At 38.2% G+C, this 63,965-nt stretch overlaps 1 protein-coding gene across 1 annotated transcript; it reads right to left on the bottom strand.

Moving 5' to 3' along the window:
* Positions 1–3,762: 3,762 nt before the first annotated feature.
* On the bottom strand, positions 3,763–32,654 carry CENPF (centromere protein F). The gene is made up of 15 exons (XM_070948980.1): positions 32,493–32,654; positions 30,872–31,068; positions 28,775–28,884; positions 28,536–28,627; positions 27,554–27,851; positions 25,385–25,587; positions 23,463–23,579; positions 20,611–20,733; positions 17,542–17,677; positions 13,301–16,335; positions 9,292–11,403; positions 8,028–8,190; positions 7,315–7,644; positions 5,637–5,806; positions 3,763–3,965 (listed from the first exon to the last, which is right to left on the bottom strand). Exons 1-15 carry the CDS (start codon positions 32,652–32,654, stop codon positions 3,792–3,794), a joined length of 7,422 nt encoding a protein of 2,473 aa, XP_070805081.1. The 3' UTR covers positions 3,763–3,791.
* Positions 32,655–63,965: the final 31,311 nt, after the last annotated feature.

Below are 63,965 nucleotides of genomic sequence, written 5' to 3'. Positions count from 1 at the left end.
AGCTCGTGCAGGAAAGGCAAAAGAAGAGCAAGCTAATCTTAGCTATTTTTAAAAGGACTATATTTAAAACCTCAGGGTGCTGGGATATAATTGGTCACATAAATCAGTGCAACTGTTAAAATAAATGAAACCACCCTGATTAAAAGCAAACAAGTTCTAGTTCCAAGTTGTAGGCAATTCATGCCCTTTTGCAACAGCTTATTTTCTTGCTTTCTAACTGTTCAAGCAGCTTCTTTTCACTAATGAGGATGTTGGAGAAAATTCTGAGATGTATTTATATACTGTGTGTGTACATACATATACCCCTTTCCCATTGACATTGACTATCCATTTTACGGTATTTTAAAGCTTCTACTTAAGTTGTGATATTAGATTTGGTATAACAGAGTAATAAATATCTTTCTTCATCCATATTTTTCTTCTTACCATGTCTGCAAATTTCTAGCCAAGGCTAATAGTTAATAAGAACAAATAGAGAGCTTGCACGGAGTAGTATTTACCTTAACTGAAAATAAGCTACAGCAGGAACATAGTGTAACAGCTTTCATCGGATTGCATCTAATATGTACATCATACAGGACTGCAAACATAAAATCAATAGCTGTTCAGTCTAAGCACACCTGGAGATGTCTCTTCTCTTGTATTGGCACGGTCCCCAAGGAAGTTTAGATGCAGAGTTACCCTCCATAGAGATACTGTAAACACAGACTGAGCAGGCTAGCCCAAGGTCATGTATTAATAGCCTTATTGTGCAGATGCAGTGGCATCTGCAGCAGGATCAATGCATGTACTACAGGGACAGGCTTTCAACTCTGCACTGCTGCAACTGGAATTGTGACTCCCCCCACCCAATCCTCTGCTGTTATAGGGATTGGATAGTGTGAGCAATTTAGAGAAAACATACCCTCTTCAGCTCCGCTCAATTTGCTGAGAAAGAGTAAAGTATTTCATTAAAATCAAGGGAAAAGTATCGTGGCTTAATGTTAGAAAGTATTATTTATTTATTGCAATATTTATTCACTTGTATACCTGTTCAGTCTAAAAAGATATTAAGCATCATACACAAACGCCAGAAACAATGCCAGTGCAGCATAAACAGTAATACATTTTACAATTATAAACATTTAACACAGGTTAAGAAAATCTTAAATTTGGTACCGTAACATAATCAGGTTTGTCTCTCTGTTATAAAATGAACATTTTTACAGATGTCTCGGGTCTGGCCAAATTTAATCTTACTCTACTTTTCATATTCTTTAAATAGCCTCCAATCAAGAGGCACTTTTATGCTTGTGGAGCACCACCCCGCCATAGATTTCCCCAAAAGATTTTGAAAGTGCATAAAAATGGAAGAATTTCTTTTTGAGACTTTAGAGATTATAGAATATAATTCCATATTCCAGGTTATTAATTTGTCCCAACATTCAAATATAGGTACATTCATGGGTATATACTTGCACTAGGGCAGGGGTGTCAAACTCAAGGCCTGCAGGCCAGATCTGGCCCATGGGGTGTTTAGATCTGGCCTGTGGGGCCACTCTAGAAACAGTGAAGGACCAGTCTGTGGTACCTCTGCCAGTGAAAATGGAGCTCGGGAGGGTTGGATGCGGCCCTCCCAGGCTCTGTTTTCAGCCATGACAGCCTCTTGCAGCTCTCTGCCAGTGAAAATGGAACTCAGTGGGGGTTACATGCTCCGTTTTCGCTGGTAGAGGGCTGCAGGAGGCCATTGTGGCTGAAACAAAAGCCCAGGGGGGCAGCGTGTGCCCCTGCAGAGCTGTTTGCGCTGGCAGAGGGCTAGCAAAACAAACTAAAAGCAAAACTGCCCCACCCCCCCAACATAACCCTGATGCAACCCTCAATGAAATCGAGTTTGACACCCCTACACTAGAATAAATTCTTATAAAAAATTCAATACGCATGACAGAAGTTTCAGCAAGTGTAGAGAGGATGGTTAAGATGATAGAATTGGTCAACAGTTAAAACATTTGTAACATCTTGCATAAACATTATAAGAACAGGACAACAAACAATTCTGAAAGTTTCCTACAAGTTTCTTGCTTCTCCTTGTCCAAATATCATCTGATCTGTGATTTATAAAATCTGCCAGAAGATGTCACTCTTGTGACATTTCCCTTACAGTATTTTACTTCCTTTATGCAGAAATCTATGCATAACTGAAAGCAAAATATTCAGCAACGTGTATATTTATTAATATACACAGCAACTTATTAATTTGTAAGGTATAATTAAGCAATTTAAGAGTGAGATGACTGAAGCACTCATAAAAGCTAACTAATCTGCACTAGTTTAACAAATCTGCACATTTAAAACACTTGTCAGTATAATTACTGACAGAAAATTTGTTAAATTTATATTCAGCTCTTTTGTTGATCCAGGTAGAAACTCCACTGGAGTTTTAGCCATTGAATGCAATTGTATTGCAAGGTACAAGGAGAAGCAAACTGTGTATCTGAATTCTCAGCATCTTGTTACTGACAAGCCAGAAATAAGCTTCAGAAGTTACACTTGGATTTTTTTTAAAAAAAATCCTCTAGCGATTCCTAGCATTTGCTCACTGAAGCAATTTATTATATTTTCTAATGACTTCTGCTACCAGTAGCAAATGTACTAGTTCAATAATATCTGCAAAGATAGGACTAGTTAGATCCAGGCAGCAAACATCCAGATATCAGATAGCAACCAGGAGTCAGGTTTCTGTTTTCTGCCAGTTAATGGTTATCTGGGTTTCTCCATCCCAGATCTAGAATCACTGTAAATTAATCCAAATAACCAAGCTTTACATTTAGAGCAATTAAAGATAAGATTTTATTTGATGTTGGGTCTGTAATATGGCAACCCCATGTGGCAATATCCTGAACTGCATAGAGTATATCACAGCTTGGTTATTGCCATGTTTCTAACTGGCTCATCTGGGATGGGATAAGATTCAAAGAAGGTGTTTGCAACTTTCTCATAGGATTTGTGTTTATTTTTCTTAAATGTCTACATTTGAATACTGCTTTGACTGATGGTGATGTGCTATCATACTGGTATTGACTTGTATCTCTATTTGGATTTTGGTTGATCTGTCTCAACTTGGTTTTTCCGACAGGTCCACTTTAGATGATAATAAAAAGATACATAAACTCCTGTTTCAAATATGATTTACTACATAGGCTTGGAGAGTGAGAACTGCTTGGTTTTAAAGGTTGTTTGCCTGGTGGGGAGTAGTGGGATGACATTTATTCGGGCTCTATAAGCAGCAAGCTATTATTTGTTTGTTCTCTTATCTCCCTAGTTATTTATAACCTTCTGTTAACACTTTTGTTTTCTTGAATACAAACAGAAAAAACTAATCCTGCAAATACCATTCAAATAAAATGCCCCAAACTAAATAGTAAAACAATGCAAAGCACTAAAATAAAGAAATGGAATGAGAAAAAAAACCCCTACAATAATTGACATGTCTTTCTAAAGTACAAGAATGAGAGCTACAGGTTAAACCAGTTTTTAAGTGAGTCTGTTTAAACAGGTTTGATAATTTATTAGAGTTTTTATCCCACTTTGTATTTTTGGTCAACTCAAGGTGACATAATGCTCCTCATCTTCTTTTTTTTTTCCACAACCCTGTGAGTTTGGTTACCACGATGTAAAAAACATGTTGAGACATCAGTCATATAGGATTCTCCCATTGCATAGGATATGGACTTAAGCTTATGAGGACAATTTTTAGCATTCTGAATCATTCTTTGCTGCTGGGATTTCAAGTCTAAAATCAACCCAGTCCTGATTCATTGTACATGGCAGGCTTTGTCCAAATCATTTTCTTCTCTACTTGGAAAGTATCTTATATCAAGATGGTTGGCAGATCGTTCAGCAATCACTTGAGATGACAGGTTGGAGATGGAAAGGGGGGATCTGGGAATAAAACCCTCACCCGAACTATCAACTTGATCATGGTTCATCTGAAACATACACGAGAAACAAGTTATTTCAGCTATGCAAGGAAGATGTATATGAATTTTATTTCAAATGAAAGTAGCAGAAAAATTAATCCTATTGGCCTGTTGATTTTTCTCTTTATGTGAATCCTGTTATCTCTTAAATATCTCTTATGGTTATTAAGGAACATAAGCTCCTTCAGTTTTTAAGCAGATGTTTAGCAGAAGTCTACTTCCAGAGGAGGTGAATCAATTAAGTTATTTTTCTTTGGTGTTAATATATTTTTAAACAGAATAGGCTCTAACAGATATTCGTAAATTTGGAAAAATTGGGATGGCAAAATTAATTGGAAAATGCCACATGTTGCAGGAGTCTCGATTTAGAACATGATCTTGCCTCCTGAGACACTGTTGATCCATTAACATTACTCTCAAAGTATGTATACAAATCTGTCCAAGATCTGGGTTCCATACATGAGTTCAAAGAGATGTTTAGGATTCCATCCTTGAGAGAAATCAGGGGAATATGGGCCCAAAGACAATCCATCTCTCTTACAGTTTCAATGTTAGGGAATACCTTGCTTTCATTGATTTGTTTGGCATCTTCCTTATTGCCTTTTTTCTGTCAAGAAGTTTCCAATTTATTGGACTTTGGGGAAATGAATTGTTTAGACTGAGTGTTGATTTCTGGTTTGAAATTTGGTCTGATGATGAAGCTGGACTGTTGTTTTTATTTTTTGTATATGAATTGTTGGGCATCATGTTTTCATATACTGTTGTGTTTGTTTACCCTAGTGGGATTTTACTGAACTTATTTTTAGACATTGTAAACATCCTGAAGTCATGGAAAATGGAGGATACAGAAATATATGTTGGTATGAAACCAGTAAGTTAATCAAACCCACTCAAGAATCATGCATTCAAAAACTGTTTGCACAGGGAGTTTCAAACCTAGCAAATAAGATTTTGTATAATTAATAACCAATTTTGTTGTATACATGATGTACAATGAAAATAAAAGCTATACTACTATGCTACTAAGATGTGCTGAAAAACTGCTTTCATACATATGTTGCCTAACATTACTAGCATTTTTACTTTTTTTTTTTTTTTAGAACAGTTCCATTTTTCCAGTTTCATATAGGATTTTAGTTTTCCTACTTAGATTTAAAAATTTTCCAAACCAGCAAGTTTAGAATCTATTCAAAATATAGTGCATTCCAGACCCACCCACCCACGGCTTTTGAAGTCCTATATATCTGGTCGGCATCATATTGGAAGTTTACATTTATTGAGTAGGCAGCAATTTGATAAGCAGTTGTGAAACAGATATCTACTTCAGGCACTCAGTTCATTATTGTTTATCCTTTAATTTGATAAATGAATTATAATTTTTCTGGGTATTGTGCATTCAAGAAGAAAAAGCAATATGAGAACATCCCATGTATGGCTTAAAGATGTGCCATCACAGGCATACATAGGAAGAATATTTTTTAAGATTTTATCATGGAGTGGGATCAAGAAAATACTATGAAAGATCTCTGCTGCTTTTATTCATTTTTTTTGACTTCATCCTAAATAAGTTTACAGTTCGTTGATAAGGCACTCTTAGGAGCACTTGGAAATATTAACTAATATTAATGTTGAATTTCTTTTATTTGACACATTCAAGCTGATGTTTAATATGCTGCTTACCTTTTGTAGTCTGCTGCCCTCTGCTGTTGTTTTAAGATTCTCTGTCTTCATCATCTCTGTTATTTGTGAGTTATCAATAGATGTTGGTGATTTCAAGCTAGGACTGAAAAGACAGGGATCCATTCTTGGCTCTATGGATGCTTGATGAGAAATGCAAGGACAACCGTATTCTGGAAGGATATCAAAAACACTTGAGAAAATTCCTTATACATTTATGTTTAGTAGGCTTAGTAATAAAAGGAAAACAGAAAATCAGTGTCAGTAGATCGTCATGCCAATTCTGAGAGACCACAACATCCAGTGACCATGCATAACAATACGAGGGATTTCTATTTCTAGAATTTGATTGTTGCTTGAAAAACAAATTTAATTTAATTTCATTCTATCTTAACTTCTGTGGGTGTGCATAAGTGCACTGGTGTGCCTATTGTCCCTGTTACATTTTGATTTTCTTATTTTCTTTGTTTGAATTTGTAACTTTTATTTGATGAATATAAATAAATAAATAAATAAATAAATAAATAAATAAATGCATACATACATACATACATACATACTTCCCACATGAGTACAAGATACTTGAAAAAATTATTTCCTTTGGTCATCCCCAAGCTGGAAGCTTCTGGACCTACCTGGGTACTATTAGAATGTAGAAGACTGCCCTAGCTATATCAAGGCTGCAGTCTATCCATATTCATCTGAGTACACTCCAGTGAGTTAGTGGGTCTCAACATTTCAAGCATGTTGTCTTTTGAATTGTGTTTAACTTACATTTCCCTTCCTTGCTGAAGAAAGGGGGAAACTCTATCATGCAACTGAAGTTGTGTTAAGTGATATAAGTTATTATTATTCCTCAATTCTCCTTTTGTCCCTGGCTGCTGCTAAATACACTAATAAATAAATAACCCACCCTCAGTTTGCTACTCCCATGTGCACATCAATCCAACCACTGTATGATCATCATTATAAAACAGATGACAAAATGGTTTAGTTCAGTGCTCAGGGAAAGAGCCAGGTTTTTAAGGGTTTGTGGAAGGTCAGAATGGTCAGGGCCATCTAAAACTATGTTCCACAGAGCAAATGCGGTAACAGAAAAGATGGCATTTTCATAGAAGAAATCCAAAGCATTCTCACTCTCCTAGAGCTCACAGACGGAAGAAGAACAACTGACCTCATAAGTAACCTGGCTCTTTATAAAGAGTAAGGAAGATGATCCTGATGGAGATATGTAAGTTTCATCACTAAAGTGACCAGGAGTGAAGCATATTTTAATTCCACAACAGAGAGAAAATGTGCAGAAGAAGCTCAGGCACACACCTCCCTAATTTACATGGGCATATGAAGGGAAGAGGAGGTATAGTATTATAGTCACTTTCAATAAAAATGTAGCCTTCCTGTGGACTTGGGTTTCCTGGTTTGGTCTACCTGGTGAGCCTGACAGCCTTTTTCATGAAGAGCTTTATAATGATAAGCAGCTCCTTCAATTGCTTGATGAAGTACTAAGTGCTCAGACAGTGCTGTAAAGCACTATGAAATGCTATATAAGTCTAAGTGCTGCATCTCCCACTATTTACATTAATTAAAAAACAATGAGAAAAAAATAGTGACATTCTAAATCATTAATAATTATAGAAGATAACTATTAAAAATACTTAAGTTTTTCCAAGTTGATTCTCACCATTGATTCTGTTTTCTTCACACCTTTCTCCCTTCTTAATGATCTTAGGCAAATCTGCTCTTTCTGCAAGAAGCCTTTTGATTTCCGCTGGGTTTTGAGAACTTTGGAGAGAGGAACTGGTGTCATTTAATAACTGCTTGAGACGAGTGTTTAAAAGGGAGACCTGTGTCTTTAGCATCTCGTTTTCTTCTTCTAACTTATCATGCTTGATTACCAGTACACAATATTTTTCCAAGTTGTGATTTGCCTCTTTGGTTTTCTCCTCAACTGATTCTTTCAATTCTTCCAGCTCCAACCTGATTTCTTCTGCACCAACATCCCCCTGAAAATCTATGTAAAACAAGAGGGGTCATTATTAGAAATTACTACATTTACTAAAATAAACCTCACACTCTTACAGTATATATGTGTTTTTAGAATAGTTGTTCAAATAGGACATGGAGGACAGCAAAAATGTAACTATGCATTTACACATGCTATTTTCCTGTTTACTCCCAAAGAAGTGTGAGAAGCCTTCCCTTTTGTTACCACCATGTAGTTTAGCAGAGACAGGAATAAAAGATACTTTGAACAGATATGTATAGACAAAAACTGTGCTGGCTCAACATAATCCATTTAAATTCCAGCACAACAAACATTTTTTCTTCGCCTTCTATTGACATCTGTAGCTACTGATGGAAAAAATCTGTTTTCTTTCAAAACATGATACATACGTGGAGCTATCCTCTTCATCTGAGATTCAAGTTCATGAATTTGCTTCTCCATTACCGCTTTTTCCTGCTTTAGCATTTTATAGGCGTCCAAATACAATTGAATTGAATGACAAAAAGAATCATACTCTTCTTGGAGTTGAAGCATTTGTTTTAGGCTGTTTGTCTGCGTAATTAAAACAACATATATGTAATTATTACAACAGAAACTTTATATAACTAAAACAAAGTGCATCAGATATTTATTCAGTTCTGAATTTAGTTGTTTCTAATATGTCTTCTTCTGATTCAAAATATCAGAATAACAGAGTTGGAAGGGACCTTGGAGGTCTTCTAGTCCAACCCCCTGCCTAGACAGGAAACCCTACACTTCAGACAAACCTGATTAAACCTTAGTGGTCTTTGAACTTAAATTATCTCAAGCATTACCTGTTTCCACCCCGGCCAGCTGATTTTCCATTTGATTTTACTGCCAGCCCCTTCATTTCATTTGCAATTTCATCTCAGATGTAAGGCTTTCTCTGTGATAGCAAGAGATTTTTGAAATGCCCTCCAAAAAATAAGCCAGACGCTTAATTTGTTTTCTTTTTTACGCTGAATGAAAATGTTTTTATTTTTGTCAAGGTTTTACTTTGTATATTCATCTTGTAACTATAATCTGTTACCTTTAATCACATAAGGTAAATATCATCATCATTATCTAGGCTGCCACTTTAAAACAACTTAAGGTGGTGTACAAAACTAAAAAAAATTACAAGAATCAAAACACATACAAGAATGTATCTTTTCTTTTATGTATACTGAGAGCGTATGCACCAAGACAAATTCCTTGTGTGTCCAATCACACTTGGCCAATAAAGAATTCTATTCTATTCTATTCTATTCTATTCTATTCTATTCTATTCTATTCTATTCTATTCTATTCTATTCTATTCTATTCTATTCTATTCAGCACAATATAATTATATCCTCTAGATGGGTTGGATTCTGGTTTGAGAATTTCAAGCCACTGTAGCTCATCCAATTCATGCTGAGAGCATCAGGGTGGGAAACATCGCTGTATAACAAGTGGACCATATATTGACAGGTGCTACAATTTTTGGCAGTTATCTAGAATCAAGCCCCAATGAACACAGCAAGAACTGCGTTTCTAAACTGTGTTTAGTAACTGTTACAAAATTTTCCTCAGTATAGAGATCCTGATTTTATACAGACATTTTTACCCTCCAGGACATTCTACCCATGTTGTATACAAATTGTACAATACCTTTTCAAAGAAGATGTTTTTTTCACATGGTGTGACTTCTAGATTTGCTTTGATATGTTTGAAAGACATCTGTAGGTCATCTTGGATAGCTTGCAAAGATTCATTTTTGACTAACGGCTCAAAAACAGAAACATTTTCATTCAGTGTTTGTTTAAAGGTTTGTAATTCCTGAATGAAAGCTCCCAACGACTGCTGTATTTTAGAGCTACTGGACTGTGCTTCTTCCAGATAACCAACCAACTGTATATTGTCATGTTTGAGGGAAGTAATTTCACAAATGAGACCCTGTTCTTTTGACTTTAAAGTTTCTTTCTCACTATAAAGGAGTTTATTTTCTTCACAGAACTTTTTTAGCTGTGATTCCATTAAACTTAGTGCATTTTCACATTCACCTCTAATTTGAGCCTTCTCTTTTTCATTCTCTTTCAGTTGATTTACTAATGTAAAATTAGTAACTTCTAAACTAGTTACTTCGTCTTGTTTTTCTTTCAAGTTTTTCTCTAGAGTTTCTTTCTCTGACCTAAAGACTTTGGCTTCATCTTCTAAATGTTGTTGGCTCACACACATCCTTTCTATCTTAGCTTTCATTATTTCAGTTTCTGCTTTAGCTGTCTCCATTCTAAGAATTACATCTTCCAAATTCTCCTCTGACATATATAATTCTCTTTCCAGATACTCAATTTTGTCTGTGAGAGTGTCAGCTTTTCGATTGCTTTCTTTCAACTTTTCAGCCAGATGATGCCTGCTCCTTTCATCAGATTCTATTTTTATTTTCAGTTTCTCAATGCCCTGTCGCAAATGATCTGCTTCTTCCTGTGCAGAATTTAGCCGTGCTGCAAGTTCCCCTTTTTCTGCTAGTGAACCTTCCAAGGACTTGGATATCTTGGCATTTTTGGCTTCAGATATGTTTAGCTTGCTGTGTAAGATTTCATATTTTCTAAGGCTCACTTCTCTTGCCTCAGTCACATATTTGATTTGAATTTCTGCTGCCTTTTTTTCCAATATGAGATCCCTCATAACTCTGTCCAGATTCTGGAACTGCACCATAGAGTAAACATTTTCAAGTGATAATTGATCCTCTGCAGCCTTAACAGCTGGAAGCAATTTTGCTTGGGTTTTATCTTCAGCTTCCAATACTTTGATAAATTCAATAGAATCCATCTGATTTGAGTCAAGCTCTTTTATATTCTTCATTTTGTTGTACACCTGATCCAATGCTTCTTTATACCTTAACAAAGTAGTCAGATCCTGACTAGATTGATTTCTCTCTGCAGGGATAATCTTTAGCTGCTCCTGAAGGCCAAAAATATTTTTTATGTTGATTTGTTTTTCTTGCTCTAACCGCTTGCTTTTTGATAGAAGCTTTTCAGTATCTGTCTCCATGGACAAGGTGTAAGCTTCACAATTTGTTTTCTCAGATTTTACCCTGCTCAGTTCAGTTTCAGCTTCAAAAAGCTTCTCATTATTGTCTGCTTTGATCATTTGCAATTCTTTTAAAGTATGTGTTGTATCAGGCAATCTGCTTTTGTACATTTCTCGTTCAGATTTTACCTTATTAAGTTCTAGCTCAAAAATCATAAGATTAAAATATAATTGCGGTGTATCAAAAGTTACAGTTTGGAGCACCTCACTCAAGTCTTTCTTTTCTTGTTCAAGAACCACAGCTTCACAAGCTACCTCCTTTTCAGTCAACTCTGTATTCTTTGAATTTAAATCTGAATGCAGATACTGAACTGCCATGTTAATTATTTTATTGCTTTCCTCACGCGAAAGCTTAGAATTGTTATCATCATCAGCTTTCTTTATTGATAACCAATGCATTTCAATGGCCTTCTGGTTTTCCGTGGAGTTTACCAACCTTGTGTATGTGCTGAGATTTGAAGGAAAACATGATGATTCAAGAGGACATCTTGGAGAATGTATGAATCGGTAATTTGCTTTGAGGTATTTTTCTCTAGTTGTTATATCTGCTACATATGCAGAACTTTTTTGTCTTCTGTTTGCTTCATAGGTTTTTACTGCTTGATCATTTATAGCTTTAAGTCCAAGGTTTTCCCCAAGAAAGTTATCCATTTTCAAATAGCATAAGGTTGGTGGATTAGCAGAAATTGGCTAAAGGGAAATTTAAAAAAAAAAGTTATTTTCATCAAATGAAAGCTAGTTGATAAATAAATAACAAACTATTGAACTTATGTCGACCTTGGGAATGTCCTTCCCATATTTTCATCATCACCATCTGCCCATCAGTCACTCATACCCTAATCACCTTGTGACTGGCTACTACAACACCTTTTACATGGGGCTGCCCTTCAAGATCAGAAGTTTCAACAGTTCAGCCTGCAGAGATCAATCATTGATGGGCATGTTTTGGTATTTCCATGAGGCTCCTCAGCTTTGTCAGCTGCACTGGTTACCAGTTTGCTTCCAGGAACAATTCAATGTGCTGCTTATGACCTATAAAGCCCAATGTGGTATAGGCCCTGGTTACTTAAGGGATTTTCTATCTTCCATAATATTTTATCGACCTTGAAAAGATGGAAGGCTAAGTCAACCATGAGCCGGTGAGACTCGAACTGCTGGCCTGCAGTACTGCATTCTAATTATTGTGCCACCGTTAACTACTATTAATATGATCAGTCATACATACAGCCAAATGTTTACACTGGATTTGGCACTTTTATCCACTTAACAAGTCTTTCCCAAGGACCTGAGATAGGTAAATGACAACATCTGCCTAATCAAGGTCCTTGGGAAGGACTTGATAGATTGATAAAAATGCCAAATCCAGTCTGAACATCTGGTTGGCTGTGCAACAAACCATCCTAAAGCAGGAATGCGAAACTTGTTCTTTACCCTAAGAAATAATTTCTTGGGCCCAATGTTGGTGGCATCATTTTTTCATTTCTGACCCTCTTTCTAGCAGTTTTTCTAGCAGGATTACTTTTGCCTGCAATTTAAATAGAACTTTGGAGAGGAAGAGGGGAGATATTAAAATTAGTTTGAGATACATGAGCATTTTCCATGCAATTCCCATGTTCTTCAGTGCTATTAATCCCTCTCAGTTTTGGTTTAATGGTTTTAGTGATATCTCTACTAACATGTCATTGTTTTATTTTGTTCAAATGCTTTGTTTTTAATTATTGTATGTTTATATTACATTTTATTGAATTCTATTCATGAAGATAGAGTACAAAACTGTAGAAATAAATATAAATAAATAAATATTTAAGCTGGAAGAAAAATATAATCAAAGAAGGAAGAGTTGGGGTTCCCTTAACAGAATTGTTATCACAGTGGCATGTTCCAAGATGTGAAGAAAACATTTGCTGTTCTAATACTGTTATTCCTATTAATTGCCTAGGCATATTGATTTTTCTCAATATGCAATGAGTAAGCACTGTGGATCTGCTTCCAAAGTGTATGTTCTATCCTCTTGTAGCTCACATTAACTACTAAAGTAGGTTCATTTTGTGAGCATATGTGTAATTCCATAAAGCCAGAATTGGGACTAAAATTAAGCATTATGGCAGTTTTCTTCAATCCACTGTTCTACAAGTGTTGCTAGGATTATATGAACCTACACCACAAGAACTAATATTTATTATCTTGGAATAGGAAGAGTAAGAAAAATAGCTTTTTTTTATGGCTGGAACCAGAGAAGGATTTAATTTAACTGTTGCAAACTCAAATTAGTATTTTAGCTGCTCTTTTAGAATTCATATATAAAAACAAATCTGTACTTTAATTCCAACTACTTTTGATCACAAGGCATCAGTTTTTAATGCTGTTGAAAAGTCTGTCTCCAAAGCAAAACAAAGTGTAATTAATTCCATGTTTGTGTTTTGGGAAAGGCCTATGTTAAGGCTTTCAAAGTTCTTGATTAGCTACCTCTGCCATCAAGCAATCTAACCCCCATTGCCCCACAGGAGGAAAGTAAGGAGCGGGACACTTCCTTGAATATGTCTAAAGAGATTCAGTCAAATTAAGCAGTCAAATTAGGTAAACTTACTTGGCCAGCATCAGCACAAATTATTGGATGAGAACTTAAATCAAGGTTTTGTAGCTCTCCTTGTTTCTGAGGGAACAGCTCAGGAAGTTTCTTCTCAGCTGGAAGTTCAGATGCCACTTGCAGGATCACTTTATGAACTTTTTGTCGCCAGGACTCATTGCCAGATATACTGTGTTTTTGTAGACCATCTACTTCCTTCTTTGCAGAAAGGAGCAACTCTTGAATCTTTTCTATTTCCTTACTTTCCAGAATCTTATGAGATCTAAATGATTCCTTAAGCATCTTAAAGGAATTTTCACAATATTCACATTGAAAATATTTAGAGATAGTTATCGGTTTAGTGGGGAAGGTCCAGGCATCATTGCTATATAACTCATCAGCAATATTAAACTGTTCAGGAATACCTTCAAAATCAATTTGTCTGTTTTGATGTGGTTGTCCCATTTCAGTTGATGACACACCGTTGTCCAAATCAGACTCCATAAACATTTGTTTTGTACAGGGGAAGACTTCGCTATCATACAGAGTCTCCATACAAGAATGTCCATATGCTTTAAATTCTTTATTGTCTGTCATCTGGGCTGGAGAAGAAACCAGCTCGGCTTTACTGAGATTTATTGGCAATGCAATATTTTTATCTTTAAGCATCCCATTGTAGCATTCCAACTCTGACAATTCAAAGGCCATATTCAGGTTTTGAATATCTAAAATTTCATACTTGTTTTTCAAAGAAAAGATCTTTTCCTTGATTTCAGTCAACTGTGTTTTGATTTCTTTGTTAATTAATTTCAAATATTTGTAATCAAATTCCTCATAACCTTCTGGAGTTATTAAGGGGATTTCCTTCATATCAGATTCCATTTTACTCTTCTCTCTTAATTTATCAGAAACAGAAATGGTCTCTACTTTCAGCCTATCAATTTTTTCTATTAATTCTTTTCTCATAATATCTGTGTTTATGATGCATTCCAACTGTGAGTCTTTCAGCTGTGATGCTAATGTTGAGTCTTCTTTCTGCAGGTGTTCACACATTTTCTCCAACTCATTTAGCTTGCTCATTGTCATGTGTAGGGAGGATACTAATTGGAGATAATCATTTTGGCTGGGCATCAGATCATGAGGAACTGATGAACACTTGGCATCTTTCTGTAGGTTAAAATTGTCCTTGATAACAGCACTGAAACACATTGGTGATTCGTCATCTTCACTTCTCTCTGTCATCTTTAAGGCTGAATTTTGCAAATCTTTAAGTGCTTGTAATTTATGCAGCAACTTCTCTTTTTCCATTTCACTTTCTTCCATTTTTATCTCCATAGTTCTCAATATCATCTCCAAGTCCTTTATCTGAGCAGTATAATTTTCTAAAATAAATTCTCTGTCCTCAAGGTCCATTTGAAGCAGTTCAAGCTTCACTTGATACTTCTTAAGTTCATTCTCTCTTTCTTCTACAAATACCCTCAGTTGTTCCAATGCTGGTTCATTTAAAACAAAGTCAAGGACTGCATGGTCACTTACTTTCATTTCTGAGACCAGTGTTTGCAGCAAGATATTTACAGAAGAGTGCCTGTTATTTTCTCCTGTTTCCTCCTGTCTTAAACTATTAGTTTCTTCAGATACTGAGTGTCTATTTTCAAGTTGCCAAAGTAAAATATTCTTTTTCTTCTCCAAGGACATTGGCTTATTCTGCAATTGCTCACATTTGTTCATAAGCTGTTTCTCTTGTGTATCAAATATGGCTTTTTGTACCTTCAAATTGCAAGTCTGATTCCTTGCAACACTTTCTAAATAATCTTCGTTTGTACTTTTCCTTTCTACTTTTTCATCAGCTTTTGGCAGCAACAAGCTCTCCTCTTGCTTTCCTCGTGACAACTTCAAAAGGCTTTCCTTCTTTTCTTTGAAACTTTTGGAGACTCCTTGCTTCATGTTTAAGTTTTTTTCTTCCAAAATATTGACAGTATTCTCAAGCATGGAACTTTCATTCTGAAGTCCTTCGGTTTCACCTTGTTCTGAGGATATTTTGATAGGTACGTTTGGCTCCTTTGAGCCCATAACTTTTAGTTGCTGGACCAAATCCTTAAGCAGTACATTACTCTCTTTTAAATCCAGAATCTCTGTTTGTTGCCTATTTGATTCCTCAATCAACTTTTGTAGATTCTTGTTTTTTCCTTCAAGAGCTTCTAATGCTTTGGAAAGTAGGCCTTCCTTTTGGAAAACCATTTGTTGTAATTCACTGATCTTCTGCTGCATTTTCTGAATGAGGATTTGTTGCTTTAGGTCTTCTCTTTCAGCAAATTTTTCCATTTCATGTCTGGTTTGGACCAGTTCTTCAACCTGTTTCTGAAGGAATGCATTTACTTGCATGTAAGAAGCTAAGGATGCTTCAAGGGAGACAATACATTCCCCCCTTTTTAAGACTTCATTTGCTTCAGAGTTGAGTCTTTTCTGCAAGGTGTCCACTTCTCTGGTGAACTCAAATAATTTCAGTGAATTATTTTCTCTCTCTTTCTGTAGTTTTTCCTCAGACATTGCTGTTTTTTGTTGGAGGTCACTATAGGCTTTTCTTTGTGCCTCTAGTTCAGTTGTTTTTTCTTTTACCACCTGCTCAAAAATGTTTAGCTGTTTACTAAATTGTTCATGTTCATCTTTGAAAGCAATTTCCTCTACCTGATGTTTAAGTTGCTCAGCGTTTAAAGTATTTTCCAAACTGCGTATTTTGCTCATTAATTCTTCTTTTTCTAAATCTAGTTCATTCAAGAGTTGTTTGCTTTTTCCTTTCCACTGAGAAAGAATCATAATCTCTTTCTTAAGGTCTTCGCATTCTAAAGTAGTTTTCTGCAGAGTTTCCGTGTTTTCCAGTTTCTTATTGAGCTCTTCAATTACATTTTCTTTGTCCTTCAGAATTTGCTGGAGAGAATCTCGTTCATGTTCAACATTAGAAACAGCAAGTCTCATTTTTTCTAAACTGACAGAATTATCTTGCTTGTTCAGTTTTTCTTCAAGCAATTTTAATTCTTTTTCCAGTGAGCAATTTTTATCTGCAACAAGTCATTAAAGAGACGTAATAAAAAATACTTAGTATACATTAAAGATTAAAATATAAACTGACAAAATACAGGCTTCAATTCTGTCTATGAAGCCTTAACACTCCATAAATAAAATCTGTGCTCCTGTGATAACTACTCCTATCTTTATGCTCCCAGGAAATATTAGACTACAGTTTACCATTGCATTTAAATCAGGCAACTTGCATTAGAAAAATAAAGGTTTACAAGCTTCATACAGCATTGAACTGTTGATTGATCAAAGAAAGGAGATACTTATTAAATTTTGCCAACGAGAATGTGGACCAAGTTTTTAGAATGGCTTCAGGTTTTTCACATTTGTTTGAAATATCAAAGGTATAACATGTAAACCAATTTATTGAATATTGCAGTTATCTTTACAATGAAGCCATGATAATGAACTAGATTCTGAGGTCAAAACAGTTTGTGTCAAGATATACAAGATACTTTCTCCTTATAAGGGTACCCTTCCCAATTCATCCAGTTTGACCTCCCATCAACATCTTTTAATGTTCCCCTATATAGGGGAAATGAAGGGGGATACATTCTCAAATATTTTTTTTCTATTGCAGCCCACATGATATGATATTTGTACCTTGATGACCTACTGGAGATTATTAAAGATGAAAATTATTCTAAGTCTTTGGGGAATTAATGGTAACATTACATTTACTACTTTATCTTTATGTTTTTATTGCTTTTAAGTTATAACTTGCTAGGAGCCATTTTTTGTAGAATCTGACAGTTCATAACACAATAAAAAATAAATAAGTTATGTCTAGTAGTTATACAGAAATATGCAAATTATATAAGCAATCACACATTTATGAAATTTGGATAGAACTATAGTTTCTTTTGTGTAGAAGAAAGAGTTCAAATAGTTTTCTTTAAATAAGTTTTGGAGGTGCAAGACAAAATGACATGATTGATACATAATTAAAGAAGGGAGAATAATTATGTCATAAATCTGATATCAGTTGTGAACTCTTGGCTTTTTGACTAGCTGGTAAGTTTCCATTGCAGGACATAATGCAAATTCAATTTCTGCTTTTGTTTTTAAAAAAACCTACAATGGTGCACCATAGCATTCAAATGAGATTTTACCAACTGTACATCACACCGGAATGTTGCATTGAAATAAGGTCTATTATTAAGCACAACAGAAATCCCACGGCTTACTTTTCAGGTCTTCAGCAAAATGCTGACTCTGCTGTAGGGATAGTTTAGTGCTACAGAGTTCTTCTTTCAGTTGAGAAATTTCTTGCCGTTGTTCAGCAGCCTGGCAGTTGAGAAAGCTATTTTGTTTCTTAGTTTTCTATGAAATTGGAAAAAGGCAGTATAACTGATGAATAAAACAGAAAGATTTTCTTGAAAAGGAAATTACCTGCAATCCCAACCCAAATATCTTTATCCTTATCAGGTGTCAAATTCCAGTAGCCAAGTGTCCTATACTTTCAGTCTATTGTCACATGGCAATCTACATTAAAAGTCAATGTACTCTCCCAGCAATATTGCCAAGTGCAGCTGCTAACGAAGGAAACCTCTAGCCTGTAATAAATTGTGCCATGGTGAGGTTTCTACAGGGTAAAAAAAAAAATACTGGAGAGTCACAATCCAACTGCATCCCTTTCAGAGCTTAAAAAGAAGAGATAAATTAGACTACAGCCAGAGGTCTTGGAGTAGAACCAGCATCTAAGACAAGGTTCGATATCAGGGATAGCTTAGAGGCCAGCCTTTTGATACTCAGTTATCTTGAGAATTCCTAAATCAAATGCCAGACATCCTTTCCATTACAGAGCCTGGAAAGCATGACTTTTCGGTTGGTTTGTTTTTGCATCCTTTTTTAAAAAAAAAAATGCTAACAGAGAATGTGAAAGATTTGAGGTCACTTTGCTGTCAACTTCAAAGCATTTTTTTAAAAAAAGCCCATTGGTCTATTCTTTATAACCTTGTCCTCTTGGGAATAAAATAAAGAATCTTTCCAAAAGAAAATGGCACATACATTCGTGCACCACCCACTCCTGAGTTGCTAAGATAACAGATGGCATTGGCAGAGCTTTGTTGGTCTCGAGCCCTCAATTATCCATTGAGTTGCTACCAACAGATGGGCACCAAGGCACCCAAGCCAAGTGTAAGGGAAGGGGCCACCAGGATGGGAAGCATAAGCTGGAAATTTGCTGGCAAAGCAGGTTTGTATTTCCAGCAATTGAAGCAAATCAGCATCAGAGCAAGGCTGAACTTCTTGGTGATTCTGTTGATCAATCTCTGCCTCGGTTCTCTCTAACAAACAAAATAGTTAGAAAATCAGGAGATTGTGCCAATGTTCTCTCCAGAGGCCCACCTTTGAAAAGTATTTGAGCAATTTTTGACATACAAATCCATTATGCAATTTCCACTTAGGGTAAACAATATTATACAGAGAGTAGAAAAATAATAAAGAAGCCAAAGAAAATCAAGGAGATAAGGGAGGGGGGAAAGATAAATAGCTAAAATTAGTTTAGACCATCCATCTTCTCTTTTCATACCTTTCTATCTTTACAAAATATACTTGTTGATATTACATATATACTTCACTTCATACATTTCCTCTTGGTGTTTAACAGTTTTGAGAGTAAGCAAGTTCTTAAATTGATGGTTATTTTAAAAAACTCTCAAGTACAGTGGTACCTCTGAGCTTAGCTCTTAGCTAGCATTTGGCACTTGACACATTTTGAAGTGAAAATGTTGTCCTGGTACTAGTTGTTTATTTGGTATTCAATGCGTTGTGATAGGAAAAGGGGAAGGGCCACAAAGAACAGACGGGAAATTGACCATGCTGGAAAAGTTGCTGCAAAAAAAGAGGAGAGGAGCCGCAGAAGACAGATAGGAAGTTGGCCATGCTGGGAAGGTCGCTAACATAGGAAAAGGAATAGACAGGAAGTCGTTCCCATCTGAAACAAAGGGTCATGTGGTAAATTACACGGCTTGTTTGGCACTCATCATTTTTAGTACTCCTCGTGCCTCCCAGACCAATTAATGATGAGTACCAAGGTACCACTGTATGATCAAGTTTAGGTAGATGGAACGTATAATGGGATTTGCAACTTGTAATGGTTACCATTCAATACTCCCAGAATATAAATATGGCTAATTAAGTTTGCAGGATTTTAAAAAAATCAATACAAGTCCTTTAGCACAGGACTTTATACTAAGAAGCAATAAGGCACTATACTCTCCCCAAACTATCCCATTTATCTTGTACGTGTCATCAGGAAGCGTATAATTCTATAAGGTACTGATCCAAATTGCTCTGGACCCTTGTTTTCCAGTCTAGTGGAATTCAGATGTACTAGATAGCAACACTTATTTCTTGTAATCACTTGTAATCTAACACATGTGGAGGGCATCAAGTCACACAGGCAGCTGCTTGAAACTCTGCCATTGGATGTATCTATACTGCAATGAGATCGCATCATTCCCCATTAGCTTAAAATAGAATTCCCCAACTTTCTTGGTTCATGGTGTTCTCTGTGTCTCAATAATACTTTTTCCATAGTGCCTTAGGCCAAAGATTGCCCAAAACTCAATTTCACAAATGGATGTCACAACAAACTAAACTATCTTGCAGTGTTCCTGTGAGTTTGCTGCAGAGCTCCAGGGGTGCCATGGTGCACATTTTAGGAACTGTGGGCTTAAGCAATTGAGATCTGGGAAATGTCAACCTGTCTGAAAGGCGATGCTGAATGTCCCAAAAGGTTCTCCTGCATTTTGGTAGAGCTTGAACAGTAGCTACAGTCTCCAGGCCAGAAACAAACAAAAATATTGGCATATTTATCAACACTAAGAAAAGAGAAAAGATACAGAGAGATCACAACTAACAAACATTTTGCTAATGTATTTAATGCCTAGTTCTCAAATATATATCATTCCTTGACATTTCATTATCCTTTCCGTCCAGGTTGATAGCTTTATTAATATTAACTTTTCTACAATCTATTAGTTTTAACAGTTTTAGGACCTGTCATCTTTGTTGCTAAAAGTCATGCCAGGAGGCCCTTATTATCCTTGTAGGAAATTTTGTTTAAACAGAGCCTTTATCTCTGATTTCTTTATTTTAACTGATTTCTACTCTATGTCAAAATGCTCAAGAATTGTTTTAAAAACATTAGGACAGGAAACTTGGTATCTAAGGATACACTGATGCTTAGATGTTCCATCTTGTTTCATCTCTGCTCTAGGTGTATAATTACTATTATAGTTTTAATTTACCTCATAATTTTCTTTCAATTCTTTTTCCTTCAACTGCATCATTTGTGTAGCCTGTTCAAGTTGACTTAATTTCTGTGCACAATCCCTGGCATTTTTTTCAAACTGTTGTTTTGTTGTGAAAATCTATAAAATAAAAGATGTAAAGCTTTAATTTGTGGTCATACTGAACAGTAAATAGTAGAGAAATATTCTTGATAAAACAGAAACTCATAGAAAAAATCCATTTAAAAAAATATTAGAAAAATCCAGCTTTCAAGAAACATGAATCTTTCACCATCAAGCATCTATATTGCCCAAGGTATTATATAGGTGGTCCTTGACTTACAAGCATAATTGGAATCAGAAGCTTTGTCACTGACCAAAGCAGTCATTAAGCAAGACATCATGTGACTGCCCACAAATTTGCTTCACTCAGCAGATGCAATCCTCACACTCCAGATTGTGACTGTTAAGCGATCACATGTGTTTTAACTGGACAAAGTCCAGGGTGCCTCAAGGGGATGGTGGAGATTCTGGAAGGCTCCATCAGGAGCTGAAAATCTTCCTTGCTGAAATCCAGGCAGGATTTTTAGTCCCTGAGCAGAAAGATACTTGTGTGTGGCCTTTGCTGGACCTTCCAGGGCCTCCCCCCACATCCGCTCTTGAGGCACCCCACTCCTTACCTTACTGCACTGACTCTCTGTTCTCTGCATGAATTTCAGCCCTCTCTTGTCTTTGGCAGTGGATGAAATAGCTGCCTGCCAAAAGAATTCAATTCCTCTCCAGGGATAGAAGGATGCAGAAATGGAGCTAAAAGCTTCAATCCACTTCTGTACCCCTCCAACGGACTTTAGCTCCCCTCTGTGCAGAGAAAGGAACTCCTTTGATGAAGTGCAACAGAGAGAAATTTCTGCAACCTGATGAAGGAATTCAGTTCCTATCAGAAGGCAGCTCTTTAGGAAAAGCAGGTAGCAGCAGCTTGCAACCTTCATTGTCGGCTTCCAATATATATCTGGGGAAGTCGGCAGAGAAGGTTGCAAATGGCAATCACATGATCGCGGGGCACTTGGCAACTGGTTGTAAGTGCAAAATAGTTGCCAAGCTAGTTGCCCAGACTGAACTCAAGTGAATACAGTAATAATGGTGGTGCTACATTTTGCAAGGTCATCATAATTCTAGTTTGTTGTTAAATGAACAGTCGTAAGTCAAGGACTACCTGTAATTATACCTAGATCACATCTGAAAATATAAATGATAGAGAAACTGTGCAGGAATAAGAATTTTAGGGCTGAGAGTCATATGTTTGTCAGCCCAGGTTGGGTGTTCACTACTGGTTCAAAATTTAGAAATCATGGAACAGCCAGAGTCACATGACATAAGCTATTTCTGTCCTGAAACAACAGATAGCTCTAGATTCTTCAAAAATTAATTTGTAGCTATATTTTAAATTAAAATATTGCTGAAGTCATGGATATGTTCCTATATGTTACACTTGTTACAAATCAGTAAGATCTTATATGCACTGAGTATAAAATCTAATGCTGTGTATAAAGTCATTTGAGCAAGGTTTCAAAATATTTCAATGCTTTCAATTAAGGAAAAACATTGCAAAACAATTCTAGTACTAGAGGAAAGAAAATGAAAAATAATCGTTCTAGCAAAAAATATTTTTCATTAGCTTAAGACAATATCTAACGACAGATTTAGACTAAACTATCCATCTTGTGCCTGATATTCACCAAACTGTCTCAATGTTTGACATCACGTTCTAGTAAAAATAAAATAGATGTTTTCCAACATCTATTATTGATCACTGTCAACAAATATATGGAATGTACACATGCACAGAAATGTATTTTTGCATGTGAAATCTAATGCAAAGATAATAAATGGGCTTAAAAATTGCCTAATAGAAAAAGCTGTATGAGCATATATATAGCAGTAGCAATAGCAATAGCACTTAGACTTATATACTGCTTCAGTGCTTTACAGCCCTCTCTAAGCAGTTTACAAATGTCAACGTATTGCCCCCAACAATCTGGATCCTCATTTTACCGAACCTGGAAGACTGAGTCAACCTTGAGCTGGTAAGAATCGAACTGCTGGCAGTCAGCAGAATTAGCCTGCAACACTGCATTCTAACCACTGCGCCCCCACGGCTCTTATAAGGCCATAAACTGTTTAACTTCTGAAACTGAGTAAATATTCCTGCTAATGGTACAGACCAATATCTAGCTGTAAATTTTTCTACATATGATAGGCAGAGGCTGACACAAAACTGAACATACTTAAAATTGCTAGTTAGTCTGTTATACTACCTGCACCAATAGTAGTTCTATGGACACCTGGGTTTTCAAACCACATTCTTTGTTGGGACAATTCTGTCTACTCATGTAAATGCAACAACTAGGACTCTGACATCAGGAAGGGAAGGATGCTGATGAACATGGAATATTTTCTTATAAACATGAAATTTTAAAACCAGAAATCCTCAAAAGGTTGGATTTCCCAGGTTTCCCCTGTTAACTATTCAAATATTATTTTTCAGTTAAGAAAGCACATGCTTCCTTCAATGTCTTCTCTACTAAAGCTGCAACTAGTTGCTGAGGAAATCTACCTTCCCCAGTGAACATTTTTTCTGGAAATTGACAAAATAAGACAACAAATCGCAATCATATTACCACAGGATGTTGCAACCAGTTGTAGAGGGGACCTAGTTGCCAAGGGCCTGAATTGTGATCACAGGCCCATGGTGGTGGTGCAATAGTCATAGAGGTTGTGACTCACCTTTTCCAAGGTCATCATAACTTTGAACCATCGTTAAACAAAAGGTTGTAAGAAGCACTACCTGTAACTATAATGCAGCACCTCACCTCTTGGTCCTTGTCCTTAATCTTCTGTTGTAAAACACACTGCGCACTTTCAAAATTTTGCTTCTGACAGTTTAGCTCATTTGAGAGTCCTCTGAACTTTTTCTCCTTTGCTGTAAGCTATAGAGAGAATGTAAAGGTAACATGGATGGGAAATGTTTCTGGTACTCATCTGGTAGTTAAGAAAGAATAGCCAGAGTGATGTGATGGCTAATGCAGAGAACTAGGATCTAATCTACAATCCATAATGGAAGCTCACTGGATGATTTTGGCTAATTATAATGTCTCAGAGTACTGTTGCTATGGGGCAAAATTATAGGTAGAAATGCTACACATTATACTGTAGTTTGAACTCCTGAAACTAAGGCAGAAAGACCAACAGTTAATAGCAATAGCAATAGCATTTAAACTTATATCCACTTCACAGTGCTTTACAGCCCTCTCTAAGCAGTATACAGAGTCAGCATATTGCCCCCAACAATCTGGGTTCTCATTTTATCAATCTCAGAAGAATGGAAAGCTGAGTCAACCTTGAGCCCCTGAAAGTTGAACTGCCAAACTGCTGGTAGTCAGCACTCAGCAGAATTAGCCTGCAGTACTGCCAGAGGTGGGCGGCACATGAATTAACAACCGGTTCGCCCAGCACTGAAAATGTGAGCGCATGTGCTTTGCTCGCACGGATGGCTTGCATGCATGCACGCGGCTTAAAAAACGCAGCTAAATAGGACGGCATAGTGCCGGGGTGGGTGCGCAGGCCCACCCGCAGGTCACAACTACCGGTATGCCCGAACTGTTCTGAACTAGCAGGAGATCATCACTAAGTACTGTCTTCTAACCACTGCTTCACCCGGCTCTATTGACGTAAAACATGAATATATACTGGCAGTTCTCAATTTATAACAATTGAGCCCAAAATTTAGGCTGCTAAGCAAGGCAGTTGTTAAGTGAATTTTGCCCCATTTTACAACCCTTCTGGCCACAGTTGTTAAATGAATCACTGCAGTTAAGTGAATTCTGTTTCCCCATTGACTTTGCTTGTCTGAAGATTGCAAAAGGCGATCACATGATCCTGGGACACTGCAACCATCATAAATATGAGCTAGTTGCCAAGTGTCAGAATTTTGATTATGTGACCATGTAGATGCTGCAACAGTCGTGAGTGTGAAAAATGGTCGTGGGTCACTTTTTCAGTGCCATTGTAATTCTGTCACTAAATGTTTTAAGTCGAGCATTGCCTGTATGTATGGCTGGAAAGGGAAAGCAAGGAAGCCAATACAATAAAAACTGAAGTTTACTTTTCCTGTCAATGTAAGAACACCTTGCGAAACAGCTGAGATTTGCACGTATTATTCAAAACAGCAATCTTCAATCATTCAGTGTAAGTGCAGTATAAAAATTGGTCTCCCCCCCCAAGCAATTAGGGTTAGGAAACCAAGGGGTATAAACTCCATGGGTACAGTTTATGCAAATCCTTTCTAAGAGACACAGCTCATGCAGACAAATAATTATCATGTTATATTTAACTCAATTTTATTTATTTATCTATTGGTTTGATTTATATGCCGCCCTTCTCCGGAGACTCAGGGCGGCTTACCATATGTTAAGCAATAGCCTTCATACTTTTGTATATACCTGCTTAGTAGGGCTTTCGGCCCTCCCCAAGAAGTGTTCTTTTTTATACAAAGTCAGCTTATTGCCCCCACAAACCGGGTCCTCATTTTACCTACCTCAAAAGGATGGAAGGCTGAGTCAACCTTGAGCCTGGTGAGATTTGAACTTGCAGTAATTGCAGGCAGCTGGTGTTACTTAACAGCACCTTAGTCTGCTGCGCCACCAAGGCTCTTAGGCCAATTAGCGTTGGTCTGCCATACATACCACAGTTTTTGGAATTTTAAAAGGTTCCAAGATTTTAAAAGGCACATTACCTGATCAGTCGTTTGATCCAGTTGTGTACTAATTTTAATTATTTCATTTCTAGCCTTGTTCAGAGTTTTCTCTTTTTCAGTTAATTCCATCTGCATCTTTTCCACTTGCAGCTGAGTATCCTGAAGCTTCATTACCTTGGCTTTCATGTCTTGTGTCTGAATTTGTAATTTATTTTCTAGTTCCTGAATTCTGCATCTTAGCTCTACATATAAAAAATTATATATAAAATATATATATACAGTATACCATGATACATGTTGGATTTGGATTTCTTCAGAGGCAGAATCTATACTGTTCCTGATTTGACCACAATACATCAAAAAGGTGAAATCATTGAATCCCCAATTGGAAAGTGATCCTATTAACTATATTTAGTTCTAATTAAATGAAAATGCAAACAAAAATACTTTTTGTCCTAGCTTGTGCCAAGGGTTAGTGACATGTTATTTCAAAAGCCAAGTATAATCTCAGCCAAGAAGAACCACCCGTCTAAGGAAAACTCTGGATGTTATTTCTGTGAAAATGATACATTGGTTATTACATTTTCCATGACGAATTCTGGTTTGAAACCTTTCCTTTCCCCTAGACCCGTGATGGTGAACCTATGACACGCGTGCCGGAAGGGGCACACAAAGCCATCCATCGCCCTGGGCACGCCATCCATCGCCCGTTGCTTTTCCAGGTTCTGGCGCACACATGCCAGCTGGTCTTCGTGCATACGCGCATCGGGAAGTTGAGCTTCTGGTTTCCGGCATGCACATGTGCGTGAAGACCAGCTGGTCTTCGCATACACATGCACGCCAGAAACTGGAAGACCAGGTGACGGTGCGCATGCGTGCACCAGAAACCGGAAGCTCAGTTTACCAATGCACACATGCACGCCAGGGAACTGCTTTTCCAGTTTCTGGCGCTCCTGGCATGTACACCGGGGAGCTGTTCTTCTGGTTTCTGGTGTTCCACTGCATGCATGCACGTGCTCCCGTTTCGGCACTTGGTGCTGAAAAGGTTCACCAACACTGCCCTAGACCAAGACTATTATTCTGATACTCAGTATAAATCATAACACTTTTTTGTAATGTTCATATCTTCTAGCAGCAAATTAGGCATGGATAATCAATTTCAGCTTGGAAGCCACATTTCTTCTTTCCATTGTGCAGCAACGGGTGATATTAGGACTTTACTGTGCTGACACTTTTGGATCCATTTATTTTGGTGCTGGGGAATTAAGGGACACAGGATTAAGGCCCCCATTCTGCCCCTTAGTCCCACTCAAAATGACAAAAAAATATTGTTTTGGGAAAAGATGATTTTGAAAGAGGGTATTACAGGTCTAAGCAGCCCCTAAAACTCTGAAGCTTTGTTTTCTACCATTTTAAATGTTCATACTCTCCCTTCAAAAAGTGTGGTATTTAAGTCCTGCCCACTCTATGGAGCTCAAGAGATCGTGTACACTCTTCTGTTGTCTTATGAATGTGCAAAAGGAAGGGTTGGTTGGATAATATTATGGTGGCATTGCAGGAAAATATTTTTTTTCTTTCTAGCATTTTATTTCCACAAATGTAGGGTCCTCTTATTTTTTCAGGTCAACCAAGTGTTCATCCATTAATTCAGTGGTGAAATCCTCCATGGATTGTCACCAGTTCACTGCCTGTGCATGTGTGGTGCATGCCAAAAGCACGCTGCACGCACGCATAGTGCGCACCAAAATCACGCTTTGCGTGGAAAAAGGAGGTTTAACAAGGTAAGTAGAACAGTGAGGAGAGGGAACAGCTGTGCGGCGCAATTTAGATTCGCTAGAAAGCAGGATTTCCTACTTTATAGCAAATTTAAATCGTGCGGCACAGCTGATCGTCGGAAATACCGTTTGGGACAAACTGGTAGCTTTTTTTTTTATTTTTACTACCGGTTCACCCGGTAGCCTTTATCACTACTGCTTCACTTGAACTGGTGCAAACCGGTAGCATTTCACCCCTGCATTGATTGCCAGGAATTGCCAACTGGTTTGTCACCCAGCCAGCTTTCATGACTAATGTGCGATTACAAATCACAGTCTCCTAGTTCCTAGCCTAGTGCCTTAACTGCTAGCCAAAGTGGCTGTCTATTGCAGAAAAATGATTGCATTGTCAAATATATGTAGAATAAGTTGCTTATAATATTTTTAAAAATACCTTGGTTCTGAGTTTTCAGTTGCTCAACGATTGAAGAATCTTGGCTGCTGTTGGTGACATTGCAATTGATGAAATCTTTCTTGCTTAATTTTATAATATTAGGACTAGGAGTTCCTGCAGATTCCAAACAAAATTTTAATTCGGTTGACCCACTGCTATGGGGAGTTTCTCTATGGCTGGACAAAGGGTGGCTTGGAGTTTGCTCCTGTTGCCATGAGAATACAGATGAGGAAGCTTGGTGCCGAGCAATTTCTCTGCGAGTTATATTACCTTCTGAATGCAAGGCATTAGTTTTCTTCTAAAAGTAAGAGAGAAAATGGACTTAATAGAGAAGATGCTTCAGTAAAGGATAATTAAACAACCAACTGTAGACTTGATTTTAGTTTTTCACATATGAACGACTTGAAGTCACCTGCAGTCCCCCACTATCTTATTCCATTCCCCTTAGTAGGGCCAACATTTTCACCCAGACTTTGGATATGAGAGAGCAGTTAATATACAAAAGAGATGTTTTGAATCATGCAGAAATCCTCAACCTTCCTTCACAAATTGAATTTATTTTCTGTTTAGGTAAGGATGTAATTGATGCGTGATAAAATTAATATTTAGACCATTAAATTCTTCTCATAAATTTACAATTTATCAATTTAAGGTTCTATTATTATAAATTACAAAAGTGTATAATTAGCCATGCATTGTCTCCTATGATTGATCACTAGCAAAACAAAGATACATTATTCAATTATTACTTTTAATCTTGACTTTAAAATTATTTATTAATCATATGATTCTTATTTCAAATCAGTTACCCTGTTTTCCCCAAAATAAGACATCCCCTGATAATAAGCCCAATTGGGCTTTTAAGCACATGGCAATACGGCCAAGCGCTTATTTCAGGGTTCAAAAAAAAATAAGACAGGGTCTTATTTTCGGGGAAACAAAGTAGTATGTATGGATACCATACAGGGTTTTAAAGTCTTACTTGACTTGTCATGCTCTTTGGTTCTGCCTTCAGGTCTTTTCTTTCTTCCATTTCATTGCAGGATTTTCTTTGACGTTCTTGGATTTTTGAATCTATTAATGTTGAACAAAAATGTCACAATAAACCTTTTACAGCAAAAAAGGTGAAGATATTTAATTGAGATGCTTTCAGTAAAGAAGGAATTATATTCGTAAGATCCCCAGGGGAAAAATATACAGATATACATGTATCTCTTATACCATTGTAGATTGTTGCTGGAGAACCAGTGTTGCTTCTCTGTGGTGTATTTTCAAAAGATGTATCTCCACTGCCAAAGGTCTTTGGTTGTTTTTCCAGTTCAGATTTGTATCTATTTTTGTTAATGAAAGGGATAGAAATTCAGGATAGCAACAAAACAATTTAAGACTAAATTTAAGCTGACTGAATTTCAAGGAACACATTAGGAAATTACTTGTACCAATGAATTCAGTGTAAATTAATGTCAACTTAACTTACTGAGCAATTCTATGTACGGTTACTCAGAAATCAATCCTATTTCAAGGGAAGACTGTGGCTACATTTCTTTAAAATATAAACAATGTAACCTTTTTATCAGAAAGTATTTAAAATCAAGGAAATGGTTAGATAATAATCTTGGTGGGAGCACTGGAAAACGACAATATTATTTAACCTCAAATATAGAATATTACAGGCTTGCAATTTAATACTGCCTTCCTTCATTGCATTATAATATGGATCCAAACCACTTTATCCTACTCTGCTAGAACAAAAAGTTATATATATATACATACATACATACACAGATTATTAAAACTATTTTATCTATTAAAATGCTCAGTTTGGGATGCTAAGCCCCAATTTTTCAGTGCCAATTTTAGATAGACTGGATACTATAATTTCACAGGGAAATGTTCCTATTTGCAAAAATAAAACAAAGCTGAAAAAAGGGTATTGTTTTATGTAATTCATTAGTAACTAAAAAAACATCAAAAGAGTTTTTCTACATTAGAACAAAGGCCAATTTAATCAGTATTCCATTCAAAGTGGTAAACTACAAGCTTATGAAATGCCCATAAGTTGGACAGAATACCCTCCAGCTTTGGTTTCCCCAAAAATGATCTTGAGAGGCACATTGTCACTGCTACTAGAAGGAAAACACAGCCAACATAATCAGGATCCATTAATAGCTTTGTCTTCCATCAATTTATCCAACCACTTCTTAAAGCAGTAGAAATTGGTGGCCATCATTCCAACTTATTATAGCAATTTGAATAGATTAATGATGGACTCGGTGTCTCCTTTTGTCTTGATTCATTCTACAAGCAGTTATTATCAGAAAGACAGAAGTCTCTCTTCACTTTCCTCTTACCATGTATACTTTTAAATACTGCTATAATGTTCCTTTTTTGTATACCATATTTTTTAGACTATAAGATGCTCCGAAGTATAAGACGCATCTAGTTTTGGGGGAGGAAAACAGGAAAAAAAATCTGCCTCCGTCTCCCAGCAATTTGCCCCCTTGCTGCAAACAGCAAGGTCAGCTTCAACACAGCCTGATTTAGCACGAGCAGCTGATTAGCGGTTGGATCAGCCTCCCGGAATACCTCCTATCAGCTGTTCCAGGCTACGGGGATCGCCGCTGCCCACCGGTGCTGTCACCTATCACCTATCCGTGCGTCCCATTTTCAGCCTCCGTGGGTCCCATTTTCAGCCCATTCCAGATGGTGGGGATCACCACCGCCTATCTCTGCTGCCTGGGACGGACTGAAAATGGGGTGCGTGGAGGCGGCGATAGGTGACAGTGGCAATGGGCGGCGATGGCGCTGATGGGCGGCAGCAATCCCCGCAGCATGAAACAGCTGTTAGGTGGTATTCCGGGAGGCTGATCCAACCGTCAATCAGCTGTTCGTGCTAAATCATGCTGTGCGGAAGCTGACCAGGCTGTTTGCTGCAAGGAAGTAAATTGCTGGGAGGCAGAGGCCGAAGGTTGGGAGCCGGCAGGTGGGGCTTCGGCAACATTCGCCGTATAAGATGCACGGACATTTCCACCCACTTTTTTTGGGTGGGGAAAGTGCATCTTATACTCTGAAAGGTACGGTAGGTTCTAAATTAAAAGCTTCCAAGTATTTTAACTTTTTATAATGCATGAGTAGCTTTGCCCTCTAAATGAATACAATTCCAATCAAACTTAGTGCCCTTAATGGAATATGATTGGATTTGGAATTTCCTTTGTCACTATTGCTAAAGATACTATGACAATGGTTTCGGTGCTGGCTAGCTAATGCAACTGTGCAACCCATTCCTACTTACTATCTTGCTTTAAAAAAGATGTTCACCTTTTAAGGTCTTGCTCTAGATTTTCAACCTGTTTCTTGCTTGAAATGAGCTGTCCTTCTTGAAAGTTAATTTGTGATTCTTTCATCTGAAGTTCATGAAAAAGTTTCTGCCTGTTTTTCTCTAGGTTATCACAAAGTTCCATCAAATTCTGATTTTCTCTCTTCAAGGTTGTACCTTCATTTTTTTCCTTATCAACCTTAATAAAAGAATAATAAAGAATCCATGAACATGTAACCACAGGGTCTGGCTTTAAGATCCTATTTCATAGGGCTACCAATCTCAGCTGCAGCAATGTGGCTATTGGAGACCTGGAGTTGCCTACATCTCTTTGTTGCCAACTAGTAGCTGTCCAGTTTTGGTAGACTTATATTTTATGGAAATGTAACAGTAGGCTTCAGTTTTTTTAATAATATGTGATTCACATGGTTACAGAGAATAGATAGCTATCTAATTTTCCTATTTCATGGCATAGATAACCATCTTTGGGCACAAAAACAGCCTGCTGGAGTCCCCAAGAGCTAAACCAGGTATGAAACAGCTCTATTTCTCTTTCTGCAAATTAAAATAAGAAAAAGAGAAAGAAATCTTAACCTAACAGTTTAGAGAAAAAGAGACATTCCTTCACATCCCTCCAGGTACCAAGCTGCCTTTCCCATCACATAAAACCCCTGTATTTCTCCCCCCCCCGCTCACTAAGATAAAACAGTATAGGGACAAGCAATAGGATTGAACAATGCTGAAAGGAAATTTAAGCAGGTCTACTACCCTTCCATAATATTCGAGTCTGACTCAGTCTTCTTAGGCATTTTGGTTTTAAAAATCAGATGAAAGTAGAAAACTATGTTATTCTTATCTCAGCTCCTAGATATTTAGCCATAGTCTCAAGGCTCCATAAACCTTTTGCTCTGGCCCTTAAGCCTTCCAAATGTTGCATATAATTTTTAATGCATGTGAATTCATTTCCATTGCTATATCCAAGGAAATTGAACAAATAAGTTTTCATCTTTGTCTCGCCCATATGACTTATGAGCCAAGGGTTGTCTTTGACCAGTTTAAACATTGTGTGTTCATTTTTTTCAACACCTAGTTAACTTTTAACTGGAGCTACACAAAACATGATCAAAAAGGAACATCCCTTTTAATGTAAAACAGGGCTGTCAAACTCTCAGCCCACAGGCCAGATGCGTCATGTCCGTTTTAGCGAAGCAGGGAAAAGTCCTGATATGTCACGTGACGCTGCCGACGATGCGAGTTTGACACCCCTGATGTAAATACCAATAGAAAGTATTTTTTTTTCCAAACAGAAATACTGGAAAACATGGTTGAGGAATTGTAATTACGTTCTGTTGTTTCTCTACATGAAGACACCAACAGTTTGTGGCCTATGAATACCCAATTAAATTTTACCCTTTTATTTAATCTCCAAGAATAAAGGGCAACATTTTGGATGAACGTTTTTTCCCCTCAGGTAACAGCTAGTTATGAAATAAGCACCTGCTAAAAACAACAGCAACCTCTCTGCTTTTAGTATGCAAGCTTTTAATCAACACAGGAGTTATGAGAAATGTGATAATGGTATTTTTTTTCAAAAAGCGATGTGCTATACAGTAATTATGCTACCTTCTGCTTCTGTTTTTCCAAAGCTGCCTCCAGAGATTCCAGCTGAAATTGCCTTTGCTGACGTTCCTTTTTAAATTTCTCAACTTGACTTTCAAGGTCATGAATTTTCTGAAGGACTCTGGTGGAAAGACCCTCTTTCCACTCTTCCACAACCCAGCTCATGTCACCAGATTTCACTCTCCTAATACATAAGAGACATTATAAATTGGAGAAAGGAATTGTTTTTCAGTGTCTAAAATTATACTTACATGACTAAAATGAAGGATAGATGTGTTTCAAATCACACAGGAATTCATGCTTACATAGGAATTAGTCTCATTGAACCAAATGGTATATATAGTAGTTTTGAGTAAGATTCATGCAAAATCCATTCTGCTACCTAGGAAGGGAAATCAGGATTGTGTAACAGGCAGGATCATTGGAATGTTATCTGCACACAGGCAATTCCATTTGGTTTTATTCCAGTTTCTTCTTTTGCTAGAAATAGCTAAGTAAGCATTCTGATTGTTATCCTATTTCCTTTCCCATCATCGTGGGTCAGTTCTTTACATTTCTGCAACTGTTTTGCATTAGTTTAAGCAAAGAGTTTTCTTTTGGGGAAATAGTATTCTTAAGAGTTTTGTTAGCCGCTTCCCTGAACTGTTTAACATTGATTATGCTCTGCCTGCGTATTTATAAATAGTAATATTTTAAAACATCAACAAACCTCCAGAGACCTCCTAAAACAATCTAACTCAGGGAAGCATTGCACTTCTACAATGCCTCAATACCTGTAGAAGTGATCTATATATGCTATATTTTTTTAATTAAGAACATTTACATGGCAACCCCAAATAAAATGCAAACGTCACCTTCCAAGTTCATGGAACTGTCTTTCCCTACTAGGTAATCTTAGGTATGTTTCTCACAACATAATGCAATAATGAAAGCTTCTTGCCCTTTTTGAAACCAGATTTTATTCAGATCTCACCTTGTCAGTTGTGGATTCTTATAAACCAAGAAAAGGCAAGAAGCAGCAATACATATTTATTCAATAGTCAAGTGTGCGTACAAGTTAAATATCAGAGTAGTGCTCCAACTACAGGGTATATGTTACTTCTGTGGCCATTCTGACCATATTTCTCGGCTCCTAAAATCCTTTGCCAACTTCCAGTAAGATGTTCTACACTTTTCTAGCCCTTACTTTCAAATCTTTCAATAACTTTGTCTACCCTCTTCTAATAAATGTGTATTACCTTCTTTTCCACGCTAGGTTCCACCCTTATGTCCTGCTGACTGATAGAAATATCTGTGCGAGGGCCCCATGATGCTATTTCTCTTCTTCTTTGACCTGTGGCTCCCATCAAATTAATTTTGGATTGTGTAACATAAGATTACTGCAGAAGCCACAGGTCTCCTGCGTGAGCAGGGGGTTGGGCTAGATGATCTCCAAGGTCCCTTCCAACTCTGTTACTGTCTCCATCTATCATAATGTAAAGGAAGGCGTGAACCCTTAGTTGATGATTTGGAGGAGATTCGGTCCTGAAAAAGGGAAAACTGAAAAAGAAATTCAAAATAGCCCTTGCTTTTATTTAGTACAAGATGGGACAGAAAGAAATTTGGGCAGACTTTTAATAATGTATGATTCCATATTAACATTAATATAGTTCCTGGAATCCCTGCCCTGCCTGTTTCTTGAATTGGCTTATCTCAAATGACTGACACATACATATTCTATCTCCTTTATCAATTTTCAGTTCCTTATCATATCAGTGTTCACACCCGTTACTTTTCTCTTGACAATGCAGAGAAAACAGCAACCCTAACTTAAATGCACCTTTTTATGAGAAATATGAGTTCATTGCTCACCTTTCCCACGAAGAATCCAGCAACGCTCCAAATTCTTTTTCACTTTATCTTCCTCGAGCGCCGCTACACATTCAAATCTGCCACTTTCTCCCTCGAGCCCTCAGAAAGCCGAAGCCATCCGAAAGCGATTGGTCAGCAATTGAAAATAATCTTGCCTCCGCGTTCTTCGGTTGAACCAATAGGAACCCTCCGAACCGCGCTGCCTGGATTGTTTTTCAAATCTCATTGGCTACGAATTCGAAAAGTGAGAGATGATTGGCTGAAGGCAAAAGAGTGCTGGGAGCGCGTGTCGTAGTCTTGCAACTTTTCCTCTGCAATAAGACTTTGACTGCACGCAGCTTGGGAGACTGAAGGAGTTGGTAGCCCCGTCATAGCCCAACTGAATTCTGATCGGATGACTTTTGAGCACGGAGTGACTTGCATAGCAATGAGACAAAATTACTACCGTAGTATCAAGGAACCTGTTTTGGGGAAGCTCTAGCTCTCATTCCCATATTACCAAAAAATAATGATCGAAAAGAAGTGGGAAACGGGAGACAAAAGGCAAGTTTATTAAAAGCGCCCAAGTTTCTCTTTCTTCATTGTAGTTTAAGGCACAACTCAACAACGTGAAGGAAATAAAAGTTCTCCATAATGTATTTATTTTAAGAGAGGCGGTGGGGGGAATCCAGCATTGTGCAGTCCACAAAAATAAATTAGAGCTGCCTTATCTGAACTGCCAAAATCCAGTTGATCACTAGATAATAGAAATTACAGAAAATCCTAACTCACTGCTCCCATCTGGTGGTGGCCTTCATTTTTGCAGTCTAAAATGGAAGTAAATGGATTCCTTCTGGAGATGGTCTGTGCAATCCCCAGGATTTGACAACTTGATGCCATATAATCAGGTAAGGATTGTTGACTTGTAATACTTGCCAATTCTCCCTGGGTAGGTTCATTGACGTCAGTGCTGGAAAGAGAAAGTGGAAAATGAAGGACTCAGAAAGATGGAGTCAAGCTGCCTCAAACTTTTTTATTTTGTGTATATTTTTAATTTCCTTTAAGAAATCTAAGAGGGCAAAATTGTTCCTTATTCACTACCCCCCTGATTTCCCCCTCACATTTATCCTATGACCTCAAGGAGATTCCTGTACTACACAGGAGTTGGGGATCTCCAAGTCCACTTTCACTCTCTATGAAATGGTGATACCCAGAGAACTGCATGACTAAGGAGGAATGTGAATATATATACACCTCTGATATATCCATATCTTGCTTAGGGGGAGAATTCTGCAAGCACTTTGAGACAGAAATATCTTAGTACCTTCAGTCAAAGAGGGGCTGTTTCCAACTGTCATGGCCAGGAATAAAGGTACAAAGGCACATAGAAATTATGAATTTACAGCATAGTTTGCTGTAAATTTGCCCTTAAGAGGCCTAGCTGCTTCAAGTCTGCTATCCAGATCCAATGGACACTTCCCAAGTTATATAAGGAGGATACATGACTCAACACTGGTGCAGATGCTTTACATGCAAAATCAGCATGGATGTCCATGCCTCATTATTTCTTGGATCAATTACTGCAATGTACTCTCTTTGAATGCTATTCTGAAGTTGCAATTATTAAATATGAGCAGCCTAGCTATAGCACCTGACTAGGTGGTTCAGACTATACTTGGCCTGACTAGTTGGCTCAGTGGCTAAGACACTGAGCTTGTCAATCAGAAAAGTTGGTGGTTCGAATCCCTAGTATAGCTCTCCTGCGTGAACAGGGGGTTGGACTAGATGACCTCCAAAGTCCCTTCCAGCTCTGTTACTGTTACCAGTTTTGTGGACATTCCACTGGCTTCCAGTAGACTTCCAAATGTAATTAAAAGTGCTGGTTGTAAATTATGAATCCCTTGGCATCTGGGTATTTACAGGACTGACTGATTTAGATAGCGCCAATCTAATTCATTTAGCTCTCAGGAGCATGTTGATACTTCATCTCCAATGAGGTCAGAGGAGTGGGAACTAGACTACAGGTAGTCCTTGTGTTATGATGGCAATTGGCAGGCATAAAGCTTGACACAATATATTTGTGTTGCTTAGTCACAGTAATCCTGGCAGTCCTGGTTGCTATCATAACCTCAAGGTGTATGAGTTGTTAAGTATGAAGTGGCAGGAGTCCCAAATAAGAGAGCAGGATGCTATGGGGGAAGCCCTGGGAAGCCCAATGTGAGTCGGTGGAGACTGTTGGCAGATGGGTGTGCTACATGCAGAAGTGTCTTACTGGAACAACTAGCAATCTTCCTTGCTGGCTTCCACATTGACTTTGCTTGTGGGAAACCAGCAGGGAAGGTCACAAATGGTGATCAAGTGATCACAGTTCCCTACAGCATCATAATTATTAGCTAGGTAGCCAAGTGTCTGGATTGTAGTCATGTGATGCTGCCTTGGCTAGATCTTAGAGGACTGGTCATACATCCATTTTTTCAGTGCTGCAATAATTTTGAACAATCGCTGAACAAATTGACTATTGTTGATCGTGAAAGACTATTTGTTGTTCATCAGGAGATCTGGATGGCAATTTGCTTTACAGTTTTCTGGAAGGTAGTAAAAAGTCTTCCCTAGAGCTTCTGGGAACTTGTTGTAGTCAGTCTGACACCACTGTGTCCTTGAGGTGGGGTAGGGAGCTATTTTATGATGTTATAATTTTATGTGGCTATAAATGGCAGAGTATTACAAACTCAGCAAGTAGTTTTATATTGCATTTATTTTTATTGCATTTATTATAAACATTTATTTACTACTGCAAATAAATAAATACACAAATCACTGCAGACAATATCTGAGCAAGATTTGGCAACACTCAAACTTTTAATACAATGAGAACCTTTCAGTATGAAAGAGAGATAAATTCCTAGTTATTGGATTTGTTATCGTTGCAATTTTATTGCTGGAAAGAACGCTAGTATTTGTTTTCCTTCCTTGGGTGCCAAGATAATTACATTGGCCTTAAGTACTCTGAATAGACAGGTATGGGATCGCGGGGTTGTTGGTTCAAATTATAACTATATTGATTATTCTGTAACTGATTGTCAGAGTGATAAATTTCATCTGAATTTTTGAAATCTCAGAGTATCTTTTCTATTCTTGCCACTAGGTGACCCCCTTTTACACAGGAAAATCCATACTGTTATATGTGCCTTTGGGAGAAAAAAAGCAAAAGCTTTCTAAATGGATTTGGATTTTTAAATCCTTGGTATTCTATATAGCCCCCACCTTGGTTATTACAATATTAGTTATCAGCAGAGTCTGATTTTAATATCTCTTAGAAATGCATGAGTTAAATATATGCTGGTACTCTTGATTCAGTGGAAAGTCTAATAATATTGCTTTATGATCAAAGCTTAAAGTTTTATTTAAAAAATAAAAACAGGCTGTGCTTTATTTTTACATGTAATATTTTTATATTTCTTTCTCTCAGATGATATAATTAAATTTACCTGTAATATACCGTAGGTAATCTCTGTCTTAAATTTTCTTAATTCATTGGTTATTGTATTTCTAAGGAACAAAAAAATTGCATTAAGAAATAATTGCATGTACAGTACATATTGTTATATTGTGCAGAGAAAAGGAGGTGATCTGTATCTTGCAAGCTGAATGTGTCCCTCTCTTTATGCCACCTGACACATGGGTGTTCTTTCCATTTTCTGCATTGCTTGGTTGACCATCTAATTTTGGTGAGGCCATTAGCAAGATGAGGAGTGATCTATTGTACAGTTGTGCTGAAGGAAGTGGTTTATACTCTTCCCTGATGCCTATGACATTGTGTGCTATCTACTGTTTGTATGCATGAGTGGCGATATTGACTGTGCCCCAGTTTAACCAGGGTCCACACTTAACTAGAGTCTAGTTTAAGTGGGATCTAGAGTCTAAAACTAGTTAACTAGTTTTAAAGCCTACTCTGGGATTCTTTATCAGTGAAAAGCAAGTTAAACATTTGTAAATAAGTAATTGATTTAGTTACCACAGCTGTGATTAATATTGCTGCTGATTTATGCCACAGCCACTATTAAAAGAATGAATCATGAAGAGGCCTGGGATTTTGCCAAAAGTTCTAGTGATTTAATCATAATATCTCAGCTCCTTTATTTGTGCACAGCTAATACTATTCTGACATGATGATAGCATGGACTGTCTGTGTGGGAATGTGAGAAAAAAAAGGGTATATAGTTCAGTAAAAAACAACAACTCAGTTTTACATACAGTGGGGTGCCGCAAGGCTCTGTCTTTGTCCCAGTACTCTTCAGTAGCTTCATAAACAATTTAGATGAGGGGATAGAAAGGGAACTCATCAAATTTGCAGACGACACCACACTGGCATGAATAGGAAATAGCCAACACTCTAGAACCATGATGGCGAACCTATGGCACATGTGCCACAGGTGGCACGTGAAGCCATATCTGTGGGCACGCGAGCGTTGCCCTAGCTCAGCTCCATCGTCCATGCACGCACCGGCCAGCTGATTTTCAGGCCTTCCAGGCCCACCAGAAGTCGGGAAATGGGCTGTTTCTGGCCTCCGGAGGGCCTCCGGGGGGTGGTGGGAAAGGCCTTTTTCGCCCTTCCCAGGCTCTTAGAAATCCTCTGGAGCCTGGGGAGGGCGAAAAATGGACCTTCAGGGCCCATCAGAAGTCGGGAAATGGGCCATTTCCAGCCTCTGGACGGCCTTGGGGTGGGTGGTGGGGAAGGCTGTTTTCGCCCTCCTAGGCTCCAAGAAAGCATCTGGAGCCTGGGGAGGGCGAAAAAAGGCCTACCGGGCCCACCGTACAAAAGCGGGGGGAGCAGGGAGGGTCACATGCACATGCGTGGGGCACATTGAATTATGGGTATGGGCATGCATGGGTGCGACCACCCCACATTCTCCCCGCTTTTGGCATGTGACGGCAAAAAGGTTAGCCATCACTGCTCTAGAAGATAGGCTCAAGATCCAGAAGGATGTTGTCAAGCTTGAACATTGGGAGGTATCTAACAAAATGAAATTCAGTGGTGAGAAAAGAAAGATCCTATATTTTGGCAAGAAAAAACAAATGCATAGACAGAGAATAGGTGGTACCTGGTGAGAGAAATCTTGGAGTCCTAGTGGATGCTTAAATTGCTTAAATACGAGCCCGCAATATACTGCATCTGCCAAAAAAGCCAACACGGTCCTAGGCTGCATTAACAGAGGGACTTAATCAAGATCACATGAAGTGTTAATACCACTTCGTAATGTCTTGGGCAGATTACACTTGGAATATTGCATCAGTTTTGGTTGCCATATAAAAAAAATGTTGAGACTAAAAAAGAGTGTAGAGAAGAGCAACAAAGATGCTGTAGTACAGTGGACTAAAGCACTGTTATTAACAGATTAACATCTGCTGCTTGCAATTACTGCAAGTTCAAATCTCACCAGGCTCAAGGTTGACTCAGCCTTCCATCCTTTCAAAGGTAGGTGAAATGAGGACCCAGATTGTGGGGGCAATAAGATGACTTTGTATAAATATACAAAAGTATGAAGGCTATTGCTTAACACATTGTAAGCCGCCCTGAGTCTCCGGAGAAGGGCAGCATATAAATTAAAGCAAAAAAAAAAAAAAGATGATTAGGGGACTGGAGACTAAAACATATGAAGAATGGTTGCAGGAACTGTGTATGTTTAATTAAAAGAAGTAGTTTAATGAAAAGAAGGATTAGGGGTGACATGATAACAATGTTCCAATATTTGAGGGGCTGCCACAAAGAAGAAGGGGTCAATCTATTCTCCAAAACACCTGAAGGCAGAACAAGAAACAATGGATAGAAACTAATCAAGCAGAAAAGCAACCTGAAACTAAGAAGAAATTTCCTGACAGTTAGAACAATTAATCAGTGGAACAACTTGCCTCTGAAGTTGTGAATGCTTCAACACTGGACGTTTTTAAGAAGAGATTGGAAAACCATTTGTCTGAAATAGTAGAGGGTCTCCTGTCTGAGCAAGGGGTTGGACTAGAAGACCTTCAAGGTCCCTTCCAACTCTTATTCTGTTATTCGTGGTTTCTTTAACCATGCTTTGCTAAATAATTAAAAGTTGGCTTACATGATTGGGTTGTATGAACTAGCCAATTATAAGTTATTCAAAGAACCATGCTTAAACAAAACAAAGCCTTCACAATACACGAGCCCTAGGAAGATGAAAATTTAAAACACACACATGTTCTTACTTCGTGATCATCATTGAGACCAGCAATTCCATCGCTAAGCACCATGGTCGTTCAATGGAAAATCATGTGAAGGTAAAGGACTAAAGCTGTTGCTTCCCATACAGTCATTAAGCAAGTCACTGCAGTTGTGAAGCAAAACTGCATGTGATGTGATTTAATAATTTTACTTCTGTGTTCTCCATTAGTTTTGCTTGTCGCAAGCAGGCTGGGAAACATGCAAATGACAATCACACGAGTGCAGGACACTACAACTGTCGTAAATGTGAGGATTGGTCATAAAGTTGGAGTTTTTTACATTATTGTAACTTTAAACAGTCACTATACAAGGCCGACAATAAATAAGGACAATTTGTATACAGCATGCCCTCTCAAAATCAGTGTCTCATTTTAGAGCAATGTTTTTCAAATTTGGCAGCTTTGGGAAGTAAAGCAGGGGTGAAATCCAGCAGGTTCTGATAGATTCTGGAGAACTGGTAGTGGAAATTTTGAGCAGTTTTGCTCAAAATTTGCTCAGTTTGCTCAGTTTTGAGCAATTACCACCTTTGGCTGGCCCCAGAGTGGGGTGGAAATGGAGATTTTGCAATATCCTTCCCCTGGAGGAGGGTGGGAATGGAGATTTTGCAATGTCCTTCCCCTGCCATGCCCACCAAGCCACTCTCACCAAGCCAAACCACGCCCACCAAGCCATGCCCACAGAACCGGTAGTAAAAAAATTTGGATTTCACCACTGAGGTGAAGTCCATGTCCATGCAAGGTTGCCAAGTTTGAAAAACACAGCTTTCGATTCAAAAGATTGTCCAGGAAACTCCACTATGTAAGGGATAGTCTACTGTATTTTTGCTTTATTTTTGCTCCTCCAAGAATTGAACTGAATTGGGTTCAGTGGAAGTCTATTACTTGAGGAGGGAGAAAGTAAACCATAGCTATGAACTCTCCATCCCTCTGTAGCTCCTGGAAATGCTAGTATGTTTAATCAGTAGATATGCTTTAAATTTGAAGCCCCCTTTCCATAGCTCCCTTTCTATTGGAAGGTTATGTTAATTCTTTACCCCTGAATATAAGAAATCGCTTAAGTGAAGCATTGTACCATTACTGAATTATATAATTGCTTCATGCTTCAGATTTTTTATTTTTTTGAATATTTAATTTAGCATATCCCTAGATCATCTTCCTCTTCCTCTTCCTCTTCCTCTTCCTCTTCCTCTTCTTCTTCTTCTTCTTCTTCTTCTTCTTCTTCTTCTTCTTCTTCTTCTTCTTCTTCTTGTCATATCCGTCATCGGACATTGACGATCATGTTGGCAATCCTATTTTTGTCAACAGCCGTATGAAAAAGTGCTGCTGAATTTTGTCCGAACCAGTCCCTAAGGTTTTGAAGCCATGATGTTCTTCTTCTGCCTGGACCTCGTTTGCCTTCAATCTTTCCCTGGAGGATTAAGAGAAGGATGGCATATTTTTCTGGGTGTCGCATCACATGTCCAAAATATTCTAACTTTCACTTTTCAATGGCTTTATTTCCCTTTGCTTTCCCAGGCGGCTTGTCACCTCCTTATTTGTGATTTTGTTAACCCAGTTTATACGTAACAGTCATCTGTAAATTCATATTTCAAATGCTTCTAGTTTCTTCAAGTGGTTTTCTGACAGAGACCAACTCTCTACTCTGTAGACCAGGATAGAAAAGATGTAACATCTGAGAAGCTTGATTTTCAGTCTTAGGCAGGCTTATGTTGTGACTGCAGAAGACCTTTTTCATTTTGAAGAATGCTGTTCAAGCTTTCTCTATCCTTGTCTTTACTTCACTGATCATGCCCCAGCTTTCATGTAAATTAAAACTGAGGTACGTGATCCTTTTCAACTTTTTCTAATGGTATTCCTTCCAAATTTATCAGTGATAAATTAATGGGTTGTTTGCTGATGACCATGATCCCTATATCACTTGGATCAAACTTCCGCAAAGCCTTCTTGTGGGCTGCAATGGCTTGCAGTGATGGGCATTGTGTTACAGCATATATGGAGGAAAACTAGCTCAGAACTGATCCTTTTTCTGTTGCCCATATTGGAGCCATATTCAAATTATTAGTGGAACGTAACATGCTTCAGATCATGGGAATTCAAGCTTTCTATCATAGCTGAAAATTAGGCTGCTTTATTTTCCAAGCTCTTAAATGACAGTTTCTACAAATTATTGAAATACAGGGTTCTGTAGGCTTGCTCTGGCAAGAATAATAAGTGATGATGAGGCAGATAGTTAGACACACACACACACACACACACACACACACACACACAGGGAGAAAGAAAGTTATATTGATTCAAAAATAATATTAAAGTATAGAACTTTTGGAAAACAACAATAAAAAATGTGGTATTTCTATTTGAGCAGCTGCACTTCATCCTATTTTCTTTTCCAACATGTTATCTGAATGGATGATAACCTCCAAGAAAACTATTTGGCTTAGTATCCACCTTAGTAATTGCAAGCCATAAAGTATTATAACATGTTAGCTCATGCTTCAAGGCAACAGGTTTGTTTTCCAGGATTGCGTAATCCAAATTCCTTTTTCCAAAGAAGAGAGGAGGGAGATAAAGCTGGCAAGTGTAAGGATTAGCATGCACAGACACATTAGGCAAATAAACTTTTGACTTAATGATTGTAAGCACCACAAAATATGAAGCAGACTTTTAGAATGCATTGATGCCATGAGCTGATATACAGTACTTTCTTTCCATATGTATTGTTCAGCATCTATGAGTTTTTTTAGGTTGTGAAAGTATATTATAGTAAAGTATAACCTGTGTATTCTTTAAATTACATTTAATAACTAATAATTTAAATAGCTAGCTTTTAGTTAATTGATAAGGTGCATGTGCTCCCCCCTCATTTAGATTATTATCTGGGTTTTGCTAGTGTTCCATCAGAGCTAATCTAGCATACAGTATACAATAGGCAGAGTTTTCTTGCTCTTCTCTTTCTGCTGCTTGTCCCTTTGGGTAGATCTTTAAGACAAATATTTATTGAAATTGACCTTTCCCAGTTAGGTAGCTATTAAATAGAAATGCTCCACTTTTAATCATCATTGGCTTGATTTCCCTTGCTCCTGCTTAATAGCAATGTTTTTGTTATGTATGCTGCATTCTATCTGTCTGTTGAATACACAGTAAACTATGTGGAGATGGTATGTAGGTATTATACAAATATGTATATTTGTAACATAAATATCAACCTAGTATTATTTATTTAGTGAATGCCATACAGAAAAGTCATGCAATCACTGATATACAAATTTAATTTAAATAAAGCATCAGCAAATATGTATGTATAAAAGATATGTGGACGATACAATATAGGACATAATATATTAAATTAAGATAAAAGCATAATAAAATCACCAGAATATGGAACCATAGAATTGCAATGGGATTGATATTATAATTCGATATCTAAGGAATCTATAATGTATTTACATTTACATACACTTATGTAAAAGTTTGAGATGTAATCTTTTGAGCAGAAGCACCTTCTTTCCAATACTGATTGCAAAAGGTAGTTGTGACAAACAGTAAACACAGAAAGCATTCATATTTTAAAACAATATACAGAGAAAAGTAGAAATGTGGTTTCGGTATGAAGTTCCCCCCACTCCCTATTTTGCGAGTTATGTAATCTCACCAGGCACAAAGTTGACTCAGCCTTCCATCCTTCCGAGGTGGGTAAAATGACGACCCAGATTGTTGGGGGCAATATGCTGATTCTGTAAACTGTTTAGGGAGGGCTGTAAAGCACTGTGAAGTGGTATATAAATCTAAGTGCTATTGCTATTGTATTTCAGGCTCTGTATTGATGTCAGCACAGAAAAAACAAAGTGAGAACTGGCTCATTCAGATACCTATAGAATATTCTGGCTAGAAGGTAAATGTCAAAAAGCCTGCAATTATTCTGGTTGGAAACTTAGTGCTTTCTACCAGCCTAACATTTCTCAACCAAGATGACTGAAAAGTATGGGAGCTGAAATCTGTCACAGCAGGAGAACAACAGGTTAATGTTGGAAAGGCTATTATGATTATTCTCAAGCATTTAGAAAATGCCAATGAACAACAAACTAGCAAGATCAGAAGCCTTTTCAGTGAGCTACTACAATCTCAACAGTGGCCTATCAATGTGTTGTGGTTTGCAGCTTTAGTAGAAAAGTCAATCTCCCACTTTTCTTGCAATCAAGGAGTGGCAAACGAGATGGAAATCATAGCTCTTTGTAGAACATATGTTTTGTATTTGACCATGTCAAACAGGACTATGTTGAAATATGCTGTAACAGTTTTTCCAATCTCATGCCCCAAATGGGTTAGACTACAGTTCCCATCATCTCCAGGGGTGAGAATCCTGTAAGATGATTAATACAATACACTCTAAGGGCAATAAGTTAAGAAACATTGCTGTAAATCATAGGCAAGTTATACTGTATTTTGGGAATGAGAAAGCGGGACTCTTTTTGGCTGATTTCTCTTTGCCTGAAAAAGAGTTCTGTATTACTTCCCAGAATTCAAGTATTTTGAATCTTGGATGCCAAGCAGCTTGTCTCATAAGATGGTACATTTCTGAAAGAGTTCTTAATTTGAACATTTTATTCTGTACGTATGCAGGGTTAATGCATAAATAGAACTGGAAATCTATTCTTGAATTTTGAATGTAGTAGAATTATCAAAAGGCAGTGTAATGCCTCATGTTATTCAATGTCTACCACAAGTCTTCAAGGATTGGCAGCAACTGTAACACTCCAGTTTTCCCCCCTAGGCTCAGCTTTTGCTACCCACTGATTCCTTACCTTTGCCTCAGGAACAAGATAAATATATAAATATGTAACGTTTATCTGACTACAGTTTGCAAAGAGACGCATGCCATCATCTTACAAAAATATGGGCAGCCCTTAAAGATGCCAAAAAAAAATTAAAGATTGTGACTCTTCCTTGCTTTCTCAAGTTCCCCTCATCCTAATGTCTTTCTCTCAAGCTACATGAAAAATCATTTTTTATCAAGTAGATTAGCAGGATTAAAAGACCATATGAAGAAAGGTTGGTTTAATGAAGTAATTTTATGTGAACATGGGCAAGAATAGAATAGAATAGAATAGAATAGAATAGAATAGAATAGAATAGAATAGAATAGAATAGAATAGAATAGAATAGAATAGAATAATAGGACGAGTTGGAAGGCACCTTGGAGGTTTTCTAGTCCAACCCCTCGCTCAGGCAAGAAACTCTATACCATTTCAGACGTAATAGTTGTCCAATCTCTTCTTTAAAACTTCCAGTGTTGGAGCATTCAGAACTCCTGGAGTCAAGTTGTTCCACTGATTATTTATTCTCACAGGAAATTACTTCTTTGTTCTAGGTTGCTTCTCTCCGTATAGACATTATGTTTGCATATATGTGTATATATCCACACAACAATACATGGAATGAGCTGAAGGCATATATTGGTATAAATAACAAAAGCACAAATTATAGGGCACTATGAAGACTTTTTGTCTAAGACTTGATTTTTAAGTCATCTATTTTCTGCAACTGATTAAAACCAGAAGAATGTAGGTACGCACATTGTATTTTGAAAAATCACTGCATTATTACACAAATGCTCAGACCTGCTCATCCAGGTCTTATCTGAGCTCCTTGCAGGAGCTTCAGCCCACCTCTGGAATGTGTCTTTTCCTTCCTCTTTCCAACTCAAGGTGTGACATGCAATGCACCCTGGGGCAGTGTGTTGCACAGTATGCAAACAAGATAATCTGGTGAATGTTACTCTAGCAGCATTTTCAAATGCTTCAGCTCATTCCATGTGTGCTCAGATTTTCAATGTAATTCCTTTTTGTTAAGAATTGCTTTAAATGTATAATCTCCTAGGTTCATTGGAGAGTTTCCAGAACTGAATGTCCTAAAGCCAAGCACTATGGGCCAGTTTAAACATGAAGGTTCCTCCCTACCGGGAACTTACTGAAAAGTGCTTCCTTCTAGTGGCATATATTTACAGGAGAGTGCTTAACATTCAAAAACAATTTTGGGGTAGAATTTCACCTATAGACAATGTCCAGGTTAATGCTGTATATTCCAGGCATAATACCCATTGTTTGGGACCTGATCATCTCTGGGGGAGGTAATAATAGTTAATGCTTTTAAATATTCAAAGCTTTCTGCATTGGAGTCCTTTTGAATAATCCTGCAAGTCAGACTTATTATTTCCTATTATAATGCAATGAACATAAAAAGACTGGCCAGTGGTCCTTCTTAGCATCCTCTATAGCAGTGATGGTTAATCTTTTCAGCACTGAGTGCTGAAAATGGAACACGTTGCAACGCCCAAACCCGTTAGAGAGCAGCTGGCTGGCGCGCATACACGTGGTGGGCAGCTGTTCTTCCGGGTTCTATCGTGCGCATGCCTGGCCGGTGCGCATGCTGGACCTGGCTGGTGCGTATGTGCATGCCAGAACCCAGAATAGAGCAGCTGGCCCGTGCGCAGGCGTGCTGGACCAGCTGTCAGGTGCGCATGTGCATGATGGAACCCAGAAGAGCAGCTGGTGACGGTGCACATGCCCACAGAGGGCTCTGCATGCCACCTCTGGCACACATGCCATAGGTTCGCCATCACAGCTCTATAGGGCTCAAGAGGCATAAGATATTCATGAGCTGCTCACCCAAGGATACTGATTGGGGATTAGTAAATTCTATCAGCCCTACCTGCAGATTTGGGGTTGTTGGTCTTAAACTGGCTTTAGCTTATTGGCTATTTTGTCAAAGTTGTAGGTAATCTGTGTCCTGTATAAGCAGCTCCCCTTCCCCCCCACCCCCTCACTATTCTAAATCCTGAAACTGGCCTGCTAATCCCCCAAAACACCTGAGTTCCTATTGTTGAAATTAAAACATTACAGCATTATTTTTTATGCAAGTGGTATATTAAAATTCAGGTAAGCCTGACAGACCTGTTAACATTTTTAAATAACCCCCCCCACCCCACCCCCCCATGAAGGCCTTGCTCCATCAATGTCCTGTACTACTTTTTTTTTTTTTCAAAAGAAAAATGTGATCTTTTTGCAGCTGAAAAGTTACAAAACTTCCTTTGTTGACCAGAGCAGGTAAAGACATGCATGATAAATATCCAAAGATTCGCATAGGTTCCATGTCTTTCAGGAACAATCTAGCCCTGGGTGGTCCTTGATTTTAATCACTTCTCTTATCCCTATTAGCTTGGTAGCTGTGCTTTCAATGCAGTTCAGTTGCATGTGATTTATGACCTTGATTCCATTGTGATACTGCACTTTTGTCCTTCAGCTCCTTTTTCAGACTTCCTAAGCTACAAATGTACTCACCTAAAATTAGATAGTCCTAAATAGACTTACTGTAAATCTGCATGACTAGAAGATACAACTTATTAGATTTAACTTCTCGACTTACAATTGAGCCCAACATTTATGTTGCTAAGTGATAATTTTTTAAAGTGAGTTTTGACCCTTTTTACGACTTTTCTTCCTACATTTGTTAAATGAATCACTGCAGTTCTTAAATGAGTAACATGGTTGTTAAGTAAAGCTGGTTTCCCCATTGACTATGCTTGTCAGAAGGTTGCACACGATTCTAGGACACTCCAACCATCATAAATGTGTTAGTTGTCAAGCATCAGAATGTAAATCATGTGACCATGGGGATGCTGCAATGGTCATAAGTGTGAAAAATTTATTTATTTATTGGTTCGATTTATATGCCACCCTTCTCCAGAGACTCAGGGCGGCTTACAATGCATTACTTTTTTGTATATACCTGCTTAGTAGGGCTTTCGGCCTACTAAGTGGTGTTCTTTTTATACAAAGTCAGCTTATTGCCCCCACAATCCGGGTCCTCATTTTACCTACCTCGGAAGGATGGAAGGCTGAGTCAAGCTTGAGCCTGGTGAGATTTGAACTTGCAGTAATTGCAGGCAGCTGGCAGCTAAGTGCTACTTAACAGCATTTTAGTCTGCTGCGCCACCAAAGCTCTTTGGTGTAAATTGAGAAGTTGAAAATGGTCATAAGTCACTTTTTTCAGTGCTGTTGTAACTTTGAATGATGACTAAATGAACTGTCGTAAGTTGAAGACTACCTGTATTGCGTTTTCAGGAATTCAAGATGGTATAATCCCTCCCCCAACAATCCAGTGAAGCAGAATATGCAAAGTGAATGACCCAAAATCACTCAGTGGGCTTCTACCATATTATGGCTGAAGATAGTTAGAACTTGATTCTTTCTGTTTACAGCATAACATCTTAATCACTATACTATACTGTCTTTAGTACAGGCACCTCTTCAATGCAGATACAAACTAAGTGCATGCATGGATTCAGTATCAATATCCACAACTCTTTTTGAGTTTTGAGTAGTTTATTATACAGGTGTGTACCGTTAACAACCAATACCACTGGGTTTAGGATTTAAGTGACTAGAATAATTATTGTAAATACATATAGCAAACCAACCACAGCCTTGAATTAAATGAAGAATGGAAAACTTGAAAGCAGGCAGTCCAATAAATTAGGACTATTAAAATGGTTTTCAGTGGTAAAGCCTGAGTAATCTTGTTAGGCAGTCGGTTAGGCCACAATCACTGCTTTATCCAGCTCCCCCTTGTTGGATATATAGACTCATTAAAATAAAATAAAATTTATCTCACTTGTTTTTAGAAAGGCTTGTCCACAATTTAGGAATATTTTTGTGGGCAAGGACAGGAAAAGGTACTCATAAATTTGTTACTTATGACTTGTAAGCAGCCCAGTCATTGATTGAGATGGGTGGCTATAATATAGGTGTTGAATAAATAACCACTTGTGCTTTGAATGCAATTCAGTTGTAAACAGAAAACCAAGCATCAATGTCAAGAGTTGATCATCAAGGCCAAAGAGAAGGTCTAAGTTTTTATGCATTGAAATGTGTATTTTTTAAATAGAAGATACAGGTCTGGTGCTGGCTTAGCTAAGGGACGCTTATCAGGAAGGCAGACTATAAATATGTGGGTGGGCAGGGTTGCCCTGCTGGAAATACAAATGAAATCCATCCACTACTGCATTTCTTATATGATCCAAAACATGTTGCGTTTGTTTTTCGTTTTCCTGAACACCTGAGTAAACTTGGTGAAGTGGGAGAGGAAACCACATTTTCACAAAAAACAAAACGATGCTTTGCCGATACTGGTAACCAGAGTACCCCTTAAATTCTTGCGCTACTTTTATTTACATCATACTTATCCCAGCTTTCCATCAAATTAAAGAAAACGTAAAAACAGGCAGTAACCTATTCCAGAAATTGGCCGTTACGGAAGCGTTAACAGTTCAAGCAACTTCGGGGGAGGGGAAAAAAATCGTTTTGTGAGAGATTTGCTAGCATCTCCCTCCGAATCTCCAACTCCTATGATTTGAACCACGTAAAATACCCACATGTAACGTCTAATTTCCCAAAAGTAGTAGCCGAAATTCGAACCACAGCTACATCTGGCTACAAAACACGCACCCCAAATCTTCGGGGAGGGGTTGGGGGGGGAAGTCTATATATCAGCGTTACTTCCCAGCGGGGCGGTAAGACGGCAACTCGCCAAGTCCAGCTTGGCCGCTGGGCTCGCAAGGCTTCCTTAAGCTCCTCCTTTCCCAAACTTCGCGAAGAGCCGCCTTCGGTCCGTTTCTTCGCCCGGCCTGCTTTTCCAACCTCACTTCCCTCCCTCCCAAACCGATTTTCGGGGTTCCTCGCTTTATGTCCCTCGGCGAGAGACCCAAAAGGTCCCTTTTCACGCCGCTCCTCCTTCCCTTGGCTCGTTCAGCCCCCTCCCTCTCAAAAAAGGAGGGGGACTATGGGTTGGTGCCCCTTCCCCCGAGAACGACACGTGTTCAATTTGAAACGACCCGCGAGCCGGGCTCAGAGCCAGCCCCTGCGGTTGGGAGGGGGAAGCAAAAGACGGTGCCGTCTAAGGAGTCTCTCCTTCGGCATCTGCTGTGCCCGTCTCCCGCTTGAAAGAACCCTCCTCAGCGGATCGGGGCGGTGAAGTGAAGAGGCCGGGCTTCCGTCTGGTGGGGTGGTGGTCTTTCATTCCTGTACTCGGGGGAGGGAAACTCTTGTGTGTGTTTGTGTGTAAAAGCACGGGAGAGAGGGAGGAGAAGGGGAGGGAAAAAAAAAAAAAAAGGAGCGAGATCTCAAAGCCCCGACGTTTCCTGCCTTCCACTGCCGGCGGCCGCCCCGCATTCTTGGCATTCCTAGGCTGTGACTCCGAGGTCGTCGTCGTCGTCGTCTCCGCTGCGTAGCAGCGCTTGGATGAGAAAGAGAGCAGCAGGGCAGGCGCGCTCGCCTCAGCGCAGTGGCCGCCTCCGAAGCGTCCGGCCCTCGTTTTAATAGAGAGACAGTAATCCCTGCCCCCCCCCCCATTCTCCCGTTCCCCCGCTCTCCTCTTCTTCCTGAATTTTGCGCTTCCTTCCCCAACTCCAAACTTTCCTCTAGCGCCCCTGAGCCTTAGGAAGGGGGAGAACCAAAGGCGGAGCCGTTTCCCTCCCCCCACTTTTGCCGCTCCCCCCCACCCAACCAATATCCCGCTTCTCCTTCCTTTCAGCCCGCCCCCTCCCCTCCCCCGATTAACTTTTGCAACGAACGGACCTCTCGCCTGAAACTTTCTTCCCCCTCCGGATTGGATTCTTGTGGTTAAGACAGACGCCTGGTCCATCCGTCGTGGCTAGATTTTCTTCGGGATTTCCCCCTCCCCCCCCCCAAAAAAAATTGTGTGTGTGTGTGTGTGTTTTTTCCCCTGGGGGTGGAAGCGAGAGAAGAAAAAAGAGGCTCGTGATCTGGGTTCTTCGGGCAAAACAGCATTTGGTTGATCCCGAGACATGTGAACAGGTAAGCGGGGGATGCAACAGTTTGGAGTGGGGGTGGCGGCCTGGGCGAAAAGTTTCTGAGCCTACCGTGCGAGAACACACTTGCCTTTGTAAGCGGGTCTCCCGTCTATAATCTTTGGGTGCTTTTATCTGCTGTGCTTCGATTATTGTTATTATTATTATTATTATTATTATTTTATTATTATTATTATTTAATCTTTAGTGTGATTCACAACCTTTGAGGCTGGTTAATAGCTCAGCAGCTCGAGTCCTAACCAAGGACCTAGGAACTGTTAAGGTATATTGTTGTTGTTGTTGTTGTTATTATTATTAAACTCAGTTAAGGAGCAGTTTCTGAGTCTTCTCTTTTCTGAAGAACGATTTTAAATAGAATTTAAGTTGTAAGCTTTGCATGTAAAAAGAAGGGAGAGTTGGAAATAAAAGTGAATGACTTCAAATAGAATTTAAGTTGTAACCTTTGCATGCAAAAGGAAGGGAGTGTTGGAAATAAAGTGCATTTGGAAAGTAACTAGACCAAGTCCCTGTTCAATTCTCTAGGTTACTGTTTGTGGTGTTGGTAAAAAAACAACAACTGTAAACAGTTTAACTTTCCTGCTCCATGGCTGACTTCGCGAGCACTACAGAGTGACTTCTGTCCTTCAACTTTCAGCCAGCCACCCTCCCACTCTCCACTGGTGTGCGGAGGGGGTATCTTCTGCTCTTTGTTCCCTGGCAGTCAAATCTCTGTTAGCCATCCATCTCGGGCAAATGCTGTGACAAGGTAGCATCTGTTATTGTTCCTTAGATGGCAAAATCTTAACCTGGCCTTTTCCAGCCTGATGTCTTTTGGCTGGGTTTTGGACTAGACTTCTCAGTATCCCCAACCAGCCTGGGCACAGGGATTTGAGGGTTAGGGACGAGTCCTTTGATTGATAACATCTGCAGAAGAAGTGTGGATATTTAACTATGGTAAGTAGGGTGAGGGTTTTGAACTTTCTGAGTTTCTTGTATGAAGGTTTTCTGAGAAAGTGCTGCAGGAATGAAGGGAAGGGGGAAAGTCGTGCCAAACGATGTTTTCTCTGCCCTCGTGATGTCTTTATTCCAGTGAAGTGTACATTGTAAACTTGAAAGCTGCTTTTTTTCTTTAAAAAAAAAATGCTTTGTAGATCCTCTTAGTGCATTAGATTTTACTAGTTTTAAGCTTTTCCTAAGAATTTAAGAGTCTAAAAAAGCCATACCGTAGCCCTACAAGTTCCCTTTAGTTATCGTGCATCCAAATGTGGCCTTAGGAGAGGCCCCTAGAGTTAAAAGGCAGCCCTACTCCTTTTTGTCTTTTCCAAAGGTATGTTTCACACATTTGCTTGCATAAGTATATACCACAATTATGCATATAATTATTTTAAGAATACAACTACTGTATTGTCACTTAGAATTCCTAAAACATAGTTTCATTTTTGTATGTGCTTAGGTGGGAGCAAAAGCATGAAAATGTGACTTTTTCCATTTGCGTCTCTGTGCTAGGTGTGGTAAGCCCTCCAGATGTTGCTAAGTATAATTTCCATCGGCCTCAGCCAGCATAGCAGTGGTGAGGGAGGTTGGCAGTGGGCAGCATCTGGAAAAGAACAAATTCTTTATCGTTGCTGGACATTAAGAGGCCAAAGATTCTTACTGTATTTTATTATTCAACTTGTTCACCTACCCATAAATGTTGACGGATTCCTTTTTACAATACAACTATGTACAGCACAACTGAATGACTAGCTAATATATGAATCAATTCCAGTGGAATCAACAGTATGTTTTAGGCTATGAGAAAACTTTTTCATGTTAAACCTTGTGACATCATTTGATATCAGAGAACTGTAGACCTTAAACTGTGGAGCAAATGTGCTTGAGCTTATGTTAAGGCCAGGAAACAAAGTACCGTAGTTACACAAATGTGAAGTCAGCTAGAAAAAAACCCAGTGTTCTGTCCATCATTGCATCATGCTGTTATCAGTAAGGTGAATGATTATCACGGTATGTTTTGTACGCCCCCATCTCATTTGTAAAAGGATTTTCAAGGGCTGTTTTAATTTTCCAATTCTTCTGGACTGTGTTACAGTGCTTTAAAATAACAAGAATCATAAAAATATGACAATATTAGCATTCTGGATACAAATGAAAAGATATTGGCAAATCATGCAAAACTATTGGCAATGTTAATAAAAGCATTAGGAATAACAAATTTAGAATACTGCTTCATATATGTTATCATGATTACATGGAAAAATATTTGATCATCCCAGACAAATCTAATTGCATTCTTTGACAAAGAGATTATATTAGTAGACTAGCAAAATGCTGTGGACATTGTATACTTGGACTTCAGTAATACATTTGACAGACCACAGCCTACTTCTTAATAGAAAAATGTGGGGTAGCGTTACCACCAGATGGGTTTGTAACTGTCTTGACGAACTGTACTCAACCTGTAGTCCTCAATAGAACTACATCCAGTAGATGAAAACAAGCAGTGGCATACCTCAAGGTTCTATCTATGGCCCAGTACTCTTCAATATCTTCATAAATGATTTAGATGAGGGCATAAAAGGGGAATTCATCAAATTTTCAAGCTGTGGGAGGGGGAATAGCTAACACTTTAGAAGATAGGCCCAAGATCCAGACGGATCTTTACAGACTTGAAGACTGGGCCCTATCCAACAAAATGCAAGTCAGTGGTGACAAAAGTAAGATTTTGCATTTAGGCAAGAAAAAAACAAAAACATGGGTATAGAATAGGTAGTACTTGGCTGAACAGCAGTAACCGTGAGAGGGATCTAGGAGTCTTGGTAGACAACCAGTTAAGTATGAGCCAGAAGTGTGCTGCAGCCATCAAAAAAAGCCAATGCAGTTCTAGGCTGCATCAGCAGAGGGATGGTATCAAGATCAGGTCAAGTGTTAGTTCTGCTTTATACTGCCTTGGTAAGACCACACTTGGAATACTGCATCCAGTTTTGATCACTGTAAAACGAAAAAGATGTTGACACTCTAGAAAGAGTGCAGAGGAGAGAAACAAAGATGATTAAGGGACTGGAGGCTAAAACAAACAATGAAAGGTTGTAGGAATTGGGTATGTCTGGTCTTAACAAAAAGAAGGACTAGGGGTGACATGATAGCAGCCTTCCAATATTGCCACAGAGAAGAGGGGATATTGACCTATTCTCCAAAGCACTGAGGGCAGGACAAGAAGCAATGGATGGAAACTTATCAAAGAGAGATCCAACTAAAACCAAGAGAAAATTTCCTGACAGAACAATTAATCTGTGAAATCGCTTCCCTCCAGAAACGGGGGGGTTCCATCACTGGAGATTTTTAAGAAGAGATTAGACAGCCATTAATACAGAACGGTGTAGGGTTTCCTGCATGAGCAGGAGGTTGGACTAGAGGACCTCCAAGATCCCTTCCAATTCTATTATATTGTGAATACTGTTGATACCTAAATTGGATTGATCTAATTATGTCCAATCACAATGTTTTAAGAGATGGGCAATCCAAGTTATGCTGAAGTATTCAGGTTCTAGGAAAATATAAACATAGGAAATTATCTTCTACTCTCTTAACTATCGTCAGTGACCCTCTGGGGTTTTAGGTATCGGATTGGAATTTCTTTATGCGCTTATCTGGGAATGCTGAGGAAAGGTCTGTGGACAAACTATGTGCTTCACTGAGTGATAGTTCTACTTATAATTGGCCTATTCCTGGATTAAACAAATAGAATCTGCCTTCTTCAGTCTGGGACTATTCTGATGTTTTGGACTACAGTGTTTCCCCAAAAATAAGACCCTGTTTTATATTTTTTGAACACCAAAATAAGCACTTGGCCTTATTTTTGGGGAGGTCTTATTATTTTGGAGTGCGTGGAGCAAGATGGGGCTCCTCTTGCCGTCTTACCTGATTTCTAACTCTGTTTAAATATTTTTGGGAGGGCTTATTTTCAGAGGGAGGCTTATTTTAGCGCATGTGCTCAAAAGCCCGATTGGGCTTATTATCAGGGGATGTCTTATTTTCAGGGAAACAGTGTACATAGCCTACAAATTCAATCAAGATGGCCACTGACATGTTGACTGAAAATTACAGAAGTTTTAGTCCAAACATTTGCAGGATGTTAAATAAGAAAAGATAGTATTAGGGACTTTTGAGCTATCAGGCATGGATTCATGTTGCATTCCAAGTATCATGATGTTTAAATAGTTTTCTTGAACGTTTATATCGATAAGCAGTGGTGAAAATTCAAATATTATTTCTTTTTATATGTTTGATTTGAGCAGATCTTAATCTTCATAGAAGTGTTTCCTCCCTGTATAAAAGAAGTGAGTGGCACTACCAAGATGGTGGCCTCCAAGTTGTTTTCTAATAAAATGCTGCCCTAGCAATAAAAAATATATAGTGTAAAATTAATTGGAGGTAGCCTTTTTACACAGAAGTTGTTCTGACAGAGTATGGTCAGTTCTCCTTTGCCTGTTTTTGTTTTTATTTTTGGAGTTTAACATGTTTATTGAAATAGTGGACAGATCTGCATAATCCCACATATATTTGCATTATTGGATTAGATACACTTTGTAGATGTATTTTCTTGACAGAAGCCTTTCTTCTTTAATTAGATTATTTAACAGCCTGAAGTTTTTACAATTGCCCTTTCAGGAAGATGCTTGACTTGTTACAATTGCTTAAGGATAGACATTTTTTCCATGTCCTGCTTAAAAATTCTATTAGCAGTATCAGGAAAGATATGAGACCCTCAAAAACCTCTTTTAATCTGAGTCAAGATTTGTGGGATAGATATTAAAAAAGGACTCTAGCGTAAGATACCATTCTTCATATATATTGTTATGGTGCCTTTTTTTGAAGTTACATTAGGCTTGGGCTGTGGGTGTTTTAGAGTTGTAAAACAATATCTGTTAAATAAATATATCTTTTTGATGCAGTTTTTCCTGTATTTAGTTTTTTGAGATTCTTGGATTTAGCTGGAACCTGGCTAAGCAAAAAGGATATATCATATCTTTCCTGATACCTGATATATCATATCTTTCCTGATACTGCTAATAGAATTTTTAAGCAGGACATAGAAAAAATGTCTATCCTTAAGCGGGTGGTAATGGAAGCGACGTGGCACTCCCATGTAACACCTCTCCTGCGCAAGCTGCACTGGCTCCCAGTGGTCTTCCGAGTGCGCTTCAAGGTTTTGGTTGTCACCTTTAGAGCGCTCCATGGCTTAGGACCTGGTTATTTGCGGGACCGCCTGCTACCACCAATAGCCTCCCACTGACCAGTATGCTCCCATAGAGAGGGGCTCCTCCGGGTGCCGTCGGCCAAACAATGTCGACTGGCGGCCCCCAGGGGGAGAGCCTTCTCTGTGGGGGCACCTACTGTCTGGAACGAGCTCCCCCCGGAGATACGGAGGATCCCAGATCTGCGTACCTTCCGTCGCGCACTCAAGACGTTCTTATTTCATCAAGCTGGCCTGACCTAAGTTTTTCCCCTTTTTAAATGGAAATTTTAAATTTGGTCTTAAATTATTGGGGTTTTAAATTTTCAGCCAAATTATTTAATTCGTTTTATTTTATTTTAAATTTTGTACTCATATGTTTTATTCTATGGCTGTTCACCGCCCTGAGTCCTTCGGGAGTAGGGCGGTATACAAATTGAAATAATAAATAAAAAATAAATAAATAAATAAATAAATAAATAAATAAATAAATAAATAGGAAGGTATATCAAGTCAGTGTATGAGAAGAACTGGACAACCCATGACCCATTGGGTCATCCTTTCAGAGATATTTTCTTACTTAAACAGAGAAATAGAATGACAACAAGCAGGAAAAAAAAAAACAGGGGGAGTGGAAGTGTCTTCCAATTTCCTGCCGGCTTCCCCATTGACGATGCTTGTGGGAACTGGCAGGGAGAATCAGAAATCACTCCTTCTCGTACTTGCCTGACCCACAGAACTGCCTGCTACTTTGCTAAGGGAGAGGGAACAAAGGGAGCCGTGGACTGCAAGGAAAGCTGTACCCCTGCTCTGCATCCTGGTGTGTCCCCAAAGGCCCCCTTCAGGGAAGAAGAGGGCTCACCTGTTGACTGCTGGTGCCCCCAGTCAGTCCTACTTTCAAATCACTTCCTTGTCTGTCCCTTGCCACTCACACCATTAAGAGATTTTAAATTTCAGCTTTGGTTTCAAAGCACCAATCACTGCTCACTCATTGGGCATTGCTGCCCGCCGATTCAGTGCAGGGATCAGAGTGTGGGAATATACCACCACCATCTTCCCTTTTGCCACATAATCTATGGGTTTCTGGGAACTATAGTCAGAAGGCATGGTTGCACTGAAACAACCACAACTTCCCCAAATTTCATCCCATATATATTATGGGTCCCAGATTTTGGACACGTTCTGTAAGTTAGCTCATTTGAGAGACCTTGGTCCAAAAATTGTTGCCTTAAGATGTACCGTATTGCCAATTTTTGAACTTGATAGGCCTTCCTTTTTACTTTTGGCTAAAACTAGGAAGCTAGATCTGGATAATGATTGTTACTGAAATAATACAGACATATAAATGTGTTATTAAAAACTGCAAATTCTGTATGCAATCTCATTTGTACTGTATAATAGGCCTTTAGAAAATAGATTAAATGACCTATCAGCCATTTGTTCTTTTGAGGCTGTGGGAGAATAAACATATATGTATAACTTTTATAGCCTTATTTTGTGTCATTTCAGCTTTATGCTATTTTTTAATTGAATTTATTTATCTATCACCTTTTCTCCAAGAGCTCAGAGTGATTTTTGTCTCTCTTTAGTTTATTCTCACCGGAACAATTCTACAGGGTTGGCTGGGATAGACTGTAATTGATCCTAAAATCACCCAAGGACTCCCATGCTGAGGATACATGATTGGCAAATGGTCCAGTTAGAGTTGTCTGTTCCAGGCATCTTAGAAATCTGACCGATTTATATCAGATGTTTGGAGTTTTTCCAATGGCCTAGTAGACTGTTTGGTGGAATGTTTGTACTGGCTTCAAAAGATTGTCCCTGAGTGCCTGTCTCTGACTTCATCTATACTGGTTCATAGGTGAACTGAGGACCTTTGGGGAATGAAGTACAGTTGTACTTCAGTACTCATCATTAATTGGTTCTGGGAGGTGCGACGAATACTAAAAATGACAAGAATCAAACAAAACATGTGATCTACTATGTGACCCTTTGTTTGGGTCGGGAAGGATTTCCTGTCTGCTCTCCACTGCCATCCCCCTTTTCCTATTTCAGCAACCTTCCCAAAATGACCAACTCCTGTCTGCCCTCTGCAGCTGTCCTCTGCTTCCTTTTGCAGTGACCTTCCTGACATGGCCATCTTCTTATCTGTTCTCCACAGCCATCCCCCTCTTCCTATTACAGTGTGTTGAGTACCAAACAAACATTGAGTATCAGGACAAAATGTTCATATCAAAATACATTAAGTACCAAATTGGATGAGTTTTGAAGTAGTCGAGTACCGAGATACCAGTGTGGCTACAGAGATATCCGAAGGTGGAAGAATATGGAAAGTGAATCTGAGTGGTTTCTGAGGGATGTATAGTGAACTGAAGATGACTGCAACAAAGGCCAAGAAACTAATGAGTAGATTGGTTCCTTGGAAGTTCTGAGTAGTGAATGGATGGGAAGTTGTCCCCATGTAGTCAGGATGGCTGCTTCTCATGAGGAGACTGCAGGACAATAGGATTAGCCATCTTGCATGTAAGCAGACCGAAACTTTTAAAGGACGTTTGTAAGCAACACATTCTAGTAATTTTAGAAGTTGCTCATTAACTACTGTACTTCTAAGCTATTAGAGATGTTCAGAACAACAAGTTTGAAAACACCTGATGAGTCTGCTTTCAATCCTGGATGAAAGAAAATTTTAATTATAAGCCGAAGAATTCAAAGAATTGGAAATAGTAAAAATATTTTGATAGTAAGATTTTGATCTCAGAAATTTTTTAATGAACTAAGGGTCCAGATAAAATTGGAATATTGAAACTTTTATAATAAGACTTAATTATGGAATTAATATGGAATTAATTATGAAGTACAAACAGCATCTCATGGGAAATAGTTTCTGTTTTGGTTTTTATAGGACAATAATATAAATAAGTAATTTTATGATTTCAAAAAGTGGACATTAGAGGGGACTAAATATTTTAGGTTGAGGAAACATACAGGCCTGTAGGATGGTGCAAAAGTTAATGTCAATAAAAATACTGAAGGAGATTTTTGAAGAGTAGAATCAAGAAACAGTAGCCAGATTGGATACAAATCTGAGCGACCTGTAAGAAAGAAGTATTTTCTAGTGGCTTGATCATGCAAAGAATGAACAAGGTTGAAATCACAAAACAAAACAAAACAAAACAAAAAAACACCAATAGGTATACAAAGGATGAATGAAAAGCTTAAGAGGAAGGGGAAGACTAAGAAAGACTAAGAACTAACAAAGTTCTTCTACTCTGAAAGAGAATACTATGGTGCATACTATATACATACATTATACATATATACATAATACACTATATACATATACATAATACACTATATACATATATACATAATATACAAATCTATACTTGTCTTATACTTTTTGTACTAGAAGGGAAATATTAAGTGGTATTACAGATTGCATGAGGTACATGCTTTTACTGCTATTTGGAAGTTTTCAAAAATAAAAATAAAACATTTAAAAGTATTTCAAATCTATATTAAAACTGAAAAAAACTAAATTGCTGCTGGAAAATATACTGCTATAATGTACTGTTATTTTATTTATAGAGCATATTCTTAATGTAAGGTGTCATATTGTGGTGAAAGAGAGATTCTGGAAAAAAAATGTTTTCCCTAGAATTCTATTTGAGGCATAGTTTTAAAGCCAGGCAATTGATAAAGTTGTAATCCATTTTCCATTATAAAGTGAAGTTGCATGTTTGCTGCCATAAATATTCCAGAGATTTGAAGATATTTGCATCCATCTCATTTACCTCAATTGCTTCTGACTGTTCTAGGTCTGTTACTTCAGAATAGTAATATAAAGTAGATTCTGTATTATAAAACTGGACTTGGACATTTCAGTAGTGTAGCTTGGTTTTTATTTAGTGGGTGTGAATTCAGCCATTTATGTATCATAAACCATACCTTTTATGACTGAGTATGCTGTTTAACTCAAGCATTTTTGCTTATTCATTTAATAATGGTTAAAATGTTGCAACTTAGCATGTTTTAGCCTAAAACCAAATAAGAATCATAATTATTTTGAATGGGACTAGAAGAGTCAGAAAAAATGGATAGGTTGTACTAGGCCCGTGATGGTGAACCTATGGCACGCGTGACAGAAGTGGTACCAGAGCCATCTCTGGACACGCCATCTGTCGCCCGTTGCTCTTCTGGGTTCTGGTGCTCACATGCATGCCGGCCAGCTGGTCTTTGCGCATGCATGCGTGCCAGAAACCGGAAGACCAGGTGACCAGTGCACATGTGCACACTGGAAACTGGAAGCTCAACTGCTCTTCTGGTTTCTGGCGCTCCTCTGCACGCATGCTCCTGTTTTGGCACTTGGTGCCGAAAAGGTTCAGCAACACTGTACTAGGCTATTCAGTTGGGTAGGTCAACTGTATTTATAGTTCTTTGAGTGAGGAAAAAACGGAGTTTGCACACTTTGCAAAGCCATGTTTGTTTTAATTATTTATTTATTTATTTATTTATTTATTTATTTATTTATTTAATTTTTTATACTGCCCTTCTCCTGAAGGACTCAGGGCGGTGAACAGTCAAAATAAACATATATATATATATGTGTGAATAGAAGCAATAAATAATAATTAAGTCAATTTGGCTTATCAGTTAAGTTAAGATCTTCAGAATAAAATTTACACAGTTAGGAAAAGGAAAGAAAAAATTAATTATGCCAGCCCGGCTTGGTGAAAGAGGAAGGTCTTAAGTGCCCGACGGAAAGTACGAAGATCTTGATGTGTAAGTATAAAAGAGAATAGTTAGGTTCATACGTAAAGCTGAGCTTGGACCAAAAAAACCATACAGGAAACATGCAAATAAAAGATGGCATCTTATGGTGCCACCCCTAAAATGTTTCTGATTCCAGTGCTTAATCTCCTTTGCAAGCAAAGGGTAGAGCTTCCCATTTATATATTTTCTTACAGGGTTAGATCCAAATCAGCTGTACCCCTGGGTGGGGTTGTATTCACAATTGGCAAAATAGCAGACAATATTCTGGCTCTCTGCCAATCTCTCTGGCTGCATGATGGTGCTTGGTTGAATATAGTACAAAACATGAATTCTTGAGAAAAGAAATAGGTTGGTTGGGAAGGAATGGAGAGATGGAATGAGAGTAAACCCTATAAGGTGGGCCCTCTTCCAGTCAAAAGTGGAGTAAATGATGATGATAGTGCAAATCATGTATTGCAAAGGATCACTGTTAAATTAGCACTAAACAATCACATACAGCCATCATCTGTTTTATTTGTGCCCCTGCTGTCAGAGTGGAGTTGATTAAATTAACTTGTCTATGTATTTTGTTAAACTGTAGTATGATTTAGGGGTTTTGTGTGGGTTCATGGGATTGTGAAAGATACTTGGCTCACATAAATATTGGCTAGCAAATTGTTTCCAATGTGACATCTGACACAATCTGATATCTCCAAAATTAAGTGTTATTTGGAAGACATTGTTAATGTTTTCCATTATGTTGTGTCTTTGTTATTTGATGGAAACTTAACTCTCTGGAGTTGGCTCCAGAGACCACTGAAACCCAGATTGTTTATTTATTGTGAACCTGTTTACATTAGTGACCATTTTCTTCCCTTGTTCTGCAATCAATAGAATAAGAGAGTGCTAGTCTATTACTACCCAAACCTGTATGTTCTTAGATGCATTGTCAATTTTTTTCATGCACTGACCACCTGAGCTGCAATAGATGTTCTGAAATTTGTTTCAGAACTGATTAGCTCACTATCTTGAGACCCAGAGAATTAAATCAGATTTGTTGTTGAACTGACAAAAGAAAATGCGTAATTGCAGAGAATTAAAATTTGGAACAAACTGCTTAAAATATACATCAGAGTTTTCCATAATGGAGTTATATATTCCAGTTTTGTTATAGGCATTTTGTTGGATATTCTGTTTCTGAAGATCTTTGATTAGGAACAAAGAAAAATTACATACTGGTAGTCCTCAACTTAGAACCACAATTCAGCCCAAAATATATGTTGCTAAGTGAGAAATTTAAATTAATTTTGCCTCATTTTACAATTTTTCTTGCCACATTTATTAAGCGAATCACTGCTGTTCTTAAGTTAGTAACATGGTTGTTAAGTGAATCTGGCTTCTCCATTGACATTGCTTGTCAGAAGGTTGCAGAAGGGGATCACATGACACCCCTCCAGGACACTACAACTGTCATAAATGTGAACTAGTTGTCAAGCATCCAAATGTAAATCATGTGACCATGGGGATGCTGCAAAGGTCATAACTATGAAAAATGGTCCTAAGTCACTTTTTTCAGTGCTGTTGTAACTTCAAACGGTCACTAAACAAATTGTTATAAGTCGAGGACTACCTGTATATCAAAATTAGGCCAGTCTACTTTAGTGTTCTATCTACATGACTGATTGTAGTCTTTCAGCTTAGAGCTGAAACATATTCTGTTTTCATAATAATGCCTTTGATTTTGCAGCTGAGCATGTTTACAACAAATAGTTCTTTACACAAAGGAAACGGATAACACTTTCGAAGCTTTTATTTGCAGTTGAAGACCATGTAAGATAACGTCCCTGAACCTTGTGTCATGTTTTAGAGTTCAACTCCCAGACTTTTCAAAAGCTATTGTGTTATGAATTGAAGGATGCCAAGTTGAGGACTACTAATCTTGTACATTTAATTGTATACCTTTCTGAAGATAAGAGAATTGTTGACTACTAAAGGGTTGCAAGATCTGGGACAATATGTTATGAATTAAAGCTTCCATCAGTGTTTTGTTGGATGCCAAGAAAGTCTGATTAAATAAAAAGGTGGCATACAGGAAAGTTGTTTAACAACTGCCTCATTTAGTGTCAGGCATGAAGAATCAGGGTTACACCTAAGTTCCAGTTCAGAAGTTTTATTGCTCAAGCCTATACACAATAATCTGGTCAACTAATAGTCAACACTAAATAAGTGCTAGATAAGAGTCAACAAAATTCAAGGGTTGGACTTGGAGTGTTTGTGAACATGTAACAATTCTAGGTTGAGTCCTCTCTCGATTCCGCTCCCCGAGGTTCTGCGTGCTCTTCTACATTTAATGACTATTTGCAGTTACCTGGTGATAAAAAAATAATTTTATAACCAATCCTTGTATTTACGACTAGCAAAGGAAAGCTGAAGTAAGATTATAAATTCAGTTGTGGTTTTGCTTAGTGACCATTCTTCTTATTGATCAGAATGGCAAACTGTGGTAGCTAAATGAGGGCTACCTGTATTTCCTCATTGGGGCATCTTTTAAAAG

Source organism: Pituophis catenifer, unplaced genomic scaffold, assembly GCF_029215685.1.
Source record: "Pituophis catenifer annectens isolate HBS135680 unplaced genomic scaffold, rPitCat1.0.hap2 SCAF_1, whole genome shotgun sequence".
Taxonomy (NCBI): domain Eukaryota; kingdom Metazoa; phylum Chordata; class Lepidosauria; order Squamata; family Colubridae; genus Pituophis; species Pituophis catenifer.
This window is presented reverse-complemented; position numbering and strand designations above follow the sequence as displayed.

Excerpts from the sequence above, each read along its gene's own strand:
- CENPF (XM_070948980.1), bottom strand. The coding sequence starts at position 32,654 with ATGAGCTGGGTTGTGGAAGAGTGGAAAGAGGGTCTTTCCACCAGAGTC. Across the intron at positions 25,588-27,553 it reads ACTGAAAACTCAGAACCAAG|AGCTAAGATGCAGAATTCAG; the intron begins GTATTTTTAAAA and ends TTTTATATGTAG. Across the intron at positions 11,404-13,300 it reads TTTGTGCTGATGCTGGCCAA|CCAATTTCTGCTAATCCACC; the intron begins GTAAGTTTACCT and ends ATTTCCCTTTAG.